This window comes from Pithys albifrons, chromosome 12, assembly GCF_047495875.1.
Source record: "Pithys albifrons albifrons isolate INPA30051 chromosome 12, PitAlb_v1, whole genome shotgun sequence".
Taxonomy (NCBI): Eukaryota; Metazoa; Chordata; class Aves; order Passeriformes; family Thamnophilidae; genus Pithys; species Pithys albifrons.
Genome location: NC_092469.1, coordinates 254,737 through 325,691, shown reverse-complemented (window position 1 = coordinate 325,691; position 70,955 = coordinate 254,737).

The following is a 70,955-nucleotide window of genomic DNA, read 5'->3' as shown; positions in this document are numbered from 1 at the left end:
ACCTTTTCCCAGGGAGGAATCTTCATAGGTCTGGAATTCTGGGCTGAAAAATGGCACTTTCCCGGACCCGCACGTGGAACGCTCCGTCGAGCTTTGCGCCCAGGGAAAAGGTGGCAGCCTTGGGCTCTCAGGTGTCCATTTTGGGGCCCCATTAACCCTAGAAAAGGCACAATTGCTTTCTGTCCTGCCACCTTTTCCCTGGGAGAAATCTTCATCGGCCTCGAATTCTGGGATGAGAAACAGCACATTCCTGGACCCGCAAGTGGCACGCACCGTCGAGCTTTGCGCTCAGGGAAAAGGTTGCAGCCTTCGGCTCTCAGGTGTCAAGGATGGAGCCCCACTAACGCTAGAAAAGGAACAATCGCTTTCTGTCCTGACACCTTTTCCCAGGGAGGAATCTTCATCGGTCTGGAATTCTGGAATGAGAAACGGCAATTTCCCGGACCCTCACGTAGCACGCATGGTCGAGCTTTGCGCCCAGGGTATAGGAGGCAACCTTGGGCTCTCAGGTGCCAATGATGGAGCCCGATTAAACCCTAGAAATGGAACAATCGCTTTCTGTCCTGGGAGCCTCTTCCCTGTGAGGAGTCTTCATCCGTCTGGAATTGAGGGCTGAAAAACGGCACTTTCCCAGACATGAAAGTGGTACGCGCCGTTGATGTTTGCGCCCACGGAAAAGGTGGCAGCCTTGAACTCTGAGGTGCCAATGATGGGGCACCATTGACCCTAGAAAAGGACAATTCGATTTCTGACCTGGCACCTTTTCCCTGGGAGGTGTCTTCGTCCGTCTGGAATTCTGGGCTGAAAAATGGAACTTTCCCGGACCCGCAAGTGGCACGCGCCGTCGACATTTGCGCCTAGGCAAAAGGTGGCAGCCTCGGGCTCTCAGGTGCCAATGATGGGGCCCCGTTAACAGTAGAAAAATAACACTTGCTTTCTGTCCTGGCACCTTTTCCCAGGAAGGAATCTTCATCCGTCTGGAAATCTGGATTCAGAAATTGCACTGCCCCAAACCCGTACAAGGTACACACCGGCGAGCTTTGCGCCCAGGGAAAAGGGGGCAGCTTTGGGCTCTCAGGTGCCAATGATGGTGCCCCATTACCCCTACAAAAGGCACAATGGCTTTCTGTCCTGGCACCTTTTCCCAGGGAGGAATCTTCATCGGTTTGGAGTTCTGGTCTGAGAATCGGCACTTTCCTGGACCCGCAAGTGGAACGCACCATCGAGCTTTGCGTCCAGGGAAAAGGTGGCAGTCTTGGGCTCTCAGGTGCCAATGATGGGACCCCATTTCCTTTACAAAAAGCACAATGGCTTTTTGTCCTGGCAACTTTTCCCTGGGAGGAGTCTTCATTGGTCTGGAATTCTGGGCTGTAATATGGCACTTTCTGGGACCAGCACGTGGCACGCACTGTCGTGCTTTGCGCCCAGGGAAAAGGAGGCAACCTCTGGCTCTCAGATGCCAATGACGGGCCCCCATTAACACTAGAAATGGAACAATCGCTTTCTGTCCTGGGAGCCCTTTCCCTGGGAGGAGTCGTCATCCGTCTGGAATCCTGGGCTGAACAAAGCACTTTCTCTGAGATGCACATGGCAGGCACCATCTAGCTTTGCGCCTATGGAAGAGGTGACAGCCTTGGGCTCTCAGGTGCCAATGATGGGTCCCCGTTAACACTAGATAAATAACAATCGCGTTCTGTCCTGGCACCTTCTCCCAGGGAGGAGTTTTCATCCATCTGGAATTCTGGGCTGAAAAACGGCACTTCCCCAGACCTGCAAGTGGAACGCACCGTCGAGCTTTGAGCCCAGGCAAAAGGTGGCAGCCTTGGGCTCTCAGGTGCCAATGATGGGGCCCCGTTAACACTAGAAAAATAACACTTGCTTTCTGTCCTGGCACCATTTCCCAGGGAGGAATCTTCGTTGGTCTGGAATTCTGGGCTGAAAACGGCTCTTTTCCTTACCCGCATGTGGCACGCACCGTCGAGCTTTGCGCCCAGGGAAAAGGTGGCAGCCCTGGGCTCTCAGCTGCCAATTTTGGGGCCCCATTAACCCTAGAAAAGGCACAATCGCTTTCTGTGCTGGCACCTTTTCCCAGGGAGAAATCTTCGCTGGCCTGGAATTCTGGGATGAGAAACGGCACATTCCTGGACTTGCAAGTGGCACGTGACGTCGACACTTGCGCCCAGGGAAAAGGTGGCAGCCTTGGGCTCTCAGGTGCCAAAGATGAGGTCCCATTACCCCTAGAAAAGACACAATGGCTTTCTGTCCTGACACCTTTTCCCAGAGAGGAATCGACTTCCGTCTGGAATTCTGGGCTGAAAAACGGCCCTTTCCCAGACCCACACAGGGTATGCATTGTCGAGCTTTGCACCCAGGGAAAAGGTGGCAGCCTTGGGCTCTCAGGTGCCAATGATGGGGCCCAATTAGCATTACAAAATACACAATGGCTTTGTCTCCTGGTACCTTTTCCCTGGGAGGAGTCTTCATATGTCTGGAATTCTGGGCTGAAAAATGGCACTTTCCCGGACCCGCACGTGGAACGCTCCGTCGAGCTTTGCGCCCAGGGAAAAGGTGGCAGCCTTGGCCTCTCAGGTGTCCATTTTGGGGCCCCATTAACACTAGAAAAGGCACAATTGCTTTCTGTCCTGGCACCTTTTCCCTGGGAGAAATCTTCATCGGCCTCGAATTCTGGGATGAGAAACAGCACATTCCTGGACCCGCAAGTGGCACGCACCGTCGAGCTTTGCGCTCAGGGAAAAGGTTGCAGCCTTCGGCTCTCAGGTGTCAATGATGGGGCCCCATTACCTTTACAAAAAACACAATGGCTTTTTGTCCTGGCACCTTTTCCCTCTGAGGAATCTTCATAGGTCTGGAATTCTGGGCTGTAAAATGGCACTTTCTGGGACCAGCACGTGGCACGCACTGTCGTGCTTTGCGCCCAGGGAAAAGGAGGCAACCTCTGGCTCTCAGGTGCCAATGATGGCGCCCCATTAACACTTAAAAAGGCACAATTACTTTCTGTCCTGGCACCTTTTCCCTGGGAGAAAACTTCATCGGCCTCGAATTCTGGGCTGAAAAATGGCACATTCCTGGACCCGCAAGTGGCACGCACCGTCGAGCTTTGCGCTCAGGGAAAAGGTTGCAGCCTTCGGCTCTCAGGTGCCAATGATGAGTCCCCATTACTCCTAGAAAAGGAGAAATCCATTCCTGTCCTGGCACCTTTTCCCAGGGAGGAATCTTCATCGGTCTGGAATTCTGGAATGAGAAACGGCAATTTCCCGGACCCTCACGTAGCACGCATGGTCGAGCTTTGCACCCAGGGTATAGGAGGCAACCTTGGGCTCTCAGGTGCCAATGATGGAGCCCGATTAACCCTAGAAATGGAACAATCGCTTTCTGTCCTGGGAGCCTCTTCCCTGTGAGGAGTCTTCATCCGTCTGGAATTGAGGGCTGACAAACGGCACTTTCCCGGACAAGAAAGTGGTACGCGCCGTTGATGTTTGCGCCCACGGAAAAGGTGGCAGCCTTGAACTCTGAGGTGCCAATGATGGGGCACCCTTGACCCTAGAAAAGGACAATTCGATTTCTGACCTGGCACCTTTTCCCTGGGAGGTGTCTTCGTCCGTCTGGAATTGTGGGCTGAAAAATGGCACTTCCCCGGACCCGCAAGTGGCACGCGCCGTCGACATTTGCGCCCAGGGAAATGGTGGCAGCCTTGGGCTCTCAGGTGCCAATGATGGGGCCCCGTTAACACTAGAAAAATAACGCTTTCTGTCCTGGCACCTTTTCCCAGGGAGGAATCTTCGTCCGTCTGGAAATCTGGGTTCAAAAATGGCACTGCCTCAAGCCCGCTCAAGGTACACACCGTCGAGCTTTGCGCCCAGGGAAAAGGGGGCAGCCTTGGGCTCTCAGGTGCCAATGATGGTGCCCCATTACCCCTACAAAAGGCACAATGGCTTTCTGTCCTGGCACCTTTTCCCAGGGAGGAATCTTCATCGGTTTGGAATTCTGGTCTGAGATTCGGCACTTTCCTGGACCCGCAAGTGGAACGCACCATCGAGCTTTGCGTCCAGGGAAAAGGTGGCAGTCTTGGGCTCTCAGGTGCCAATGATGGGGCCCCATTACCTTTACAAAAAGCACAATGGCTTTCTGTCATGACACTATTTCCCAGAGAGGAATCGACTTCCGTCTGGAATTCTGGGCTGAAAAACGGCCCTTTCCCAGACCCACACAGGGTATGCATTGTCGAGCTTTGCACCCAGGGAAAAGGTGGCAGCCTTGGGCTCTCAGGTGCCAATGATGGGGCCCAATTAGCATTACAAAATACACAATGGCTTTGTCTCCTGGTACCTTTTCCCTGGGAGGAGTCTTCATAAGTCTGGAATTCTGGGCTTAAAAATGGCACTTTCCCGGACCCGCACGTGGAACGCTCCGTCGAGCTTTGCGCCCAGGCAAAAGGTGGCAGCCTTGGGCTCTCAGGTGTCCATTTTGGGGCCCCATTAACTCTAGAAAAGGCACAATTGCTTTCTGTCCTGGCACCTTTTCCCTGGGAGAAATCTTCATCGGCCTCGAATTCTGGGATGAGAAACAGCACATTCCTGGACCCGCAAGTGGCACGCACCGTCGAGCTTTGCGCTCAGGGAAAAGGTTGCAGCCTTCGGCTCTCAGGTGTCAATGATGGGGCCCCATTAACCCTAGAAAAGGAACAATCGCTTTCTGTCCTGACACCTTTTCCCAGGGAGGAATCTTCATTGGTCTGGAATTCTGGAATGAGAAACGGCAATTTCCCGGACCCTCACGTAGCACGCATGGTCGAGCTTTGCGCCCAGGGTATAGGAGGCAACCTTGGGCTCTCTGGTGGCAATGATGGGGCCCGATTAACCCTAGAAATGGAACAATCGCTTTCTGTCCTGGGAGCCTCTTCCCTGTGAGGAGTCTTCATCCGTCTGGAATTCAGGGCTGACAAACGGCACTTTCCCAGACAGGAAAGTGGTACGCGCCGTTGATGTTTACACCCACGGAACAGGTGGCAGCCTTGAACTCTGAGGTGCAAATGATGGGGCACCATTGACCCTAGAAAAGGACAATTTGATTTCTGACCTGGCACCTTTTCCCTGGGAGGTGTCTTCGTCCGTCTGGAATTCTGGGCTGAAAAATGGCACTTCCCCGGACCCGCAAGTGGCACGCGCTGTCGACATTTGCACCCAGGCAAAAGGTGGCAGCCTTGGGCTCTCAGGTGCCAATGATGGGGCCCCGTTAACACTAGAAAAGTAACACTTGCTTTCTGTCCTGACACCTTTTCCCTGGGAGGAATCTTCGTCCGTCTGGAAATCTGGGTTCAGAAATGGCACTGCCCCAAACCCGCACAAGGTACACACCGTCGAGCTTTGCGCCCAGGGAAAAGTTGGGAGCCTTGGGCTCTCAGGTGTCAATGATGGTGCCCCATTACCCCTACAAAAGGCACAATGGCTTTCTGTCCTGGCACCTTTTCCCAGGGAGGAATCTTCATCGGTTTGGAATTCTGGTCTGAGAATCGGCACTTTCCTGCACCCGCAAGTGGAACGCACCATCGAGCTTTGCGTCCAGGGAAAAGGTGGCAGTCTTGGGCTCTCAGGTGCCAATGATGGGGCCCCATTACCTTTACAAAAAACACAATGGCTTTTTGTCCTGGCACCTTTTCCCTCTGAGGAATCTTCATAGGTCTGGAATTCTGGGCTGTAAAATGGCACTTTCTGGGACCAGCACGTGGCACGCACTGTCGTGCTTTGCGCCCAGGGAAAAGGAGGCAACCTCTGGCTCTCAGGTGCCAATGATGGCGCCCCATTAACACTTAAAAAGGCACAATTGCTTTCTGTCCTGGCACCTTTTCCCTGGGAGAAAACTTCATCGGCCTCGAATTCTGGGCTGAAAAATGGCACATTCCTGGACCCGCAAGTGGCACGCACCGTCGAGCTTTGCGCTCAGGGAAAAGGTTGCAGCCTTCGGCTCTCAGGTGCCAATGATGGGTCCCCATTACTCCTAGAAAAGGAGAAATCCATTCCTGTCCTGGCACCTTTTCCCAGGGAGGAATCTTCATCGGTCTGGAATTCTGGAATGAGAAACGGCAATTTCCCGGACCCTCACGTAGCACGCATGGTCGAGCTTTGCGCCCAGGGTATAGGAGGCAACCTTGGGCTCTCAGGTGCCAATGATGGAGCCCGATTAACCCTAGAAATGGAACAATCGCTTTCTGTCCTGGGAGCCTCTTCCCTGTGAGGAGTCTTCATCCGTCTGGAATTGAGGGCTGACAAACGGCACTTTCCCGGACAAGAAAGTGGTACGCGCCGTTGATGTTTGCGCCCACGGAAAAGGTGGCAGCCTTGAACTCTGAGGTGCCAATGATGGGGCACCGTTGACCCTAGAAAAGGACAATTCGATTTCTGACCTGGCACCTTTTCCCTGGGAGGTGTCTTTGTCCGTCTGGAATTCTGGGCTGAAAAATGGCACTTCCCCGGACCCGCAAGTGGCACGCGCCGTCGACATTTGCGCCCAGGCAAAAGGTGGCAGCCTTGGGCTCTCAGGTGCCAATGATGGGGCCCCGTTAACACTAGAAAAATAACGCTTTCTGTCCTGGCACCTTTTCCCAGGGAGGAATCTTCGTCCGTCTGGAAATCTGGGTTCAAAAATGGCACTGCCTCAAGCTCGCTCAAGGTACACACCGTCGAGCTTTGCGCCCAGGGAAAAGGGGGCAGCCTTGGGCTCTCAGGTGCCAATGATGGTGCCCCATTACCCCTACAAAAGGCACAATGGCTTTCTGTCCTGGCACCTTTTCCCAGGGAGGAATCTTCATCGGTTTGGAATTCTGGTCTGAGAATCGGCACTTTCCTGGACCCGCAAGTGGAACGCACCATGGAGCTTTGCGTCCAGGGAAAAGGTGGCAGTCTTGGGCTCTCAGGTGCCAATGAAGGGGCCCCATTACCTTTACAAAAAGCACAATGGCTTTCTGTCATGACACCTTTTCCCAGAGAGGAATCGACTTCCGTCTGGAATTCTGGGCTGAAAAACGGCCCTTTCCCAGACCCACACAGGGTATGCATTGTCGAGCTTTGCACCCAGGGAAAAGGTGGCAGCCTTGGGCTCTCAGGTGCCAATGATGGGGCCCAATTAGCATTACAAAATACACAATGGCTTTGTCTCCTGGTACCTTTTCCCTCTGAGGAATCTTCATAGGTCTGGAATTCTGGGCTGAAAAATGGCACTCTCCCGGACCCGCACGTGGAACGCTCCGTCGAGCTTTGCGCCCAGGGAAAAGGTGGCAGCCTTGGCCTCTCAGGTGTCCATTTTGGGGCCCCATTAACTCTAGAAAAGGCACAATTGCTTTCTGTCCTGGCACCTTTTCCATGGGAGAAATCTTAATCGGCCTCGAATTCTGGGATGAGAAACAGCACATTCCTGGACCCGCAAGTGGCATGCACCGTCGAGCTTTGCGCTCAGGGAAAAGGTTGCAGCCTTCGGCTCTCAGGTGTCAATGATGGGGCCCCATTAACCCTAGAAAAGGAACAATCGCTTTCTGTCCTGACACCTTTTCCCAGGGAGGAATCTTCATCGGTCTGGAATTCTGGAATGAGAAACGGCAATTTCCCGGACCCTCACGTAGCACGCATGGTCGAGCTTTGCGCCCCGGGTATAGGAGGCAACCTTGGGCTCTCTGGTGGCAATGATGGGGCCCGATTAAACCTAGAAATGGAACAATCCCTTTCTGTCCTGGGAGCCTCTTCTCTGTGAGGAGTCTTCATCCGTCTGGAATTCAGGGCTGACAAACGGCACTTTCCCAGACAAGAAAGTGGTACGCGCCGGTGATGTTTACACCCACGGAAAAGGTGGCAGCCTTGAACTCTCAGGTGCCAATGATGGGGCACCATTGACCCTAGAAAAGGACAATTCGATTTGTGACCTGGCACCTTTTCCCTGGGAGGTGTCTTCGTCCGTCTGGAATTCTGGGCTGAAAAATGGCACTTCCCCGGACCCGCAAGTGGCACGCGCTGTCGACATTTGCGCCCAGGCAAAAGGTGGCAGCCTTGGGCTCTCAGGTGCCAATGATGGGGCCCCGTTAACACTAGAAAAATAACGCTTTCTGTCCTGGCACCTTTTCCCAGGGAGGAATCTTCGTCCGTCTGGAAATCTGGGTTCAAAAATGGCACTGCCTCAAGCCCGCTCAAGGTACACACCGTCGAGCTTTGCGCCCAGGGAAAAGGAGGCAGCCTTGGGCTCTCAGGTGCCAATGATGGTGCCCCATTACCCCTACAAAAGGCACAATGGCTTTCTGTCCTGGCACCTTTTCCCAGGGAGGAATCTTCATCGGTTTGGAATTCTGGTCTGAGAATCGGCACTTTCCTGGACCCGCAAGTGGAACGCACCATCGAGCTTTGCGTCCAGGGAAAAGGTGGCAGTCTTGGGCTCTCAGGTGCCAATGATGGGGCCCCATTACCTTTACAAAAAGCACAATGGCTTTCTGTCATGACACCTTTTCCCAGAGAGGAATCGACTTCCGTCTGGAATTCTGGGCTGAAAAACGGCCCTTTCCCAGACCCACACAGGGTATGCATTGTCGAGCTTTGAACCCAGGGAAAAGGTGGCAGCCTTGGGCTCTCAGGTGCCAATGATGGGGCCCAATTAGCATTACAAAATACACAATGGCTTTGTCTCCTGGTACCTTTTCCCTGGGAGGAGTCTTCATAAGTCTGGAATTCTGGGCTTAAAAATGGCACTTTCCCGGACCCGCACGTGGAACGCTCCGTCGAGCTTGGCGCCCAGGCAAAAGGTGGCAGCCTTGGGCTCTCAGGTGTCCATTTTGGGGCCCCATTAACTCTAGAAAAGGCACAATTGCTTTCTGTCCTGGCACCTTTTCCCTGGGAGAAATCTTCATCGGCCTCGAATTCTGGGATGAGAAACAGCACATTCCTGGACCCGCAAGTGGCACGCACCGTCGAGCTTTGCGCTCAGGGAAAAGGTTGCAGCCTTCGGCTCTCAGGTGTCAATGATGGGGCCCCATTAACCCTAGAAAAGGAACAATCGCTTTCTGTCCTGACACCTTTTCCCAGGGAGGAATCTTCATTGGTCTGGAATTCTGGAATGAGAAACGGCAATTTCCCGGACCCTCACGTAGCACGCATGGTCGAGCTTTGCGCCCAGGGTATAGGAGGCAACCTTGGGCTCTCTGGTGGCAATGATGGGGCCCGATTAACCCTAGAAATGGAACAATCGCTTTCTGTCCTGGGAGCCTCTTCCCTGTGAGGAGTCTTCATCCGTCTGGAATTCAGGGCTGACAAACGGCACTTTCCCAGACAGGAAAGTGGTACGCGCCGTTGATGTTTACACCCACGGAACAGGTGGCAGCCTTGAACTCTGAGGTGCAAATGATGGGGCACCATTGACCCTAGAAAAGGACAATTTGATTTCTGACCTGGCACCTTTTCCCTGGGAGGTGTCTTCGTCCGTCTGGAATTCTGGGCTGAAAAATGGCACTTCCCCGGACCCGCAAGTGGCACGCGCTGTCGACATTTGCACCCAGGCAAAAGGTGGCAGCCTTGGGCTCTCAGGTGCCAATGATGGGGCCCCGTTAACACTAGAAAAGTAACACTTGCTTTCTGTCCTGACACCTTTTCCCTGGGAGGAATCTTCGTCCGTCTGGAAATCTGGGTTCAGAAATGGCACTGCCCCAAACCCGCACAAGGTACACACCGTCGAGCTTTGCGCCCAGGGAAAAGTTGGGAGCCTTGGGCTCTCAGGTGTCAATGATGGTGCCCCATTACCCCTACAAAAGGCACAATGGCTTTCTGTCCTGGCACCTTTTCCCAGGGAGGAATCTTCATCGGTTTGGAATTCTGGTCTGAGAATCGGCACTTTCCTGCACCCGCAAGTGGAACGCACCATCGAGCTTTGCGTCCAGGGAAAAGGTGGCAGTCTTGGGCTCTCAGGTGCCAATGATGGGGCCCCATTACCTTTACAAAAAACACAATGGCTTTTTGTCCTGGCACCTTTTCCCTCTGAGGAATCTTCATAGGTTTGGAATTCTGGGCTGTAAAATGGCACTTTCTGGGACCAGCACGTGGCACGCACTGTCGTGCTTTGCGCCCAGGGAAAAGGAGGCAACCTCTGGCTCTCAGGTGCCAATGATGGCGCCCCATTAACACTTAAAAAGGCACAATTGCTTTCTGTCCTGGCACCTTTTCCCTGGGAGAAAACTTCATCGGCCTCGAATTCTGGGCTGAAAAATGGCACATTCCTGGACCCGCAAGTGGCACGCACCGTCGAGCTTTGCGCTCAGGGAAAAGGTTGCAGCCTTCGGCTCTCAGGTGCCAATGATGGGTCCCCATTACTCCTAGAAAAGGAGAAATCCATTCCTGTCCTGGCACCTTTTCCCAGGGAGGAATCTTCATCGGTCTGGAATTCTGGAATGAGAAACGGCAATTTACCGGACCCTCACGTAGCACGCATGGTCGAGCTTTGCGCCCAGGGTATAGGAGGCAACCTTGGGCTCTCAGGTGCCAATGATGGAGCCCGATTAACCCTAGAAATGGAACAATCGCTTTCTGTCCTGGGAGCCTCTTCCCTGTGAGGAGTCTTCATCCGTCTGGAATTGAGGGCTGACAAACGGCACTTTCCCGGACAAGAAAGTGGTACGCGCCGTTGATGTTTGCGCCCACGGAAAAGGTGGCAGCCTTGAACTCTGAGGTGCCAATGATGGGGCACCGTTGACCCTAGAAAAGGACAATTCGATTTCTGACCTGGCACCTTTTCCCTGGGAGGTGTCTTCGTCCGTCTGGAATTCTGGGCTGAAAAATGGCACTTCCCCGGACCCGCAAGTGGCACGTGCCGTCGACATTTGCGCCCAGGCAAAAGGTGGCAGCCTTGGGCTCTCAGGTGCCAATGATGGGGCCCCGTTAACACTAGAAAAATAACGCTTTCTGTCCTGGCACCTTTTCCCAGGGAGGAATCTTCGTCCGTCTGGAAATCTGGGTTCAAAAATGGCACTGCCTCAAGCTCGCTCAAGGTACACACCGTCGAGCTTTGCGCCCAGGGAAAAGGGGGCAGCCTTGGGCTCTCAGGTGCCAATGATGGTGCCCCATTACCCCTACAAAAGGCACAATGGCTTTCTGTCCTGGCACCTTTTCCCAGGGAGGAATCTTCATCGGTTTGGAATTCTGGTCTGAGAATCGGCACTTTCCTGGACCCGCAAGTGGAACGCACCATCGAGCTTTGTGTCCAGGGAAAAGGTGGCAGTCTTGGGCTCTCAGGTGCCAATGAAGGGGCCCCATTACCTTTACAAAAAGCACAATGGCTTTCTGTCATGACACCTTTTCCCAGAGAGGAATCGACTTCCGTCTGGAATTCTGGGCTGAAAAACGGCCCTTTCCCAGACCCACACAGGGTATGCATTGTCGAGCTTTGCACCCAGGGAAAAGGTGGCAGCCTTGGGCTCTCAGGTGCCAATGATGGGGCCCAATTAGCATTACAAAATACACAATGGCTTTGTCTCCTGGTACCTTTTCCCTCTGAGGAATCTTCATAGGTCTGGAATTCTGGGCTGAAAAATGGCACTCTCCCGGACCCGCACGTGGAACGCTCCGTCGAGCTTTGCGCCCAGGGAAAAGGTGGCAGCCTTGGCCTCTCAGGTGTCCATTTTGGGGCCCCATTAACTCTAGAAAAGGCACAATTGCTTTCTGTCCTGGCACCTTTTCCATGGGAGAAATCTTCATCGGCCTCGAATTCTGGGATGAGAAACAGCACATTCCTGGACCCGCAAGTGGCATGCACCGTCGAGCTTTGCACTCAGGGAAAAGGTTGCAGCCTTCGGCTCTCAGGTGTCAATGATGGGGCCCCATTAACCCTAGAAAAGGAACAATCGCTTTCTGTCCTGACACCTTTTCCCAGGGAGGAATCTTCATCGGTCTGGAATTCTGGAATGAGAAACGGCAATTTCCCGGACCCTCACGTAGCACGCATGGTCGAGCTTTGCGCCCCGGGTATAGGAGGCAACCATGGGCTCTCTGGTGGCAATGATGGGGCCCGATTAAACCTAGAAATGGAACAATCGCTTTCTGTCCTGGGAGCCTCTTCTCTGTGAGGAGTCTTCATCCGTCTGGAATTCAGGGCTGACAAACGGCACTTTCCCAGACAAGAAAGTGGTACGCGCCGTTGATGTTTACACCCACGGAAAAGGTGGCAGCCTTGAACTCTCAGGTGCCAATGATGGGGCACCATTGACCCTAGAAAAGGACAATTCGATTTGTGACCTGGCACCTTTTCCCTGGGAGGTGTCTTCGTCCGTCTGGAATTCTGGGCTGAAAAATGGCACTTCCCCGGACCCGCAAGTGGCACGCGCTGTCGACATTTGCGCCCAGGCAAAAGGTGGCAGCCTTGGGCTCTCAGGTGCCAATGATGGGGCCCCGTTAACACTAGAAAAATAACGCTTTCTGTCCTGGCACCTTTTCCCAGGGAGGAATCTTCGTCCGTCTGGAAATCTGGGTTCAAAAATGGCACTGCCTCAAGCCCGCTCAAGGTACACACCGTCGAGCTTTGCGCCCAGGGAAAAGGAGGCAGCCTTGGGCTCTCAGGTGCCAATGATGGTGCCCCATTACCCCTACAAAAGGCACAATGGCTTTCTGTCCTGGCACCTTTTCCCAGGGAGGAATCTTCATCGGTTTGGAATTCTGGTCTGAGAATCGGCACTTTCCTGGACCCGCAAGTGGAACGCACCATCGAGCTTTGCGTCCAGGGAAAAGGTGGCAGTCTTGGGCTCTCAGGTGCCAATGATGGGGCCCCATTACCTTTACAAAAAGCACAATGGCTTTCTGTCATGACACCTTTTCCCAGAGAGGAATCGACTTCCGTCTGGAATTCTGGGCTGAAAAACGGCCCTTTCCCAGACCCACACAGGGTATGCATTGTCGAGCTTTGAACCCAGGGAAAAGGTGGCAGCCTTGGGCTCTCAGGTGCCAATGATGGGGCCCAATTAGCATTACAAAATACACAATGGCTTTGTCTCCTGGTACCTTTTCCCTGGGAGGAGTCTTCATAAGTCTGGAATTCTGGGCTGAAAAATGGCACTTTCCCGGACCCGCACGTGGAACGCTCCGTCGAGCTTTGCGCCCAGGGAAAAGGTGGCAGCCTTGGCCTCTCAGGTGTCCATTTTGGGGCCCCATTAACTCTAGAAAAGGCACAATTGCTTTCTGTCCTGGCACCTTTTCCCAGGGAGAAATCTTCATCGGCCTCGAATTCTGGGATGAGAAACAGCACATTCCTGGACCCGCAAGTGGCACGCACCGTTGAGCTTTGCACTCAGGGAAAAGGTTGCAGCCTTCGGCTCTCAGGTGTCAATGATGGGGCCCCGTTAACCCTAGAAAAGGAACAATCGCTTTCTGTCCTGACACCTTTTCCCAGGGAGGAATCTTCATCGGTCTGGAATTCTGGAATGAGAAACGGCAATTTCCCGGACCCTCACGTAGCACGCATGGTCGAGCTTTGCGCCCAGGGTATAGGAGGCAACCTTGGGCTCTCAGGTGCCAATGATGGGGCCCGATTAACCCTAGAAATGGAACAATCGCTTTCTGTCCTGGGAGCCTCTTCCCTGTGAGTAGTCTTCATCCGTCTTTAATTGAGGGCTGAAAAACGGCACTTTCCCGGACAAGAAAGTGGTACGCGCCGTTGATGTTTGCACCCACGGAAAAGGTGGCAGCCTTGAACTCTCAGGTGCCAATGATGGGGCACCATTGACCCTAGAAAAGGACAATTCGATTTGTGACCTGGCACCTTTTCCCTGGGAGGTGTCTTCGTCCGTCTGGAATCCTGGGCTGAAAAATGGCACTTCCCCGGACCTGCAAGTGGCACGCGCCGTCGACATTTGCGCCCAGGGAAATGGTGGCAGCCTTGGGCTCTCAGGTGCCAATGATGGGGCCCCGTTAACACTAGAAAAATAACGCTTTCTGTCCTGGCACCTTTTCCCAGGGAGGAATCTTCGTCCGTCTGGAAATCTGGGTTCAAAAATGGCACTGCCTCAAGCCCGCACAAGGTACACACCGTCGAGCTTTGCGCCCAGGGAAAAGGGGGCAGCCTTGGGCTCTCAGGTGCCAATGATGGTGCCCCATTACCCCTACAAAAGGCACAATGGCTTTCTGTCCTGGCACCTTTTCCCAGGGAGGAATCTTCATCGGTTTGGAATTCTGGTCTGAGAATCGGCACTTTCCTGCACCCGCAAGTGGAACGCACCATCGAGCTTTGTGTCCAGGGAAAAGGTGGCAGTCTTGGGCTCTCAGGTGCCAATGATGGGGCCCCATTACCTTTACAAAAAGCACAATGGCTTTCTGTCATGACACCTTTTCCCAGAGAGGAATCGACTTTTGTCTGGAATTCTGGGCTGAAAAACGGCCCTTTCCCAGACCCACACAGGGTATGCATTGTCGAGCTTTGAACCCAGGGAAAAGGTGGCAGCCTTGGGCTCTCAGGTGCCAATGATGGGGCCCAATTAGCATTACAAAATACACAATGGCTTTGTCTCCTGGTACCTTTTCCCTGGGAGGAGTCTTCATAAGTCTGGAAATCTGGGCTGAAAAATGGCACTTTCCCGGACCCGCACGTGGAACGCTCCGTCGAGCTTTGCGCCCAGGGAAAAGGTGGCAGCCTTGGCCTCTCAGGTGTCCATTTTGGGGCCCCATTAACTCTAGAAAAGGCACAATTGCTTTCTGTCCTGGCACCTTTTCCCAGGGAGAAATCTTCATCGGCCTCGAATTCTGGGATGAGAAACAGTACATTCCTGGACCCGCAAGTGGCACGCACCGTTGAGCTTTGCACTCAGGGAAAAGGTTGCAGCCTTCGGCTCTCAGGTGTCAATGATGGGGCCCCGTTAACCCTAGAAAAGGAACAATCGCTTTCTGTCCTGACACCTTTTCCCAGGGAGGAATCTTCATCGGTCTGGAATTCTGGAATGAGAAACGGCAATTTCCCGGACCCTCACGTAGCACGCATGGTCGAGCTTTGCGTCCAGGGTATAGGAGGCAACCTTGGGCTCTCAGGTGCCAATGATGGGGCCCGATTAACCCTAGAAATGGAACAATCGCTTTCTGTCCTGGGAGCCTCTTCCCTGTGAGGAGTCTTCATCCGTCTGGAATTCAGGGCTGACAAATGGCACTTTCCCAGACAGGAAAGTGGTACGCGCCGTTGATGTTTACACCCACGGAAAAGGTGGCAGCCTTGAACTCTCAGGTGCCAATGATGGGGCACCCTTGACCCTAGAAAAGGACAATTCGATTTGTGACCTGGCACCTTTTCCCTGGGAGGTGTCTTCGTCCGTCTGGAATTCTGGGCTGAAAAATGGCACTTCCCCGGACCCGCAAGTGGCACGCGCTGTCGACATTTGCGCCCAGGCAAAAGGTGGCAGCCTTGGGCTCTCAGGTGCCAATGATGGGGCCCCGTTAACACTAGAAAAGTAACACTTGCTTTCTGTCCTGACACCTTTTCCCAGGGAGGAATCTTCGTCCGTCTGGAAATCTGGGTTCAGAAATGGCACTGCCCCAAACCCGCACAAGGTACACACCGTCGAGCTTTGCGCCCAGGGAAAAGTTGGGAGCCTTGGGCTCTCAGGTGCCAATGATGGTGCCCCATTACCCCTACAAAAGGCACAATGGCTTTCTGTCCTGGCACCTTTTCCCAGGGAGGAATCTTCATCGGTTTGGAATTCTGGTCTGAGAATCGGCACTTTCCTGGACCCGCAAGTGGAATGCACCATCGAGCTTTGCGTCCATGGAAAAGGTGGCAGTCTTGGGCTCTCAGGTGCCAATGATGGGGCCCCATTACCTTTACAAAAAACACCATGGCTTTTTGTCCTGGCACCTTTTCCCTGGGAGGAGTCTTCATTGGTCTGGAATTCTGGGCTGTAAAATGGCACTTTCTGGGACCAGCACGTGGCACGCACTGTCGTGCTTTGCGCCCAGGGAAAAGGAGGCAACCTCTGGCTCTCAGGTGCCAATGATGGCCGCCCCATTAACACTTAAAAAGTCACAATTGCTTTCTGTCCTGGCACCTTTTCCCTGGGAGAAAACTTCATCGGCCTCGAATTCTGGGCTGAAAAATGGCACATTCCTGGACCCGCAAGTGGCACGCACCGTCGAGCTTTGCGCTCAGGGAAAAGGTTGCAGCCTTCGGCTCTCAGGTGCCAATGATGGGTCCCCATTACTCCTAGAAAAGGAGAAATCCATTCCTGTCCTGGCACCTTTTCCCAGGGAGGAATCTTCATCGGTCTGGAATTCTGGAATGAGAAACGGCAATTTCCCGGACCCTCACGTAGCACGCATGGTCGAGCTTTGCGCCCAGGGTATAGGAGGCAACCTTGGGCTCTCAGGTGCCAATGATGGAGCCCGATTAACCCTAGAAATGGAACAATCGCTTTCTGTCCTGGGAGCCTCTTCCCTGTGAGGAGTCTTCATCCGTCTGGAATTGAGGGCTGAAAAACGGCACTTTCCCGGACAAGAAAGTGGTACGCGCCGTTGATGTTTGCGCCCACGGAAAAGGTGGCAGCCTTGAACTCTGAGGTGCCAATGATGGGGCACCATTGACCCTAGAAAAGGACAATTCAATTTCTGACCTGGCACTTTTTCCCTGGGAGGTGTCTTCGTCCGTCTGGAATTCTGGGCTGAAAAATGGCACTTCCCCGGACCCGCAAGTGGCACGCGCCGTCGACATTTGCGCCCAGGGAAATGGTGGCAGCCTTGGGCTCTCAGGTGCCAATGATGGGGCCCCGTTAACACTAGAAAAATAACGCTTTCTGTCCTGGCACCTTTTCCCAGGGAGGAATCTTCGTCCGTCTGGAAATCTGGGTTCAAAAATGGCACTGCCTCAAGCCCGCTCAAGGTACACACCGTCGAGCTTTGCGCCCAGGGAAAAGGGGGCAGCCTTGGGCTCTCAGGTGCCAATGATGGTGCCCCATTACCCCTACAAAAGGCACAATGGCTTTCTGTCCTGGCACCTTTTCCCAGGGAGGAATCTTCATCGGTTTGGAATTCTGGTCTGAGATTCGGCACTTTCCTGGACCCGCAAGTGGAACGCACCATCGAGCTTTGCGTCCAGGGAAAAGGTGGCAGTCTTGGGCTCTCAGGTGCCAATGATGGGGCCCCATTACCTTTACAAAAAGCACAATGGCTTTCTATCCTGGCACCTTTTCCCTGGGAGGAGTCTTCATTGGTCTGGAATTCTGGGCTGTAAAATGGCACTTTCTGGGACAAGCACGTGGCACGCACTGTCGTGCTTTGCGCCCAGGGAAAAGGAGGCAACCTCTGGCTCTCAGATGCCAATGACGGGCCCCCATTAACACTAGAAATGGAACAATCGCTTTCTGTCCTGGGAGCCTTTTAACTGGGAGGAGTCGTCATCCGTCTGGAATTCTGGGCTGAAAAAAGGTCTTTCTCTGAGCTGCACGTGGCAGGCACCATCTAGCTTTGCGCCCAGGGAAAAGGTGGCAGCCTTGGGCTCTCAGGTGCCAATGATGGGTCCCCGTTAACAGTAGATAAATAACAATCGCTTTCTGTCCTGGCACCTTTTCCCTGGGAGGAATTTTCTTCCGTCTGGAATCCTGGGCCGAAAAACAGCACGTCCCCGGACCTGCAAGTGGAACGCACCGTCGAGCTTTGTGCCGAGGCAAAAGGTGGCAGCCCTGGGCTCTCAGGTGCCAATGATGGGGCCCCATTACCCCTAGAAAAGGCACAATCGCTTTCTGTCCTGGCACCTTTTCCCAGGGAGAAATCTTCGCTGGCCTGGAATTCTGGGATGAGAAACGGCACATTCCCGGACTTGCAAGTGGCACGCGCCGTCGACATTTGCGCCCAGGGAAAAGGTGGCAGCCTTGGGCTCTCAGGTGCTAAAGATGGGGCCCCATTACCCCAAGAAAAGGCACAATGGCTTTCTGTCCTGACACCTTTTCCCAGAGAGGAATCGACTTCCGTCTGGAATTCTAGGCTGAAAAACGGCCCTTTCCCGGACCCGCACAGGGTATGCACCATCGACCTTTGCACCCAGGGAAAAGGTGGCAGCCTTGGGCTCTCAGGTGCCAATGATGGAGCCCATTAGCATTACAAAATACACAATGGCTTTGTCTCCTGGTACCTTTTCCCTGGGAGGAGTCTTCATAGGTCTGGAATTCTGGGCTGAAAAATGGCACTTTCCCTTACCCGCACGTGGAACGCTCCGTCGAGCTTTGCGCCCAGGGAAAAGGTGGCAGCCTTGACCTCTCAGGTGTCAATTTTGGGGCCCCATTAGCCCTAGAAAAGGCACAATGGCTTTCTGTCCTGGCACCTTTTCCCAGGGAGAAATCTTCGCTGGCCTGGAATTCTGGGATGAGAAACGGCACATTCCCGGACTTGCAAGTGGGACGCGACGTCGACATTTGCGCCCAGGGAAAAGAGGGCAGCCTTTGGCTCTCTGGTGCCAAAGATGGGGCCCCATTAACCCTAGAAAAGGCACAATGGCTTTCTGTCCTGACACCTTTTCCCAGAGAGGAATCGACTTCCGTCTGGAATTCTGGGCTGAAAAACGGCCCTTTCCCGGACCCGCACAGGGTATGCACCGTCGAGGTTTGCACCCAGGGAAAAGGTGGCAGCCTTGGGCTCTCAGGTGCCAAGGATGGGGCCCAATTAGCATTACAAAATACACAATGGCTTTGTCTCCTGGTACCTTTTCCCTCTGAAGAAATCTTCATAGGTCTGGAATTCTGGGCTGAAAAATGGCACTTTCCCGGACCCGCACGTGGAACGCTCCGTCGAGCTTTGCGCCCAGGGTAAAGGTGGCAGCCTTGGCGTCTCAAGTGTCAATTTTGGGGCCCCATTATCTCTAGAAAAGGCACAATTGCTTTCTGTCCTGGCACCTTTTCCCTGGGAGAAATTTTCATCGGCCTCAAATTCTGGGATGAGAAACAGCACATTCCTGGAACCGCAAGTGGCACGCACAGTCGAGCTTTGCCCTCAGGGAAAAGGTTGCAGCCTTGGGCTCTCAGGTGTCAATGATGCAGCCCCATTAACCGAGAAAAGGAACAATCGCTTTCTGTCCTGACACCTTTTCCCAAGGAGGAATCTTCATCGGTCTGGAATTCTGGAATGAGAAACGGCAATTTCCCGGACCCTCACGTAGCACGCATGGTCGAGCTTTGCACCCAGGGTATAGGAGGCAACCTTGGGCTCTCAGGTGCCAATGATGGGGCTCGATTAACCCTAGAAATGGAACAATCGCTTTCTGTCCTGGGAGCCTCTTCCCTGTGAGGAGTCTTCATCCGTCTGGAATTCAGGGCTGACAAACGGCACTTTCCCAGACAAGAAAGTGGTACGCGCCGTTGATGTTTGCACCCACGGAAAAGGTGGCAGCCTTGAACTCTGAGGTGACAATGATGGGGCACCATTGACCCTAGAAAAGGACAATTCGATTTGTGACCTGGCACCTTTTCCCTGGGAGGTGTCTTCGTCCGTCTGGAATTCTGGGCTGAAAAATGGCACTTCCCCGGACCCGCAAGTGGCACGCGCCGTCGACATTTGCACCCAGGGAAAAGGTGGCAGCCTTGGGCTCTCAGGTGCCAATGATGGGGCCCCGTTAACACTAGAAAAGTAACACTTGCTTTCTGTCCTGACACCTTTTCCCAGGGAGGAATCTTCGTCTGTCTGGAAATCTGGGTTCAGAAATGGCACTGTCCCAAACCCGCACAAGGTACACACCGGCGAGCTTTGCGCCCAGGGAAAAGGTGGGAGCCTTGGGCTCTCAGGTGCCAATGATGGTGCCCCATTACCCCTACAAAAGGCACAATGGCTTTCTGTCCTGGCACCTTTTCCCAGGGAGGAATCTTCATCGGTTTGGAATTCTGGTCTGAGAATCGGCACTTTCCTGGACCCGCAAGTGGAACGCACCATGGAGCTTTGCGTCCAGGGAAAAGGTGGCAGTCTTGGGCTCTCAGGTGCCAATGATGGGGCCCCATTACCTTTACAAAAAACACAATGGCTTTCTGTCCTGGCACCTTTTCCCTGGGAGGAGTCCTCATTGGTCTGGAATTCTGGGCTGTAAAATGGCACTTTCTGGGACCAGCACGTGGCACGCATTGTCGTGCTTTGCGCCCAGGGAAAAGGAGGCAACCTCTGGCTCTCAGGTGCCAATGATGGGGCCCCATTAACCCTAGAAAAGGCACAATTGCTTTCTGTCCTGCCACCTTTTCCCTGGGAGAAAACTTCATCGGCCTCGAATTCTGGGATGAGAAACAGCACATTCCTGGACCCGCAAGTGGCACGCACCGTCGAGCTTTGCCCTCAGGGAAATGGTTGCAGCCTTCGGCTCTCAGGTGTCAATGATGGAGCCCCATTAACCCTAGAAAAGGAACAATCGCTTTCTGTCCTGACACCTTTTCCCAGGGAGGAATCTTCATCGGTCTGGAATTCTGGAATGAGAAACGGCAATTTCCCGGACCCTCACGTAGCACGCATGGTCGAGCTTTGCGCCCAGGGTATAGGAGGCAACCTTGGGCTCTCAGGTGCCAATGATGGAGCCCGATTAACCCTAGAAATGGAACAATCGCTTTCTGTCCTGGGAGCCTCTTCCCTGTGAGGAGTCTTCATCCGTCTGGAATTCAGGGCTGAAAAACGGCACTTTCTCGGACAAGAAAGTGGTACGCGCCGTTGATGTTTGCGTCCACAGAAAAGGTGGCAGCCTTGAACTCTCAGGTGCCAATGATGGGGCACCCTTGACCCTAGAAAAGGACAATTCGATTTCTGACCTGGCACCTTTTCCCTGGGAGGAGTCTTCATTGGTCTGGAATACTGGGCTGAAAAATGGCACTTTCTGGGACCAGCACGTGGCACGCACTGTCGTGCTTTGCGCCCAGGGAAAAGGAGGCAACCTCTGGCTCTCAGATGCCAATGACGGGCCCCCATTAGCACTAGAAATGGAACAATCGCTTTCTGTCCTGGGAGCCCTTTCCCTTGGAGGAGTCGTCAGCCGTCTGGAATCCTGGGCTGAACAAAGGTCTTTCTCTGAGCTGCACGTGGCAGGCACCAGCTAGCATTGCGCCAAGGGAAAAGGTGGCAGCCTTGGGCTCTCAGGTGCCAATGATGGGGCCCTGTTAACACTAGATAAATAACAGTCGCTTTCTGTCCTGGCACCTTTTCCCTGGGAGGAACTTTTGTCCGTCTGGAAATCTGGGTTCAAAAATAGCACTGCCCCAAACCCGCACAAGGTACACACCGTTGAGCTTTGCGCCCAGGCAAAAGGTGGCAGCCTTGGGCTCTCAGGTGCCAATGATGGTGCCCCATTACCCCTACAAAAGGCACAATGGCTTTCTGTCCTGGCACCTTTTCCCAGGGAGGAATCTTCATCGGTTTGGAATTCTGGTCTGATAATCGGCACTTTCCCGGACCCGCAAGTGGAACGCACCATCGAGCTCTGCGTCCAGGGAGAAGGTGTCAGTCTTGGGCTCTCAGGTGCCAATGATGGGGCCCCATTACCTTTACAAAAAGCACAATGGCTTTCTGTCCTGGCACCTTTTCCCTGGGAGGAGTCTTCATTGGTCTGGAATTCTGGGCTGTAAAATGGCACTTTCTGGGACCAGAACGTGGCACGCACTGTCGTGCTTTGCGCCCAGGGAAAAGGAGGCAACCTCTGGCTCTCAGATGCCAATGACGGGCCCCCATTAACACTAGAAATGGAACAATCGCTTTCTGTCCTGGGAGCCTTTTCCCTGGGAGGAGTCGTCAGCTGTCTGGAATCCTGGGCTGAACAAAGCACTTTCTCTGACCCGCACGTGGCAGGCACCATCTAGCTTTGCGCCCAGGGAAAAGGTGGCAGCCTTGGGCTCTCAGGTGCCAATGATGGGTCCCCGTTAACACTAGATAAATAACAATCGCTTTCTCTCCTGGCACCTTTTCCCTGGGAGGAATTTTCGTCCGTCTGGAATTCTGGGCTGAAAAACGGCACTTCCCCGGACCTGCAAGTGGAACGCACCGTCGAGCTTTGTGCCCAGGCAAAAGGTGGCAGCCTTGGGCTCTCAGGTGCCAATGATGGTGCCCCATTACCCCTAGAAAAAGAACAATCGCTTTCTGTCCTGGCACCTTTTCCCTGGGAGGAATCTTCATTGGTCTGGAATTCTGGGCTGAAAACGGCTCTTTCCCTTACCCGCATGTGGCATGCACCGTCGAGCTTTGCGCCCAGGGAAAAGGTGGCAGCCCTGGGCTCTCAGCTGCCAATTTTGGGGCCCCATTAACCCTAGAAAAGGCACAATCGCTTTCTGTGCTCGCACATTTTCCCAGGGAGAAATCTTCGCTGGCCTGGAATTCTGGGATGAGAAACGGCACATTCCCGGACTTGCAAGTGGCACGCGCTGTCGACATTTAAACCCACAGAAAAGTTGGGAGCCTTGGGCTCTCAGGTGCCAATGATGGTGCCCCATTACCCCTAGAAAAGGCACAATGGCTTTCTGTCCTTGCACCTTTTCCCAGGGAGGAATCTTCATCTGTTTGGAATTTTGGTCTGAGAATCGGCACTTTCCTGGACCCGCAAGTGGAACGCACCATCGAGCTTTGCGCCCAGGGAAAAGGTGGCAGCCTTGGGCTCTCAGGTGCCAATGATGGGTCCCCGTTAACACTAGATAAATAACAATCGCTTACTCTCCTGGCACCTTTTCCCTGGGAGGAATTTTCGTCCGTCTGGAATTCTGGGCTGAAAAACGGCACTTCCCCGGACCTGCAAGTGGAACGCACCGTCGAGCTTTGTGCCCAGGCAAAAGGTGGCAGCCTTGGGCTCTCAGGTGCCAATGATGGTGCCCCATTACCCCTAGAAAAAGAACAATCGCTTTCTGTCCTGGCACCTTTTCCCAGGGAGGAATCTTCATTGGTCTGGAATTCTGGGCTGAAAAATGGCACTTTCTGGGACCAGTACGTGGCACGCACTGTCGTGCCTTGCGACCAGGGAAAAGGAGGCAACCTCTGGCTCTCAGATGCCAATGACGGGCCCCCATTAACACTAGAAATGGAACAATCGCTTTCTGTCCTTGGAGCTTTTTCCCTGGGAGGAGTCGTCATCCTTCTGGAATCCTGGGCTGAACAAAGGTCTTTCTCTGACCTGCACGTGGCAGGCACCATCTAGCTTTGTGCCCAGGGAAAAGGTGACAGCCTTGGGCTCTCAGGTGCCAATGATGGGTCCCCGTTAACACTAGATAAATAACAATCGCTTTCTGTCCTGGCACCTTTTCCCTGGGAGGAATTTTCGTCCGTCTGGAATTCTGGGCTGAAAAACGGCACTTCCCCGGACCTGCAAGTGGAACGCACCGTCGAGCTTTGTGCCCAGGCAAAAGGTGACAGCCTTGGGCTCTCGGGTGCCAATACAGGGGCCCCAGCACCCCGAGAAAAAGAACAATGGCTTTCTGTCCTGGCACCTTTTCCCTGGGAGGAATCTTCATTGGTCTGGAATTCTGGGCTGAAAACGGCTCTTTCCCTTACCCGCATGTGGCATGCACCGTCGAGCTTTGCGCCCAGGGAAAAGGTGGCAGCCCTGGGCTCTCAGCTGCCAATTTTGGGGCCCCATTAACCCTAGAAAAGGCACAATCGCTTTCTGTGCTGGCACATTTTCCCAGGGAGAAATCTTCGCTGGCCTGGAATTCTGGGATGAGAAACGGCACATTCCCGGACTTGCAAGTGGCACGCGCTGTCGACATTTGCACCCAGGGAAAAGGGGGCAGCCTTGGGCTCTCAGGTGCCAATGATGGTGCCCCATTACCCCTACAAAAGGCACAATGGCTTTCTGTCCTGGCACCTTTTCCCAGGGAGGAATCTTCATCGGTTTGGAATTCTGGTCTGAGAATCGGCACTTTCCTGCACCCGCAAGTGGAACGCACCATCGAGCTTTGCGTCCAGGGAAAAGGTGGCAGTCTTGGGCTTTCAGCTGCCAATGATGGGGCCCCACTACCTTTACAAAAAGGACAATGGCTTTCTGTCCTGGCACCTTTTCCCTGGGAGGAGTCTTCATTGGTCTGGAATTCTGGGCTGTAAAATGGCACTTTCTGGGACCAGCACGTGGCACGCACTGTCGTGCCTTGCGCCCAGGGAAAAGGAGGCAACCTCTGGCTCTCAGATGCCAATGACGGGCCCCCATTAACACTAGAAATGGAACAATCGCTTTCTGTCCTTGGAGCCTTTTCCCTGGGAGGAGTCGTCAGCCGTCTGGAATCCTGGGATGAACAAAGTTCTTTCTCTGACCTGCACGTGGCAGGCACCATCTAGCTTTGCGCCCAGGGAAAAGGTGGCAGCCTTGGGCTCTCAGGTGCCAATGATGGGTCCCCGTTAACACTAGATAAATAACAATCGCTTTCTCTCCTGGCACCTTTTCCCTGGGAGGAATTTTCGTCCGTCTGGAATTCTGGGCTGAAAAACGGCACTTCCCCGGACCTGCAAGTGGAACGCACCGTCGAGCTTTGTGCCCAGGCAAAAGGTGACAGCCTTGGGCTCTCGGGTGCCAATAATGGGGCCCCAGTACCCCGAGAAAAAGAACAATCGCTTTCTGTCCTGACACCTTTTCCCTGGGAGGAATCTTCATTAGTCTGGAATTCTGGGCTGAAAACGGCTCTTTCCCTTACCCGCATGTGGCACGCACCGTCGGGCTTTGCGCCCAGGGAAAAGGTGGCAGCCCTGGGCTTAGAGCTGCCAATTTTGGGGTCCCATTAACCCTAGAAAAGGCACAATCACTTTCTGTCCTGGCACCTTTTCCGAGGGAGAAATCTTTCCTGGCCTGGAATTCTGGGATGAGAAACGGCACATTCCTGGACTTGCAAGTGGCACGCGATGTCGACATTTGCGCCCAGGGAAAAGGTGGCAGCCTTGGGCTCTCAGGTGCCAAAGATGGGGCCCCAATACCCCTAGAAAAGGCACAATGGCTTTCTGTCCTGACACCTTTTCCCAGAGAGGAATCGACTTCCGTCTGGAATTCTGGGCTGAAAAAACGCCCTTTTCCGGACCCGCACAGGGTATGCACCGTCGAGCTTTGCACCCAGGGAAAATGTGGCAGCCTTGGGCTCTCAGGTGCCAATGATGGGGCCCAATTACCATTACAAAATACACAATGGCTTTGTCTCCTGGTACCTTTTCCCTCTGAGGAATCTTCATAGGTCTGGAATTCTGGGCTGAAAAATGGCACTTTCCCGGACCCGCACATGGAACGCTCCGTCGAGCTTTGTGCCCAGGGAAAAGGTGGCAGCCTTGGGCTCTCAGGTGTCAATTTTGGGGCCCCATTAACCCTAGAAAAGACACAATTGCTTTCTGTCCAGGCACATTTTCCCTGGGAGAAATCTTCATCGGCCTCGAATTCTGGGATGAGAAACAGCACATTCCTGGACCCGCAAGTGGCACGCACCGTCGAGCTTTGCGCTCAGGGAAAAGGTTGCAGCCTTCGGCTCTCAGGTGTCAATGATGGAGCCCCATTAACCCTAGAAAAGGAACAATCGCTTTCTGTCCTGGCACCTTTTCCCAGGGAGGAATCTTCGCTGGTCTGGAATTCTGGAATGAGAAACATCACACTCCTGGACCTGCAAGTGGCACGCACCGTCGAGCTTTGCGCTCAGGGAAAAGGTTGCAGCCTTCGGCTTTCAGGTGCCAATGATGGAGCCCGATTAACCCTAGAAATGGAACAATCGCTTTCTGTCCTTGGAGCCTTTTCCCTGTGAGGGGTCTTCACCCGTCTGGAATTCAGGGCTGAAAAACTGCACTTTCCCAGACAAGAAAGTGGTACGCGCCATTGATGTTTGCGCCCACGGAAATGGTGGCAGCCTTGAACTCTCAGGTGCCAATGATGGGACACCATTGACCCTAGAAAAGGACAATTCGATTTCTGACCTGGCACCTTTTCCCTGGGTAGTGTCTTCGTCCGTCTGGAATTCTGGGCTGAAAAATGGCACTTCCCCGGACCCGCAAGTGGCACGCGCCGTCGACATTTGCGCCCAGGCAAAAGGTGGCAGCCTTGGGCTCTCAGGTGCCAATGATGGGGCCCCGTTAACACTAGAAAAATAACACTTGCTTTCTGTCTTGACACCTTTTCTCAGGGAGGAATCTTCGTCCGTCTGGAAATCTGGGTTCAAAAATGGCACTGCCCCAAACCCGCACAAGTTATGCACCATTGAGCTTTGCGCCCAGGGAAAACGTGGCAGCCTTGGGCTCTCAGGTGCCAATGATGGTGCCCCATTACCCCTACAAAAGGCACAATGGCTTTCTGTCCTGGCACCTTTTCCCAGGGAGGAATCTTCATCGGTTTGGAATTCTGGTCTGAGAATCGGCACTTTCCTGGACCCGCAAGTGGAACGCACCATCGAGCTTTGCATCCAGGGAAAAGGTGGCAGTCTTGGGCTCTCAGGTGCCAATGATGGGGCCCCATTACCTTTACAAAAAGGACAATGGCATTCTGTCCTGGCACCTTTTTCCTGGGAGGAGTCTTCATTGGTCTGGAATTCTGGGCTGTAAAATGGCACTTTCTGGGACCTGCACGTGGCACGCACTGTCGTTCCTTGCGACCAGGGAAAAGGAGGCAACCTCTGGCTCTCAGATGCCAATGACGGGCCCCCATTAACACTAGAAATGGAACAAATGCTTTCTGTCCTGGGAGCCTTTTCCCTGGGAGGAGTTGTCATCCGTCTGGAATCCTGGGCTGAACAAAGGTCTTTCTCTGACCTGCACGTGGCAGGCACCATCTAGCTTTGCGCCCAGGGAAAAGGTGGCAGCCCTGGGCTCTCAGCTGCCAATGATGGGTCCCCGTTAACACTAGAAAAATAACACTTGCTTTCTGTCCTGGCACCTTTTCCCAGGGAGGAATCTTCGTCCGTCTGGAAATCTGGGTTTAAAAATGGCACTGCCAGAAACCCGCACAAGGTATACACCGTCGAGCTTTGCGCCCAGGGAAAAGGGGGCAGCCTTGGGCTCTCAGCTGCCAATGATGGTGCCCCATTCCCCCTAGAAAAGGCACAATGGCTTTCTGTCCTGGCACCTTTTCCCAGGGATGAATCTTCATCGGTTTGGAATTCTAGTCTGAGTATCGGAACTTTCCTGGACCTGCAAGTGGAACGCACCATCGAGCTTTGTGCCCAGGCAAAAGGTGGCAGCCTTGGGCTCTCAGGTGCCAATGATGGGGCCCAATTACCCCTAGAAAAAGAACAATCGCTTTCTGTCTTTGCACCTTTTCCCTGGGAGGAATCTTCATTGGTCTGGAATTCTGGGCTGAAAACGGCTCTTTCCTGGACCCGCATGTGGCACGCACCGTCGAGCTTTGCGCCCAGGGAAAAGGTGGCAGCCCTGGGCTCTCAGCTGCCAATTTTGGGGCCCCATTAACCCTAGAAAAGGCACAATCGCTTTCTGCCCTGGCACCTTTTCCCAGGCAGAAATCTTCGCTGGCCTGGAATTCTAGGATGAGAAACGGCGCATTCCCGGACTTGCAAGTGGCACACGCCGTTGACATTTGCGCCCAGGGAAAAGGTGGCAGCCTTGGGCTCTCAGGTGCCAAAGATGGGGCCCCATTACTCCTAGAAAAGGCACAATGGCTTTCTGTCCTGACACCTTTTCCCAGAGAGGAATCGGCTTCCGTCTGAAATTCTGGGCTGAAAAACGGCCCTTTCCCGGACCCGCACAGGGTATGCACCTTCGAGCTTTGCACCCAGGGAAAAGGTGGCAGCCTTGGGCTCTCAGGTGCCAATGATGGGGCCCAATTAGCATTACAAAATACACAATGGCTTTGTCTCCTGGTACCTTTTCCCAGGGAGGAATCTTCATAGGTCTGGAATTCTGGGCTGAAAAATGGCACTTTCCCGGACCCGCACGTGGAACGCTCCGTCGAGCTTTGCGCTCAGGGAAAAGGTGGCAGCCTTCGGCTTTCAGGTGTCAATGATGGAGCCCCATTACTCCTAGAAAAGGAACAATCGCTTTCTGTCCTGGCACCTTTTCCCAGGGAGGAATCTTCATCGGTCTGGAATTCTGGAATGAGAAACGGCAATTTCCCGGACCCTCACGTAGCACGCATGGTCGAGCTTTGCGCCCAGGGTATAGGAGGCAACCTTGGGCTCTCAGGTGCCAATGATGGAGCCCGATTAACCCTAGAAATGGAACAATCGCTTTCTGTCCTGGGAGCCTCTTCCCTGTGAGGAGTCTTCATCCGTCTGGAATTGAGGGCTGAAAAACGGCACTTTCCCGGAGAAGAAAGTGGTACGCGCCGTCGATGCTTGCGTCCACGGAAAAGGGGGCAGCCTTGGGCTCTCAGGTGCCAATGATGGTGCCCCATTACCCCTACAAAAGGCACAATGGCTTTCTGTCCTGGCACCTTTTCCCAGGGAGGAATCTTCATCGGTTTGGAATTCTGGTCTGAGAATCGGCACTTTCCTGCACCCGCAAGTGGAACGCAGCATCGAGCTTTGCGTCCAGGGAAATGGTGGCAGTCTTGGGCTTTCAGCTGCCAATGATGGGGCCCCACTACCTTTACAAAAAGGACAATGGCTTTCTGTCCTGGCACCTTTTCCCTGGGAGGAGTCTTCATTGGTCTGGAATTCTGGGCTGTAAAATGGCACTTTCTGGGACCAGCACGTGGCACGCACTGTCGTGCCTTGCGCCCAGGGAAAAGGAGGCAACCTCTGGCTCTCAGATGCCAATGACGGGCCCCCATTAACACTAGAAATGGAACAATCGCTTTCTGTCCTTGGAGCCTTTTCCCTGGGAGGAGTCGTCAGCCGTCTGGAATCCTGGGATGAACAAAGTTCTTTCTCTGACCTGCACGTGGCAGGCACCATCTAGCTTTGCGCCCAGGGAAAAGGTGGCAGCCTTGGGCTCTCAGGTGCCAATGATGGGTCCCCGTTAACACTAGATAAATAACAATCGCTTTCTCTCCTGGCACCTTTTCCCTGGGAGGAATTTTCGTCCGTCTGGAATTCTGGGCTGAAAAACGGCACTTCCCCGGACCTGCAAGTGGAACGCACCGTCGAGCTTTGTGCCCAGGCAAAAGGTGACAGCCTTGGGCTCTCGGGTGCCAATAATGGGGCCCCAGTACCCCGAGAAAAAGAACAATCGCTTTCTGTCCTGACACCTTTTCCCTGGGAGGAATCTTCATTAGTCTGGAATTCTGGGCTGAAAACGGCTCTTTCCCTTACCCGCATGTGGCACGCACCGTCGGGCTTTGCGCCCAGGGAAAAGGTGGCAGCCCTGGGCTTAGAGCTGCCAATTTTGGGGTCCCATTAACCCTAGAAAAGGCACAATCACTTTCTGTCCTGGCACCTTTTCCGAGGGAGAAATCTTTCCTGGCCTGGAATTCTGGGATGAGAAACGGCACATTCCTGGACTTGCAAGTGGCACGCGCCGTCGACATTTGCGCCCAGGGAAAAGGTGGCAGCCTTGGGCTCTCAGGTGCCAAAGATGGGGCCCCAATACCCCTAGAAAAGGCACAATGGCTTTCTGTCCTGACACCTTTTCCCAGAGAGGAATCGACTTCCGTCTGGAATTCTGGGCTGAAAAAACGCCCTTTTCCGGACCCGCACAGGGTATGCACCGTCGAGCTTTGCACCCAGGGAAAATGTGGCAGCCTTGGGCTCTCAGGTGCCAATGATGGGGCCCAATTAGCATTACAAAATACACAATGGCTTTGTCTCCTGGTACCTTTTCCCTCTGAGGAATCTTCATAGGTCTGGAATTCTGGGCTGAAAAATGGCACTTTCCCGGACCCGCACGTGGAACGCTCCGTCGAGCTTTGCGCCCAGGGAAAAGGTGGCAGCCTTGGGCTCTCAGGTGTCAATTTTGGGGCCCCATTAACCCTAGAAAAGACACAATTGCTTTCTGTCCAGGCACATTTTCCCTGGGAGAAATCTTCATCGGCCTCGAATTCTGGGATGAGAAACAGCACATTCCTGGACCCGCAAGTGGCACGCACCGTCGAGCTTTGCGCTCAGGGAAAAGGTTGCAGCCTTCGGCTCTCAGGTGTCAATGATGGAGCCCCATTAACCCTAGAAAAGGAACAATCGCTTTCTGTCCTGGCACCTTTTCCCAGGGAGGAATCTTCGCTGGTCTGGAATTCTGGAATGAGAAACATCACACTCCTGGACCTGCAAGTGGCACGCACCGTCGAGCTTTGCGCTCAGGGAAAAGGTTGCAGCCTTCGGCTTTCAGGTGCCAATGATGGAGCCCGATTAACCCTAGAAATGGAACAATCGCTTTCTGTCCTTGGAGCCTTTTCCCTGTGAGGGGTCTTCACCCGTCTGGAATTCAGGGCTGAAAAACTGCACTTTCCCAGACAAGAAAGTGGTACGCGCCATTGATGTTTGCGCCCACAGAAATGGTGGCAGCCTTGAACTCTCAGGTGCCAATGATGGGACACCATTGACCCTAGAAAAGGACAATTCGATTTCTGACCTGGCACCTTTTCCCTGGGTAGTGTCTTCGTCCGTCTGGAATTCTGGGCTGAAAAATGGCACTTCCCCGGACCCGCAAGTGGCACGCGCCGTCGACATTTGCGCCCAGGCAAAAGGTGGCAGCCTTGGGCTCTCAGGTGCCAATGATGGGGCCCCGTTAACACTAGAAAAATAACACTTGCTTTCTGTCTTGACACCTTTTCTCAGGGAGGAATCTTCGTCCGTCTGGAAATCTGGGTTCAAAAATGGCACTGCCCCAAACCCGCACAAGTTATGCACCATTGAGCTTTGCGCCCAGGGAAAACGTGGCAGCCTTGGGCTCTCAGGTGCCAATGATGGTGCCCCATTACCCCTACAAAAGGCACAATGGCTTTCTGTCCTGGCACCTTTTCCCAGGGAGGAATCTTCATCGGTTTGGAATTCTGGTCTGAGAATCGGCACTTTCCTGGACCCGCAAGTGGAACGCACCATCGAGCTTTGCATCCAGGGAAAAGGTGGCAGTCTTGGGCTCTCAGGTGCCAATGATGGGGCCCCATTACCTTTACAAAAAGGACAATGGCATTCTGTCCTGGCACCTTTTTCCTGGGAGGAGTCTTCATTGGTCTGGAATTCTGGGCTGTAAAATGGCACTTTCTGGGACCTGCACGTGGCACGCACTGTCGTTCCTTGCGACCAGGGAAAAGGAGGCAACCTCTGGCTCTCAGATGCCAATGACGGGCCCCCATTAACACTAGAAATGGAACAAATGCTTTCTGTCCTGGGAGCCTTTTCCCTGGGAGGAGTTGTCATCCGTCTGGAATCCTGGGCTGAACAAAGGTCTTTCTCTGACCTGCACGTGGCAGGCACCATCTAGCTTTGCGCCCAGGGAAAAGGTGGCAGCCCTGGGCTCTCAGCTGCCAATGATGGGTCCCCGTTAACACTAGAAAAATAACACTTGCTTTCTGTCCTGGCACCTTTTCCCAGGGAGGAATCTTCGTCCGTCTGGAAATCTGGGTTTAAAAATGGCACTGCCAGAAACCCGCACAAGGTATACACCGTCGAGCTTTGCGCCCAGGGAAAAGGGGGCAGCCTTGGGCTCTCAGCTGCCAATGATGGTGCCCCATTACCCCTAGAAAAGGCACAATGGCTTTCTGTCCTGGCACCTTTTCCCAGGGATGAATCTTCATCGGTTTGGAATTCTAGTCTGAGTATCGGAACTTTCCTGGACCTGCAAGTGGAACGCACCATCGAGCTTTGTGCCCAGGCAAAAGGTGGCAGCCTTGGGCTCTCAGGTGCCAATGATGGGGCCCAATTACCCCTAGAAAAAGAACAATCGCTTTCTGTCTTTGCACCTTTTCCCTGGGAGGAATCTTCATTGGTCTGGAATTCTGGGCTGAAAACGGCTCTTTCCTGGACCCGCATGTGGCACGCACCGTCGAGCTTTGCGCCCAGGGAAAAGGTGGCAGCCCTGGGCTCTCAGCTGCCAATTTTGGGGCCCCATTAACCCTAGAAAAGGCACAATCGCTTTCTGTCCTGGCACCTTTTCCCAGGCAGAAATCTTCACTGGCCTGGAATTCTGGGATGAGAAACGGCACATTCCCGGACTTGCAAGTGGCACGCGCCGTCGACATTTGCGCCCAGGGAAAAGGTGGCAGCCTTGGGCTCTCAGCTGCCAAAGATGGGGCCCCATTACTCCTAGAAAAGGCACAATGGCTTTCTGTCCTGACACCTTTTCCCAGAGAGGAATCGGCTTCCGTCTGAAATTCTGGGCTGAAAAACGGCCCTTTCCCGGACCCGCACAGGGTATGCACCTTCGAGCTTTGCACCCAGGGAAAAGGTGGCAGCCTTGGGCTCTCAGGTGCCAATGATGGGGCCCAATTAGCATTACAAAATACACAATGGCTTTGTCTCCTGGTACCTTTTCCCAGGGAGGAATCTTCATAGGTCTGGAATTCTGGGCTGAAAAATGGCACTTTCCCGGACCCGCACGTGGAACGCTCCGTCGAGCTTTGCGCTCAGGGAAAAGGTGGCAGCCTTCGGCTTTCAGGTGTCAATGATGGAGCCCCATTACTCCTAGAAAAGGAACAATCGCTTTCTGTCCTGGCACCTTTTCCCAGGGAGGAATCTTCATCGGTCTGGAATTCTGGAATGAGAAACGGCAATTTCCCGGACCCTCACGTAGTACGCATGGTCGAGCTTTGCGCCCAGGGTATAGGAGGCAACCTTGGGCTCTCAGGTGCCAATGATGGAGCCCGATTAACCCTAGAAATGGAACAATCGCTTTCTGTCCTGGGAGCCTCTTCCCTGTGAGGAGTCTTCATCCGTCTGGAATTGAGGGCTGAAAAACGGCACTTTCCCGGAGAAGAAAGTGGTACACGCCGTCGATGCTTGCGTCCACGGAAAAGGTGGCAGCCTTGAACTCTCAGGTGCCAATGATGGGGCACCCTTGACCCTAGAAAAAAACAATTCGATTTCTGACCTGGCACCTTTTCCCTGGGAGGAGTCTTCATTGGTCTGGAATTCTGGGCTGAAAAATGACACTTTCTGGGACCAGCACGTGGCACGCACTGTCGTGCTTTGCGCCCAGAGAAAACGAGGCAACCTCTGGCTCTCAGATGCCAATGACGGGCCCCCATTAACACTAGAAATGGAACAATCGCTTTCTGTCCTGGAAACCCTTTCCCTGGGAGGAGTCGTCAGCCGTCAGGAATCCTGGGCTGAACAAAGGTCTTTCTCTGAGCTGCACGTGGCAGGCACCAGCTAGCATTGCGCCCAGGGAAAAGGTGGCAGCCTTGGGCTCTCAGGTGCCAATGATGGGACACCGTTAACACTAGATAAATAACAGTCGCTTTCTGTCCTGGCACCTTTTCCCAGGGAGGAACTTTCGTCCGTCTGGAAATCTGGGTTCAAAAATGGCACTGCCCCAAACCCGCACAAGGTACACACCGTCGAGCTTTGCGCCCAGGGAAAAGGAGGCAGCCTTGGGCTCTCAGGTGCCAATGATGGTGACCCATTACCCCTACAAAAGGCACAATGGCTTTCTGTCCTGGCACCTTTTCTCAGGGAGGAATCTTCATCGGTATGGAATTCTGGTCTGAGAATCGGCACTTTCCTGGACCCGCAAGTGGAACGCACCATCGAGCTTTGCGTCCAGGGAAAAGGTGGCAGCCTTGGGCTCTCAGGTGCCAATGATGGGGCCCCATTACCCCTACAAAAGGCACAATGGCTTTCTGTCCTGGCACCTTTTCCCAGGGAGGAATCTTCATCGGTTTCGAATTCTGGTCTGAGATTCGGCACTTTCCTGTACCCGCAAGTGGAACGCATCATCGACCTTTGCGTCCAGGGAAAATGTGGCAGTCTTGGGCTCTCAGGTGCCAATGATGGGGCCCCATTACCTTTACAAAAAGTAGAATGGCTTTCTGTCCTGGCACCTTTTCCCTGGGAGGAGTCTTCATTGGTCTGGAATTCTGGGCTGTAAAATGGCACTTTCTGGGACCAGCATTTGGCACGCACTGTCGTGCTTTGCGACCAGGGAAAAGGAGGCAACCTCTGGCTCTCAGATGCCAATGACGGGCCCCCATTAACACTAGAAATGGAACAATCGCTTTCTGTCCTTGGAGCCTTTTCCCTGGGAGGAGTCGTCATCCTTCTGGAATCCTGGGCTGAACAAAGTTCTTTCTCTGACCTGCACGGGGCAGGCACCATCTAGCTTTGCGCCCAGGGAAAAGGTGGCAGCCTTGGGCTCTCAGGTGCCAATGATGGGTCCCCGTTAACACTAGATAAATAACAATCGCTTTCTGTCCTGGCACCTTTTCCCTGGGAGGAATTTTCGTCCGTCTGGAATTCTGGGCTGAAAAACGGCACTTCCCCGGACCTGCAAGTAGAACGCACCGTCGAGCTTTGTGCCCAGGCAAAGGTGACAGCCTTGGGCTCTCAGCTGCCAATTTTGGGGCCCCATTAACCCTAGAAAAGGCACAATCACTTTCTGTCCTGGCACCTTTTCCGAGGGAGAAATCTTTGCTGGCCTGGAATTCTGGGATGAGAAACGGCACATTCCTGGACTTGCAAGTGGCACGCGCCGTCGACATTTGCGCCCAGGGAAAACGTGGCAGCCTTGGGCTCTCAGGTGCCAAAGATGACGCCCCATTACTCCTAGAAAAGGCACAATGGCTTTCTGTCCTGACACCTTTTACCAGAGAGGAATCGACTTCCGTCTGGAATTCTGGGCTGAAAAACGGCCGTTTCCCGGACCCGCACAGGGTATGCACCGTCGAGCTTTGCGCCCAGGGAAAAGGTGGCAGCCTTGGGCTCTCAGGTGCCAATGATGGGGCCCAATTAGCATTACAAAATACACAATGGCTTTGTCTCCTGGTACCTTTTCCCTCTGAAGAATCTTCATAGGTCTGGAATTCTGGGCTGAAAAATGGCACTTTCCCGAACCCGCAAGTGGAACGCTCCGTCGAGCTTTGCGCCCAGGGAAAAGGTGGCAGCCTTGGGCTCTCAGGTGTCAATTTTGGGGCCCCACTAACCCTAGAAAAGACACAATGGCTTTCTGTCCAGGCACCTTTTCCCAGGGAGAAATCTTCATCGGCCTCGAATTCTGGGATGAGAAACAGCACATTCCTGGACCCGCAAGTGGCACGCACCGTCGAGCTTTGCGCTCAGGGAAAAGGTTGCAGCCTTCGGCTCTCAGGTGTCAATGATGGAGCCCCATTACTCCTAGAAAAGGAACAATCGCTTTCTGTCCTGAAACCTTTTCCCAGGGAGGAATCTTCATCGGTCTGGAATTCTGGAATGAGAAACTGCAATTTCCCGGACCCTCACGTAACACGCATGGTCGAGCTTTGCGCCCAGGGTATAGGAGGCAACCTTGGGCTCTCAGGTGCCAATGATGGGGCCCGATTAACCCTAGAAATGGAACAATCGCTTTCTGTCCTGGGAGCCTCTTCCCTGTGAGGAGTCTTCATCCGTCTGGAATTGAGGGCTGAAAAACGTCACTTTCCCGGACAAGAAAATGGTACGCGCCGTTGATGTTTGCGCCCACGGAAAAGGTGGCAGCCTTGAACTCTCAGGTGCCAATGATGGGGCACCCTTGACCCTAGAAAAGGACAATTCGATTTCTGACCTGGCACCTTTTCCCTGGGAGGTGTCTTCGTCCGTCTGCAATTCTGGGCTGAAAAATGGCACTTCCCCGGACCCGCAAGTGGCACGCGCCGTCGACATTTGCGCCCAGGCAAAAGGTGGCAGCCTTGGGCTCTCAGTTGCCAATGATGGGGCCCCGTTAACACTAGAAAAATAACACTTGCTTTCTGTCCTGGCACATTTTCCCAGGGAGGAATCTTCGTCCGTCTGGAAATCTGGGTTCAAAAATAGCACTGCCCCAAACCCGCACAAGGTACACACCGTCGAGCTTTGCGCCCAGGGAAAAGGGGGCAGCCTTGGGCTCTCAGGTGCCAATGATGGGGCCCCATTACCCCTACAAAAGGCACAATGGCTTTCTGTCCTGGCACCTTTTCCCAGGGAGGAATCTTCATCGGTTTGGAATTCTGGTCTGAGAATCGGCACTTTCCTGGACCCGCAAGTGGAACGCAGCATCGAGCTTTGCGTCCAGGGAAAAGGTGGCAGTCTTGGGCTCTCAGGTGCCAATGATGGGGCCCCATTACCTTTACAGAAAGCACAATGGCTTTTTGTCCTGGCAACTTTTCCCTGGGAGGAGTCTTCATTGGTCTGGAATTCTGGGCTGTAAAATGGAACTCTCTGGGACCAGCATGTGGTACGCACTGTCGTGCTTTGCGACCAGGGAAAAGGAGGCAACCTCTGGCTCTCAGATGCCAATGACGGGTCCCCATTAACACTAGAAATGGAACAATCGCTTTCTGTCCTTGGAGCCTTTTCCCTGGGAGGAGTCGTCAGCCGTCTGGAATCCTGGGCTGAACAAAGCACTTTCTCTGACCTGCACGTGGCAGGCACCATCTAGCTTTGCGCCTAGGGAAAAGGTGGCAGCCTTGGGCTCTCAGGTGCCAATGATGGGTCCCCGTTAACACTAGATAAATATCACTTTCTTTCTGTCCTGGCACCTTTTCCCAGGGAGGAATTTTCGTCCGTCTGGAATTCTGGGCTGAAAAACGGCACTTCCCCGGACCTGCAAGTGGAACGCACCGCTGAGCTTTGTGCCCAGGCAAAAGGTGGCAGCCTTGGGCTCTCAGGTGCCAATGATGGGGCCCCATTACCCCTAGAAAAAGAACAATGGCTTTCTGTCCTGGCACCTTTTCCCAGGGAGGAATCTTCATTGGTCTGGAATTCTGGGCTGAAAACGGCTCTTTCCCTTACCCTTCATGTGGCACGCACCGTCGAGCTTTGTGCCCAGGGAAAAAGTGGCAGCCTTGGGCTCTCAGCTGCCAATTTTGGGGCCCCATTAACCCTAGAAAAGGCACAATCGCTTTCTATACTGGCACATTTTCCCAGGGAGAAACCTTCGCTGGCCTGGAATTCTGGGATGAGAAACGGCACATTCCCGGAATTGCAAGTGGCACGCGCCGTCGACATTTGCGCCCAGGGAAAAGGTGGCAGCCTTGGGCTCTCAGGTGCCAAAGATGAGGTCCCATTACCCCTAGAAAAGGCACAATGGCTTTCTGTCCTGACACCTTTTCCCAGAGAGGAATTGACTTCCGTTTGGAATTCTGGGCTGAAAAACGGCCCTTTCCTGGACCCGCACAGGCTATGCACCGTCGAGCTTTGCACCCAGGGAAAAGGTGGCAGTCTTGGGCTCTCAGGTGCCAATGATGGGGCCCAATTAGCATTACAAAATACACAATGGCTTTGTCTCCTGGTACCTTTTCCCAGGGAGGAATCTTCATAGGTCTGGAATTCTGGGCTGAAAAATGGCACTTTCCCGAACCCGCAAGTGGAACGCTCCGTCGAGCTTTGCGCCCAGGGAAAAGGTGGCAGCCTTGGGCTCTCAGGTGTCAATTTTGGGGCCCCATTAACCCTAGAAAAGGCACAATTGCTTTCTGTCCTGGCACCTTTTCCCTGGGAGAAATCTTCATCGGCCTGGAATTCCGGAATGAGAAACGGCAATTTCCTGGACCCTCACGTAGCACGCATGGTCGAGTTTTGCACCCAGGGTATAGGAGGCAACCTTGGGCTCTCAGATGGCAATGATGGGGCTCGATTAACCCTAGAAATGGAACAATCGCTTTCTGTCCTGGGAGCCTCTTCCCTGTGAGGAGTCTTCATCCGTCTGGAATTGAGGGCTGAAAAACGGCACTTTCCCGGACAAGAAAATGGTACGCGCCGTTGATGTTTGCGCCCACAGAAAAGGTGGCAGCCTTGAACTCTCAGGTGCCAATGATGGGGCACCCTTGACCCTAGAAAAGGACAATTCGATTTCTGACCTGGCACCTTTTCCCTGGGAGGTGTCTTCGTCCGTCTGGAATTCTGGGCTGAAAAATGGCACTTCCCCGGACCCGCAAGTGGCACGCGCCGTCGACATTTGCGCCCAGGCAAAAGGTGGCAGCCTTGGGCTCTCAGGTGCCAATGATGGGGCCCCGTTAACACTAGAAAAATAACACTTGCTTTCTGTCCTGGCACCTTTTCCCAGGGAGTAATCTTCGTCCGTCTGGAAATCTGGGTTCAGAAATGGCACTGCCCCAAACCCGCACAAAGTACACACCGTCGAGCTTTGCGCCCAGGGAAAAGGGGGCAGCCTTGGGCTCTCCGGTGCCAATGATGGTGCCCCATTACCCCTACAAAAGGCACAATGTCTTTCTGTCCTGGCACCTTTTCCCAGGGAGGAATCTTCATCGGTTTGGAATTCTGGTCTGAGAATTGGCACTTTCCTGGACCCGCAAGTGGAACGCACCATCGAGCTTTGCGTCCAGGGAAAAGGTGGCAGTCTTGGGCTCTCAGGTGCCAATGATGGGGCCCCATTACCTTTACAAAAAGCACAATGGCTTTCTGTCCTGGCACCTTTTCCCTGGGAGGAGTCTTCATTGGTCTGGAATTCTGGGCTGTAAAATGGCAATTTCTGGGACCAGCACGTGGCACGCACTGTCGTGCTTTGCGACCAGGCAAAAGGAGGCAACCTCTGGCTCTCAGATGCCAATGACGGGCCCCCATTAACACTAGAAATTGAACAATCGCTTTCTGTCCTGGGAGCACTTTCCCTGGGAGGAGTCGTCATCCGTCTGGAATCCTGGGCTTAACAAAGGTCTTTCTCTGACCTGCACGTGACAGGCACCATCTAGCTTTGCGCCCAGGGAAAAGGTGGCAGCCTTGGGCTCTCAGGTGCCAATGATGGGTCCCCGTTAACACTAGATAAATAACAATCACTTTCTGTCCTGGCACCTTTTCCCAGGGAGGAATCTTCGTCCGTCTGGAAATCTGGGTTCAAAAATGGCACTGCCCTAAACTTGCACAAGGTACACACCGTCGAGCTTTGTGCCCAGGGAAAAGGGGGCAGCCTTGGGCTCTCAGGTGCCAATGATGGTGCCCCATTACCCCTACAAAAGGCACAATGGCTTTCTGTCCTGGCACCTTTTCTCAAGGAGGAATCTTCATCGGTTTGGAATTCTGGTCTGAGAATCGGCACTTTCCTGGACCCGCAAGTGGAACGCACCATCGAGCTTTGCGTCCAGGGAAAAGGTGGGAGTCTTGGGCTCTCAGGTGCCAGTGATGGGGCCCCATTACCTTTACAAAAAGCACAATGGCTTTCTATCCTGGCACCTTTTCCCTGGGAGGAGTCTTCATTGGTCTGGAATTCTGGGCTGTAAAATGGCACTTTCTGGGACCAGCACGTGGCACGCACTGTCGTGCTTTGCGCCCAGGGAAAAGGAGGCAACCTCTGGCTCTCAGATGCCAATGACGGGCCCCCATTAACACTAGAAATGGAACAATCGCTTTCTGTCCTTGGAGCCTTTTCCCTGGGAGGAGTCGTCATCCTTCTGGAATCCTGGGCTGAACAAAGGTCTTTCTCTGACCTGCACGTGGCAGGCACCATCTAGCTTTGCGCCCAGGGAAAAGGTGGCAGCCTTGGGCTCTCAGGTGCCAATGATGGGTCCCCGTTAACACTAGAAAAATAACAATCGCTTTCTGTCCTGGCACCTTTTCCCTGGGAGGAATTTTCATCCGTCTGGAATTCTGGGCTGGAAAACGGCACTTCCCTGGACCTGCAAGTGGAATGCGCCGTCGAGCTTTGTGCCCAGGCAAAAGGTGACAGCCTTGGGCTCTCGGGTGCCAATAATGGGGCCCCAGTACCCCGAGAAAAAGAACAATGGCTTTCTGTCCTGGCACCTTTTCCCAGGGAGGAATCTTCATTGGTCTGGAATTCTGGGCTGAAAACGGCTCTTTCCCTTACCCGCATGTGGCACGCACCGTCGGGCTTTGCGCCCAGGGAAAAGGTGGCAGCCCTGGGCTCTCAGCTGCCAATTTTGGGGCCCCATTAACCCTAGAAAAGGCACAATCACATTCTGTCCTGGCACCTTTTCCGAGGGAGAAATCTTCATAGGTCTGGAATTCTGGGATGAGAAACGGCACATTCCTGGACTTGCAAGTGGCACGCGCCGTCGACATTTGCGCCCAGGGAAAAGGTGGCAGCCTTGGGCTCTCAGGTGTCAATTTTGGGGCCCCATTAACCCTAGAAAAGGCACAATTTCTTACTGTCCAGGCACATTTTCCCTGGGAGAAATCTTCATCGGCCTCGAATTCTGGGATGAGAAACAGCACATTCCTGGACCCGCAAGTGGCACGCACCGTCGAGCTTTGCGCTCAGGGAAAAGGTTGCAGCCTTCGGCTCTCATGTGTCAATGATGGAGCCCCATTACTCCTAGAAAAGGAACAATCGCTTTCTGTCCTGACACCTTTTCCCAGAGATGAATCTTCATCGGTCTGGAATTCTGGAATGAGAAACGGCAATTTCCCGGACCCTCACGTAGCACGCATTTTCGAGCTTTGCGCCCAGGGTATAGGAGGCAACCTTGGGCTCTCAGGTGCCAATGATGGGGCCCGATTAACCCTAGAAATGGAACAATCGCTTTCTGTCCTGGGAGCCTCTTCCCTGTGAGAAGTCTTCATCCGTCTGAAATTGAGGGCTGAAAAACGGCACTTTCCCGGACAAGAAAGTGGTACGCGCCGTTGATGTTTGCGCCCACGGAAAAGGTGGCAGCCTTGAACTCTGAGGTGCCAATGATGGGACACCATTGACCCTAGAAAAGGACAAATCGATTTCTGACCTGGCAACTTTTCCCTGGGTAGTGTCTTCGTCCGTCTGGAATTCTGGGCTGAAAAATGGCACTTCCCCGGACCCGCAAGTGTAACGCAGCATCGAGCTTTGCGTCCAGGGAAAAGGTGGCAGTCTTGGGCTTTCAGCTGCCAATGATGGGGCCCCACTACCTTTACAAAAAGGACAATGGCTTTCTGTCCTGGCACCTTTTCCCTGGGAGGAGTCTTCATTGGTCTGGAATTCTGGGCTGTAAAATGGCACTTTCTGGGACCAGCACTTGGCACGCACTGTCGTGCCTTGCGCCCAGGGAAAAGGAGGCAACCTCTGGCTCTCAGATGCCAATGACGGGCTCCCATTAACACTAGAAATGGAACAATTGCTTTCTGTCCTGGGAGCCTTTTCCCTGGGAGGAGTCGTCAGCTGTCTGGAATCCTGGGCTGAACAATGCACTTTCTCTGACCTGCACGTGGCAGGCACCATCGAGATTTGCGCCCAGGGAAAAGATGGCAGCCTTGGGCTCTCAGGTGCCAATGATGGGTCCCCGTTAACACTAGAAAAATAACACTTGCTTTCTGTCCTGGCACCTGTTCCCAGGGAGGAATCTTCGTCCGTCTGGAAATCTAGGTTTAAAAATGGCACTGCCCCGAACCCGCACAAGGTATACACCGTCGAGTTTTGCGCCCAGGGAAAAGGGGGCAGCCTTGGGCTCTCAGGTGCCAATGATGGTGCCCCATTACCCCTAGAAAAGGCACAATGGCTTTCTGTCCTGGCACCTTTTCCCTGGGAGGAATCTTCTTTGGTCTGCAATTCTGGGCTGAAAACGGCTCTTTCCCTTACCCGCATGTGGCATGCACCGTCGAGCTTTGCGCCCAGGGAAAAGGTGGCAGCCCTGGGCTCTCAGCTGCCAATTTTGGGGCCCCATTAACTCTAGAAAAGGCACAATCGCTTTCTGTGCTGGCACCTTTTCCCAGGCAGAAATCTTCGCTGGCCTGGAATTCTGGGATGAGAAACGGCACATTCCCGGACTTGCAAGTGGCACGCGCCATCGACATTTGCACCCAGGGAAAAGGGGGAAGCCTTGGGCTCTCAGGTGCCAATGATGGGGTCCCATTACTCCTAGAAAAGTCACAATGGCTTTCTGTCCTGACACCTTTTCCCGGAGAGGAATCGACTTCCGTCTGAAAATCTGGGCTGAAAAACGGCCCTTTCCCAGACCCGCACATGGTATGCACCGTTGAGCTTTGCACCCAGGGAAAAGGTGGCAGCGTTGGACTCTCAGGTGCCAATGATGGGGCCCAATTAGCATTACAAAATACACAATGGCTTTGTCTCCTGGTACCTTTTCCCAGGGAGGAATCTTCATAGGTCTGGAATTCTGGGCTGAAAAATGGCACTTTCCCGGACCCGCACGTGGAACGCTCCGTCGAGCTTTGCGCCCATTGAAAAGGTGGCAGCCTTGGGCTCTCAGGTGTCAATTTTGGGGCCCCATTAACCCTAGAAAAGGCACAATTGCTTTCTGTCCTGGCACCTTTTCCCTGGGAGAAATCTTCATCGGCCTCAAATTCTGGGATGAGAAACAGCACATTCCTGGACCCGCAAGTGGCACGCACCGTCGAGCTTTGCGCTCAGGGAAAAGGTTGCAGCCTTGGGCTCTCAGGTGTCAATGATGGAGCCCCATTACTCCTAGAAAAGGAGAAATCCATTCCTGTCCTGACACCTTTTCCCAGGGAGGAATCTTCATCGGTCTGGAATTCTGGAATGAGAAACGGCAATTTCCCGGACCCTCACGTAGCACGCATGGTCGAGCTTTGCGCCCAGGGTATAGGAGGCAACCTTGGGCTCTCAGGTGCCAATGATGGGGCCCCATTACCCCTACAAAAGGCACAATGGCTTTCTGTCCTGGCACCTTTCCCAGGGAGGAATCTTCATTAGTTTGGAATTCTGGTCTGAGTATCGGCACTTTCCTGGACGCGCAAGTGGAACGCACCATCAAGCTTTGCGTCCAGGGAAAAGGTGGCAGTCTTGGGCTCTCAGGTGCCAATGATGGGGCCCCTTTACCTTTACAAAAAGCACAATGGCTTTCTGTCCTGGCACCTTTTCCCTGGGAGGAGTCTTCATTGGTCTCAAATTCTGGGCTGTAAAATGGCACTTTCTGGGACCAGCACGTGGCACGCACTGTCGTGCTTTGCGCCCAGGGAAAAGGAGGCAACCTCTGGCTCTCAGATGCCAATGACAGGCCCCCATTAACACTAGAAATGGAACAATCGCTTTCTGTCCTGGGAGCCTTTTCCCTGGGAGGAATATCATCCTTCTGGAATTCTGGGCTAAACAAAGCACTTTCTCTGACCTGCACGTGGCAGGCACCATCTAGCTTTGCGCCCAGGGAAAAGGTGGAAGCCTTGAGCTCTCAGGTGCCAACGATGGGTCCCCGTTAACACTAGATAAATAACAATCGCTTTCTGTCCTGGCACCTTTTCCCTGGGAGGAATCTTCATTGGTCTGGAATTCTGGGCTGAAAACGGCTCTTTCCCTTACCCGCATGTGGCACGCACTGTCGAGCTTTGCGCCCAGGGAAAAGGTGGCAGCCCTGGGCTCTCAGCTGCCAATTTTGGGGCCCCATTAACCCTAGAAAAGGCACAATGGCTTTCTGTCCTGGCACCTTTTCCCAGGGAGAAATCTTCGCTGGCCTGGAATTCTGGGATGAGAAACGGCACATTCCCGGACTTGCAAGTGGCACGCGCCATCGACATTTGCACCCAGGGAAAAGGGGGAAGCCTTGGGCTCCCAGGTGCCAATGATGGGGCTCCGTTAACACTACAAAAATAACTCTTGCTTTCTGTCCGGGCACCTTTTCCCAGGGAGGAATCTTCGTCCGTCTGGAAATCTGGGTTCAAAAATGGCACTGCCCCAAATCCGCACAAGGTACACACCGTCAAGCTTTCCGCCCAGGGAAAAGGTGGCAGCCTTGGGCTCTCAGGTGCCAATGATGGTGCCCAATTACCCCTACAAAAGGCACAATGGCTTTCTGTCCTGGCACCTTTTCCCAGAGAGGAATCTTCATCGGTTTTTAATTCTGGTCTGAGAATTTGCACTTTCCTGGACACGCAAGTGGAACGCACCTTCGAGCTTTGCGTCCAGGGAAAAGGTGGCAGCCTTGGGCTCTCAGGTGCCAATGAGGGGGCCCCATTACCTTTACAAAAAGCACAATGGCTTTCTATCCTGGCACCTTTTCCCTGGGAGGAGTCTTCATTGGTCTGGAATTCTGGGCTGCAAAATGGCACTTTCTGGGACCAGCACGTGGCACGCACTGTCGTGCTTTGCGCCCAGGGAAAAGGAGGCAACCTCTGGCTCTCAGATGCCAATGACGGGCCCCCATTAACAATAGAAATGGAACAATCGCTTTCTGTCCTGGGAGCCTTTTCCCTGGGTGGAGTCGTCAGCCATCTGGAATTCAGGGCTGAACAAAGCACTTTCTCTGACCTGCACGTGGCAGGCACCATCTAGCTTTGCGCCCAGGGAAAAGGTGGCAGCCTTGGGCTCTCAGGTGTCAATGATGGGGCCCCATTACCCCTAGAAAAAGAACAATCGCTTTCCATCCTGGCACCTTTTCCCTGGGAGGAATCTTCATTGGTCTGGAATTCTGGGCTGAAAACGGCTCTTTCCCTTACCCGCATGTGGCACGCACCGTCGAGCTTTGCGCCCGAGGAAAAAGGTGGCAGCCCTGGGCTCTCAGCTGCCAATTTTGGGGCCCCATTAACCCTAGAAAAGGCACAATCGCTTTCTGTGCTGGCACATTTTCCCAGGGAGAAATCTTCGGTGGCCTGGAATTCTGGGATGAGAAACGGCACATTCCCGGACTTGCAAGTGGCACGCGCCATCGACATTTGCACCCAGGGAAAAGGGGGAAGCCTTGGGCTCTCAGGTGCCAATGATGGTGACCCATTACCCCTACAAAAGGCACAATGGCGTTCTGTCCTGGCACCTTTTCCGAGGCAGGAATCTTCATCAGTTTGGAATTCTGGTCTGAGAATCGGCACTTTCCTGGACGCGCAAGTGGAACGCACCATCGAGCTTTGCGTCCAGGGAAAAGGTGGCAGTCTTGGGCTCTCAGGTGCCAATGATGGGGCCCCATTACCCCTACAAAAGGCACAATGGCTTTCTGTCCTGGCACCTTTTCCCAGGGAGGAATCTTCATCGGTTTGGAATTCTGGTCTGAGATTCGGTACTTTCCTGGACCCGCAAGTGGAACGCACCATCGAGCTTTGCGTCCAGGGAAAAGGTGGCAGTCTTGGGCTCTCAGGTGCCAATGATGGGGCCCCATTACCTTTACAAAAAGGACAATGGCATTCTGTCCTGCCACCTTTTCCCTGGGAGGAGTCTTCATTGGTCTGGAATTCTGGGCTGTAAAATGGCACTTTCTGGGACCAGCACGTGGCACGCACTGTCGTGCTTTGCGCCCAGGGAAAAGGAGGCAACCTCTGGCTCTCAGATGCCAATGACGGGCCCCCATTAACACTAGAAATGGAACAATCGCTTTCTGTCCTTGGAGCCTTTTCCCTGGGAGGAGTCGTCATCCTTCTGGAATCCTGGGCTGAACAAAGGTCTTTCTCTGACCTGCACGTGGCAGGCACCATCTAGCTTTGCGCCCAGGGAAAAGGTGGCAGCCTTGGGCTCTCAGGTGCCAATGATGGGTCCCCGTTAACACTAGATAAATAACAATCGCTTTCTCTCCTGGCACCTTTTCCCTGGGAGGAATTTTCGTCCGTCTGGAATTCTGGGCTGAAAAACGGCACTTCCCCGGAGCTGCAAGTGGAACGCACCGTCGAGCTTTGTGCCGAGGCAAAAGGTGACAGCCTTGGGCTCTTGGGTGCCAATGATGGGGCCCCAGTACCCCGAGAAAAAGAACAATCCCTTTCTGTCTTTCCACCTTTTCCCTGGGAGGAATCTTCATTAGTCTGGAATTCTGGGCTGAAAACGGCTCTTTCCCTTACCCGCATGTGGCACGCACCGTCGAGCTTTGCGCCCAGGGAAAAGGTGGCAGCCCTGGGCTCTCAGCTGCCAATTTTGGGGCCCCATTAACCCTAGAAAAGGCACAATCGCTTTCTGTCCTGGCACCTTTTCCCAGGGAGAAATCTTTGCTGGCCTGGAATTCTGGGATGAGAAACGGCACATTCCTGGACTTGCAAGTGGCACGCGCCGTCGACATTTGCGCCCAGGGAAAAGGTGGCAGCCTTGGGCTCTCAGGTGCCAAAGATGGGGCCCCATTACCCCTAGAAAAGGCACAATGCCTTTCTGTCCTGGCACCTTTCCCCTGAGTAAAATCTTCATCAGCCTCGAATTCTGGGATGAGAAACAGCACATTCCTGGACCCGCAAGTGGCACGCACCGTCGAGCTTTGCGCTCAGGGAAAAGGTTGCAGCCTTCGGCTCTCAGGTGTCAATGATGGAGCCCCATTAACCCTAGAAAAGGAACAATCGCTTTCTGTCCTGACACCTTTTCCCAGGGAGGAATCTTCATCGGTCTGGAATTCTGGAATGAGAAACGGCAATTTCCCGGACCCTCACGTAGCACGCATGGTCGAGCTTTGCGCCCAGGGTATAGGAGGCAATCTTGGGCTCTCAGGTGCCAATGATGGGGCCCGATTAAGCCTAGAAATGGAACAATCGCTTTCTGTCCTTGGAGCCTCTTCCCTGTGAGGAGTCTTCATCCGTCTGGAATTGAGGGCTGAAAAACGGCACTTTCCCGGACAAGAAAGTCGTACGTGCTGTTGATGTTTGCGCCCACAGAAAAGGTGGCAGCCTTGAACTCTCAGGTGCCAATGATGGGGCACCATTGACCCTAGAAAAGGACAATTCGATTTCTGACCTGGCACCTTTTCCCTGGGAGGTGTCTTCGTCCGTCTGGAATTCTGGGCTGAAAAATGGCACTTCCCCGGACCCGCAAGTGGCACTCGCAGTCGACATTTTCGCCCAGGCAAAAGGTGGCAGCCTTAGGCTCTCAGGTGCCAATGATGGGGCTCCGTTAACACTAGAAAAATAACACTTGCTTTCTGTCTTGGCACCTTTTCCCAGGGAGGAATCTTCGAGCGTCTGGAAATCTGGGTTCAAAAATGGCACTGCCCCAAACCCGCACAAGGTACACATCGTCGAGCTTTGCACCCAGGGAAAAGTGGGCAGCCTTTGGCTCTCAGGTGCCAATGATGGGGCCCCATTACCCCTACAAAAGGCACAATGGCTTTCTGTCCTGGCACCTTTTCCCAGGGAGGAATCTTCATCGGCTTGGAATTCTGGTCTGAGAATCGGCACTTTCCTGGACCCGCAAGTGGAACGCACCATCGAGCTTTGCGTCCAGGGAAAAGGTGCCAGTCTTGGGCTCTTAGGTGCCAATGATGGGGCCCCATTACCCCTGGAAAAAGCACAATGGCTTTCTGTCCTGGCACCTTTTCCCTGGGAGGAGTCTTCATTGGTCTGGAATTCTGGGCTGTAAAATGGCACTTTCTGGGACCGGCACGTGGCACGCACTGTCGTGCCTTGCGCCCAGGGAAAAGGAGGCAACCTCTGGCTCTCAGATGCCAATGACGGGCCCCCATTAACACTAGAAATGGAACAATCGCTTTCTGTCCTTGGAGCCTTTTCCCTGGGAGGAGTCGTCAGCCGTCTGGAATCCTGGGATGAACAAAGTTCTTTCTCTGACCAGCACGTGGCAGGCACCATCTAGCTTTGCGCCCAGGGAAAAGGTGGCAGCCTTGGGCTCTCAGGTGCCAATGATGGGTCCCCGTTAACACTAGATAAATAACAATCGCTTTCTCTCCTGGCACCTTTTCCCTGGGAGGAATTTTCGTCCGTCTGGAATTCTGGGCTGAAAAACGGCACTTCCCCGGAGCTGCAAGTGGAACGCACCGTCGAGCTTTGTGCCCAGGCAAAAGGTGACAGCCTTGGGCTCTCGGGTGCCAATAATGGGGCCCCAGTACCCCGAGAAAAAGAACAATCGCTTTCTGTCCTGACACCTTTTCCCTGGGAGGAATCTTCATTGGTCTGGAATTCTGGGCTGAAAACGGCTCTTTCCCTTACCCGCATGTGGCACGCACCGTCGGGCTTTGCGCCCAGGGAAAAGGTGGCAGCCCTGGGCTTAGAGCTGCCAATTTTGGGGTCCCATTAACCCTAGAAAAGGCACAATCACTTTCTGTCCTGGCACCTTTTCCGAGGGAGAAATCTTTGCTGGCCTGGAATTCTGGGATGAGAAACGGCACATTCCTGGACTTGCAAGTGGCACGCGCCGTCGACATTTGCGCCCAGGGAAAAGGTGGCAGCCTTGGGCTCTCAGGTGCCAAAGATGGGGCCCCAATACCCCTAGAAAAGGCACAATGGCTTTCTGTCCTGACACCTTTTCCCAGAGAGGAATCGACTTCCGTCTGGAATTCTGGGCTGAAAAAACGCCCTTTTCCGGACCCGCACAGGGTATGCACCGTCGAGCTTTGCACCCAGGGAAAATGTGGCAGCCTTGGGCTCTCAGGTGCCAATGATGGGGCCCAATTACCATTACAAAATACACAATGGCTTTGTCTCCTGGTACCTTTTCCCTCTGAGGAATCTTCATAGGTCTGGAATTCTGGGCTGAAAAATGGCACTTTCCCGGACCCGCACGTGGAACGCTCCGTCGAGCTTTGTGCCCAGGGAAAAGGTGGCAGCCTTGGGCTCTCAGGTGTCAATTTTGGGGCCCCATTAACCCTAGAAAAGACACAATTGCTTTCTGTCCAGGCACATTTTCCCTGGGAGAAATCTTCATCGGCCTCGAATTCTGGGATGAGAAACAGCACATTCCTGGACCCGCAAGTGGCACGCACCGTCGAGCTTTGCGCTCAGGGAAAAGGTTGCAGCCTTCGGCTCTCAGGTGTCAATGATGGAGCCCCATTAACCCTAGAAAAGGAACAATCGCTTTCTGTCCTGGCACCTTTTCCCAGGGAGGAATCTTCGCTGGTCTGGAATTCTGGAATGAGAAACATCACACTCCTGGACCTGCAAGTGGCACGCACCGTCGAGCTTTGCGCTCAGGGAAAAGGTTGCAGCCTTCGGCTTTCAGGTGCCAATGATGGAGCCCGATTAACCCTAGAAATGGAACAATCGCTTTCTGTCCTGGGAGTCTCCTCCCTGTGAGGAGTCTTCATCCGTCTGAAATTGAGGGCTGAAAAACGGCACTTTCCCGGACAAGAAAGTGGTACGCGCCGTTGATGTTTGCACCCACGGAAAAGGTGGCAGCCTTGAACTCTGAGGTGCCAATGATGGGGCACCATTGACCCTAGAAAAGGACAATTCGATTTCTGACCTGGCACCTTTTCCCTGGGAGGTGTCTTTGTCCGTCTGGAATTCTGGGCTGAAAAATGGCACTTCCCCGGACCCGCAAGTGGCACGCGCCGTCGACATATGCGCCCAGGCAAATGTGGCAGCCTTGGGCTCTCAGGTGCCGATGATGGTGCCCCATTACCCCTACAAAAGGCACAATGGCTTTCTGTCCTGGCACCTTTTCCCTGGGAGGAGTCTTCATTGGTCTGGAATTCTGGGCTGTAAAATGGCACTTTCTGGGACCAGCATGTGGCATGCACTATCGTGCTTTGCGTCCAGGGAAAAGGAGGCAACCTCTGGCTCTCAGATGCCAATGACGGGCCCCCATTAACACTAGAAATGGAACAATCGCTTTCTGTCCTGGGAGCCCTTTCCCTGGGAGGAGTCGTCATCCGTCTGGAATCCTGGGTTGAACAAATCACTTTCTCTGACCTGCACGTGGCAGGCACCATCTAGCTTTGCGCCCAGGGAAAAGCTGGCAGCTTTGGGCTCTCAGGTGCCAATGATGGGTCCCCATTATCACTAGAAAAATAACACTAGCTTTCTGTCCTGGCACCTTTTCCCAGGGAGGAACCTTCGTCCGTCTGGAAATCTGGCTTCAAAAATGGCACTGCCCCAAACCCGCACAAGTTACACACCATCGAGCTTTGCGCCCAGGGAAAAGGGGGCAGCCTTGGGCTCTCAGGTGCCAATGATGGTGCCCCATACCCCTACAAAAGGCACAATGGCTTTCTGTCCTGGCACCTTTTCCCAGGGAGGAATCTTCATCGGTTTGGAATTCTGGTCTGAGATTCGGCACTTTCCTGGACCCGCAAGAGGAACGCACCATCGAGCTTTGCGTCCAGGGAAAAGGCGGCAGTCTTGGGCTCTCAGGTGCCAATGATGGGGCCCCATTACCTTTACAAAAAGCACAATGGCTTTCTGTCCTGGCACCATTTCCCTGAGATGAGTCTTCATTGGTCTGGAATTCTGGGCTGTAAAATGGCACTTTCTGGGACCAGCACGTGGCACGCACTGTCGTGCTTTGCGCCCAGGGAAAAGGAGGCAACCTCTGGCTCTCAGATGCCAATGACGGGTCCCCATTAACACTAGAAATGGAACAATCGCTTTCTGTCCTGGGAGCCCTTTCCCTGGGAGGAGTGATCATCCGTCTGGAATTCTGGGCTGAAGAAAGCACTTTCTCTGACCTGCACGTGGCAGGCACCATCTAGCTTTGCGCTCAGGGAAAAGCTGGCAGCCTTGGGCTCTCAGGTGCCAATGATGTGTCCCCGTTAACACTAGATAAACAACAATCGCTTTCTCTCCTGGCACCTTTTCCCTGGGAGGATTTTTCGTCCGTCTGGAATTCTGGGCTGAAAAACGGCACGTCCCCAGACCTGCAAGTGGAATGCACCGTCGAGCTTTGTGCTCAGGCAAAAGGTGGCAGCCTTGGGCTCTCAGGTGCCAATGATGGTGCCCCATTACCCCTAGAAAAAGAACAATCGCTTTCTGTCCTGACACCTTTTCCCAGAGAGGAATCGACTTCCGCCTGGAATTCTGGGCTGAAAAACGGCCCTTTCCCGCACCTGCACAGGGTATGCACCGTCGAGCTTTGCACCCAGGGAAAAGGTGGCAGCCTTGGGCTCTCAGATGGCAATGATGGAGCCCAATTAGCATTACAAAATACACAATGGCTTTGTCTCCTGGTACCTTTTCCCTCTGAGGAATCTTCATAGGTCTGGAATTCTGGGCTGAAAAATGGCAATTTCCCGGACCCGCACGTAGCACGCATGGTCGAGCTTTGCAGCCAGGGTATAGAAGGCAACCTTGGGCTCTCAGGTGCCAATGATGGGGGCCGATTAAACCTAGAAATGGAACAATCGCTTTCTGTCCTGGGAGCCTCTTCCCTGTGAGGAGTTTTCATCCGTCTGGAATTGAGGGCTGAAAAACGGCACTTTCCCAGACAAGAAAGTGGTACGCACCGTTGATGTTTGCGCCCACGGAAAAGGTGGCAGCCTTGAACTCTGAGGTGCCAATGATGGGGCACCATTGACCCTAGAAAAGGACAATTCGATTTCTGACCTGGCACCTTTTCCCTGGGAGGTGTCTTCGTCCGTCTGGAATTCTGGACTGAAAAATGGCACTTCCCCGGACCTGCAAGTGGAACGCACCGCCGAGCTTTATGCCCAGGCAAAAGGTGGCAGCCTTGGGCTCTCAGGTGCCAATGATGGGGCCCCATTACCCCTAGAAAAAGAACATTGGCTTTCTGTCCTGGCACCTTTTCCCTGGGAGGAATCTTCATTGGTCTGGAATTCTGGGCTGAAAACGGCTCTTTCCCTCACCCGCATGTGGCACGCACCGTCGAGCCTTGCGCCCAGGGAAAAGGTGGCAGCCTTGGGCTCTCAGGTGCCAAAGATGGGGCTCCATTACCCCTAGAAAAGGCACAATGGCTTTCTGTCCTGACACCTTTTCCCAGAGAGGAATCGACTTCCGTCTGGAATTCTGGGCTGAAAAACGGCCCTTTCCCGGAACCGCACAGGGTATGTACCGTCGAGCTTTGCACCCAGGGAAAAGGTGGCAGCCTTGGGCTCTCAGCTGCCAATGATGGGGCCCAATTAGCATTACCAAATACACAATGGCTTTGTCTCCTGGTACCTTTTCCCAGGGAGGAATCTTCATAGGTCTGGAATTCTGGGCTGAAAAATGGCACTTTCCCGGACCCGCATGTGGAACGCTCCGTCAAGCTTTGCGCCCAGGGAAAAGTTGGCAGACTTGGCCTCTCAGGTGTCAATTTTGGGGCCCCATTAACTCTAGAAAAGGCACAATTGCTTTCTGTCCTGGCACCTTGTCCCTGGGAGAAATCTTCATCGGTCTCCAATTCTGGGATGAGAAACAGCACATTCCTGGACCCGCAAGGGGCACGCACCCTCGAGCTTTGCGCTCAGGGAAAAGGTTGCAGCCTTCGGCTCTCAGGTGTCAATGATGGAGCCCCATTAACCCTAGAAAAGGAACAATCGCTTTCTGTCCTGACACCTTTTCCCAGAGAGGAATCTTCATCGGTTTGGAATTCTGGTCTGAGAATCGGCACTTTCCTGGACCCACAAGTGGAACGCACCATCGAGCTTTGCGTCCAGGGAAAAGGTGGTAGTCTTGGGCTCTCAGGTGCCAATGATGGGGGCCGATTAACCCTAGAAATGGAACAATCGCTTTCTGTCCTGGGAGCCTCTTCCCTGTGAGGAGTCTTCATCCGTCTGGAATTGAGGACTGAAAAACGGCACTTTCCCAGACAAGAAAGTGGTACGCGCCGTTGATGTTTGCGCCCACGGAAAAGGTGGCAGCCTTGAACTCTGAGGTGCCAATGATGGGGCACCATTGACCCTAGAAAAGGACAATTCGATTTCTGACCTGGCACCTTTTCCCTGGGAGGTGTCTTCGTCCGTCTGGAATTCTGGGCTGAAAAATGGCACTTCCCCGGAACCGCAAGTGGCACGCGCCGTCGACATTTGCGCCCAGGGAAATGGTGGCAGCCTTGGGCTCTCAGGTGCCAATGATGGGGCCCCGTTAACACTAGAAAAATAACACTTGCTTTCTGTCCTGGCACCTTTTCCCAGGGAGGAATCTTCGTCCGTCTGGAAATCTGGGTTCAAAAATGGCACTGCCTCAAGCCCGCACAAGGTACACACCGTCGAGCTTTGCGCCCAGGGAAAAGGGGGCAGCCTTGGGCTCTCAGGTGCCAATGATGGTGCCCCATTACCCCTACAAAAGGCACAATGGCTTTCTGTCCTGGCACCTTTTCCCAGGGAGGAATCTTCATCGCTTTGGAATTCTGGTCTGAGAATCGGCGCTTTCCTAGACCCGCAAGTGGAACGCACCATCGAGCTATGCGTCCAGGGAAAAGGTGGCAGTCTTGGGTTCTCACGTGCCAAAGATGGGGCCCCATTACCTTTACAAAAAGCACAATGGCTTTCTGTCCTGGCACCTTTTCCCTGGGAGGAGTCTTCATTGGTCTGGAATTCTGGGCTGTAAAATGGCACTTTCTGGGACCAGCACGTGGCACGCACTGTCGTGCTTTGCGCCCAGGGAAAAGGAGGCAACCTCTGGCTCTCAGATGCCAATGACGGGCCCCCATTAACACTAGAAATGGAACAATCGCTTTCTGTCCTGGGAGCCCTTTCCCTGGGAGGAGTGATCATCCGTCTGGAATTCTGGGCTGAAGAAAGCACTTTCTCTGACCTGCACGTGGCAGGCACCATCTAGCTTTGTGCCCAGGGAAAAGGTGGCAGCCTTGGGCTCTCAGGTGCCAATGATGGGTCCCCGTTAACACTAGATAAATAACAATCGCTTTCTGTCCTGGCACCTTTTCCCTGGGAGGAATTTTCGTCCGTCTGGAATTCTGGGCCGAAAAACAGCACGTTTCCGGACCTGCAAGTGGAACGCACCGTCGAGCTTTGTGCCCAGGCAAAAGGTGGCAGCCCTGGGCTTTCAGGTGCCAGTGATGGGGCCCCATTACCCCCAGAAAAGGCACATTCGCTTTCTGTCCTGACACCTTTTCCCTGGGAGGAATCTTCATTAGTCTGGAATTCTGGGCTGAATACGGCTTTTTCCCTTACCCGCACATGGCGCGCACCGTCGAGCTTTGCGCCCAGGGAAAAGGTGGCAGCCCTGGGCTCTCAGCTGCCAATTTTGGGGCCCCATTAACCCCAGAAAAGGCACAATCGCTTTCTGTCCTGGCACCTTTTCCCAGGGAGAAATCTTCGCTGGCCTGGAATTCTGGGATGAGAAACGGCACATTCCCGGACTTGCAAGTGGCACGCGACGTCGACATTTGCGCTCAAGGAAAAGGGGGCAGCCTTGGGCTCTCAGGTGCCAAAGATGGGGCCCCATTACCCCTACAAAAGGCACAATGGCTTTCTGTCCTGACACCTTTTCCCAGAGAGGAATCGACTTCCGTCTGGAATTCTGGGCTGAAAAACGGCCCTTTCCCGCACCCGCACAGGGTATGCACCGTCGAGCTTTGCACCCAGGGAAAAGGTGGCAACCTTGGGCTCTCAGGTGCCAATGATGGGGCCCAATTAGCATTACAAAATACACAATGGCTTTGTCTCCTTGTACCTTTTCCCTCTGAGGAATCTTCATAGGTCTGGAATTCTGGGCTGAAAAAAGGCACATTCCCGGACCCGCACGTGGAATGCTCCGTCGAGCTTTGCGCTCACGGAAAAGGTGGCAGCCTTGGCCTCTCAGGTGTCAATTTTGGGGCCCCATTACCCCTACAAAAGGCACAATTGCTTTCTGTCCTGGCACCTTTTCCCTGGGAGAAATCTTCATCGGCCTCGAATTCTGGGATGAGAAACAGCACTTTCCTGGACCCGCAAGTGGCACGCACCGTCGAGCTTTGCGCTCAGGGAAAAGGTTGCAGTCTTCGGCTCTCAGGTGTCAAGGATGGAGCCCCATTAACCCTAGAAAAGGAACAATCGCTTTCTGTCCTGACACCTTTTCCCTGGGAGGAATCTTCATCGGTCTGGAATTCTGGAATGAGAAACGGCAATTTCCCGGACCCTCACGTAGCACGCATGGTCGAGCTTTGCACCCAGGGTATAGAAGGCAACCTTGGGCTCTCAGGTGCCAATGATGGGGGCCGATTAAGCCTAGAAATGGAACAATCGCTTTCTGTCCTGGGAGCCTCTTCCCTGTGAGGAGTCTTCATCCGTCTGGAATTGAGGGCTGAAAAACGGCACTTTCCCGGACAAGAAAGTGGTACGCGCCGTTGATGTTTGCGCCCACGGAAAAGGTGGCAGCCTTGAACTCTGAGGTGCCAATGATGGGGCACCATTGACCCTAGAAAAGGACCATTCGATTTCTGACCTGGCACCTTTTCCCTGGGAGGTGTCTTCGTCCGTCTGGAATTCTGGGCTGAAAAATGGCACTTCCCCGGACCCGCAAGTGGCACGCGCCGTCGACATTTGCGCCCAGGCAAAAGGTGGTAGCCTTGGGTTCTCAGGTGCCAATGATGGGGCCCCGTTAACACTAGAAAAATAACACTTGCTTTCTGTCCTGGCACCTTTTCCCAGGGAGGAATCTTCGTCCGTCTGGAAATCTGGGTTCAAAAATGGCACTGCCCCAAACCGGCACAAGGTACACCCCGTCGAGCTTTGCGTCCAGGGAAAAGGTGGCAGTCTTGGGCTCTCAGGTGCCAATGACGGGGCCCCATTACCTTTACAAAAAGCACAATGGCTTTCTGTCCTGGCACCTTTTCCCTGGGAGGAGTCTTCATTGGTCTGGAATTCTGGGCTGTAAAATGGCACTTTCTGGGACAAGCACGTAGCACGCACTGTCATGCTTTGCGCCCAGGGAAAAGGAGGCAACCTCTGGCTCTCAGATGCCAATGACGGGCCCCCATTAACACTAGAAATGGAACAATCGCTTTCTGTCCTGGGAGCCTTTTCCCTGGGAGGAGTCGTCATCCGTCTGGAATCCTGGGCTGAACAAAGGTCTTTCTCTTACTTGCACGTGGCAGGCACCATCTAGCTTTGCACCCAGGGAAAAGGTGGCAGCCTTAGGCTCTCAGGTGCCAACGATGGGTCCCCGTTAACACTAGATAAATAACAATCGCTTTCTGTCCTGGCACCTTTTCCCTGGGAGGAATTTTCGTCCGTCTGGAATTCTGGACTGAAAAACGGCACTTCCCCGGACCTGCAAGTGGAACGCACCGCCGAGCTTTATGCCCAGGCAAAAGGTGGCAGCCTTGGGCTCTCAGGTGCCAATGATGGGGCCCCATTACCCCTAGAAAAAGAACAATGGCTTTCTGTCCTGGCACCTTTTCCCTGGGAGGAATCTTCATTGGTCTGGAATTCTGGGCTGAAAACGGCTCTTTCCCTCACCCGCATGTGGCACGCACCGTCGAGCCTTGCGCCCAGGGAAAAGGTGGCAGCCTTGGGCTCTCAGGTGCCAAAGATGGGGCCCCATTACCCCTAGAAAAGGCACAATGGCTTTCTGTCCTGACACCTTTTCCCAGAGAGGAATCGACTTCCGTCTGGAATTCTGGGCTGAAAAACGGCCCTTTCCCGGACCCGCACAAGGTATGTACCGTCGAGCTTTGCACCCAGGGAAAAGGTGGCAGCCTTGGGCTCTCAGCTGCCAATGATGGGGCCCAATTAGCATTACCAAATACACAATGGCTTTGTCTCCTGGTACCTTTTCCCAGGGAGGAATCTTCATAGGTCTGGAATTCTGGGCTGAAAAATGGCACTTTCCCGGACCCGCATGTGGAACGCTCCGTCAAGCTTTGCGCCCAGGGAAAAGTTGGCAGACTTGGCCTCTCAGGTGTCAATTTTGGGGCCCCATTAACTCTAGAAAAGGCACAATTGCTTTCTGTCCAGGCACCTTGTCCCTGGGAGAAATCTTCATCGGTCTCCAATTCTGGGATGAGAAACAGCACATTCCTGGACCCGCAAGGGGCACGCACCCTCGAGCTTTGCGCTCAGGGAAAAGGTTGCAGCCTTCGGCTCTCAGGTGTCAATGATGGAGCCCCATTAACCCTAGAAAAGGAACAATCGCTTTCTGTCCTGACACCTTTTCCCAGAGAGGAATCTTCATCGGTTTGGAATTCTGGTCTGAGAATCGGCACTTTCCTGGACCCACAAGTGGAACGCACCATCGAGCTTTGCGTCCAGGGAAAAGGTGGTAGTCTTGGGCTCTCAGGTGCCAATGATGGGGGCCGATTAACCCTAGAAATGGAACAATCGCTTTCTGTCCTGGGAGCCTCTTCCCTGTGAGGAGTCTTCATCCGTCTGGAATTGAGGACTGAAAAACGGCACTTTCCCAGACAAGAAAGTGGTATGCGCCGTTGATGTTTGCGCCCACGGAAAAGGTGGCAGCCTTGAACTCTGAGGTGCCAATGATGGGGCACCATTGACCCTAGAAAAGGACAATTCGATTTCTGACCTGGCACCTTTTCCCTGGGAGGTGTCTTCGTCCGTCTGGAATTCTGGGCTGAAAAATGGCACTTCCCCGGAACCGCAAGTGGCACGCGCCGTCGACATTTGCGCCCAGGGAAATGGTGGCAGCCTTGGGCTCTCAGGTGCCAATGATGGGGCCCCGTTAACACTAGAAAAATAACACTTGCTTTCTGTCCTGGCACCTTTCCCAGGGAGGAATCTTCGTCCGTCTGGAAATCTGGGTTCAAAAATGGCACTGCCTCAAGCCCGCACAAGGTACACACCGTCGAGCTTTGCGCCCAGGGAAAAGGGGGCAGCCTTGGGCTCTCAGGTGCCAATGATGGTGCCCCATTACCCCTACAAAAGGCACAATGGCTTTCTGTCCTGGCACCTTTTCCCAGGGAGGAATCTTCATCGCTTTGGAATTCTGGTCTGAGAATCGGCGCTTTCCTAGACCCGCAAGTGGAACGCACCATCGAGCTATGCGTCCAGGGAAAAGGTGGCAGTCTTGGGTTCTCACGTGCCAAAGATGGGGCCCCATTACCTTTACAAAAAGCACAATGGCTTTCTGTCCTGGCACCTTTTCCCTGGGAGGAGTCTTCATTGGTCTGGAATTCTGGGCTGTAAAATGGCACTTTCTGGGACCAGCACGTGGCACGCACTGTCGTGCTTTGCGCCCAGGGAAAAGGAGGCAACCTCTGGCTCTCAGATGCCAATGACGGGCCCCCATTAACACTAGAAATGGAACAATCGCTTTCTGTCCTGGGAGCCCTTTCCCTGGGAGGAGTGATCATCCGTCTGGAATTCTGGGCTGAAGAAAGCACTTTCTCTGACCTGCACGTGGCAGGCACCATCTAGCTTTGTGCCCAGGGAAAAGGTGGCAGCCTTGGGCTCTCAGGTGCCAATGATGGGTCCCCGTTAACACTAGATAAATAACAATCGCTTTCTGTCCTGGCACCTTTTCCCTGGGAGGAATTTTCGTCCGTCTGGAATTCTGGGCCGAAAAACAGCACGTTTCCGGACCTGCAAGTGGAACGCACCGTCGAGCTTTGTGCCCAGGCAAAAGGTGGCAGCCCTGGGCTTTCAGGTGCCAGTGATGGGGCCCCATTACCCCCAGAAAAGGCACATTCGCTTTCTGTCCTGACACCTTTTCCCTGGGAGGAATCTTCATTAGTCTGGAATTCTGGGCTGAATACGGCTTTTTCCCTTACCCGCACATGGCGCGCACCGTCGAGCTTTGCGCCCAGGGAAAAGGTGGCAGCCCTGGGCTCTCAGCTGCCAATTTTGGGGCCCCATTAACCCCAGAAAAGGCACAATCGCTTTCTGTCCTGGCACCTTTTCCCAGGGAGAAATCTTCGCTGGCCTGGAATTCTGGGATGAGAAACGACACATTCCCGGACTTGCAAGTGGCACGCGACGTCGACATTTGCGCTCAAGGAAAAGGGGGCAGCCTTGGGCTCTCAGGTGCCAAAGATGGGGCCCCATTACCCCTAGAAAAGGCACAATGGCTTTCTGTCCTGACACCTTTTCCCAGAGAGGAATCGACTTCCGTCTGGAATTCTGGGCTGAAAAACGGCCCTTTCCCGCACCCGCACAGGGTATGCACCGTTGAGCTTTGCACCCAGGGAAAAGGTGGCAACCTTGGGCTCTCAGGTGCCAATGATGGGGCCCAATTAGCATTACAAAATACACAATGGCTTTGTCTCCTTGTACCTTTTCCCTCTGAGGAATCTTCATAGGTCTGGAATTCTGGGCTGAAAAAAGGCACATTCCCGGACCCGCACGTGGAACGCTCCGTCGAGCTTTGCGCTCACGGAAAAGGTGGCAGCCTTGGCCTCTCAGGTGTCAATTTTGGGGCCCCATTATCTTTAGAAAAGGCACAATTGCTTTCTGTCCTGGCACCTTTTCCCTGGGAGAAATCTTCATCGGCCTCGAATTCTGGGATGAGAAACAGCACTTTCCTGGACCCGCAAGTGGCACGCACCGTCGAGCTTTGCGCTCAGGGAAAAGGTTGCAGTCTTCGGCTCTCAGGTGTCAAGGATGGAGCCCCATTAACCCTAGAAAAGGAACAATCGCTTTCTGTCCTGACACCTTTTCCCTGGGAGGAATCTTCATCGGTCTGGAATTCTGGAATGAGAAACGGCAATTTCCCGGACCCTCACGTAGCACGCATGGTCGAGCTTTGCACCCAGGGTATAGAAGGCAACCTTGGGCTCTCAGGTGCCAATGATGGGGGCCGATTAAGCCTAGAAATGGAACAATCGCTTTCTGTCCTGGGAGCCTCTTCCCTGTGAGGAGTCTTCATCCGTCTGGAATTGAGGACTGAAAAACGGCACTTTCCCAGACAAGAAAGTGGTACGCGCCGTTGATGTTTCGCCCACGGAAAAGGTGGCAGCCTTGAACTCTGAGGTGCCAATGATGGGGCACCATTGACCCTAGAAAAGGACAATTCGATTTCTGACCTGGCACCTTTTCCCTGGGAGGTGTCTTCGTCCGTCTGGAATTCTGGGCTGAAAAATGGCACTTCCCCGGACCCGCAAGTGGCACGCGCCATCGACATTTGCGCCCAGGGAAATGGTGGCAGCCTTGGGCTCTCAGGTGCCAATGATGGGGCCCCGTTAACACTAGAAAAATAACACTTGCTTTCTGTCCTGGCACCTTTTCCCAGGGAGGAATCTTCGTCCGTCTGGAAATCTGGGTTCAAAAATGGCACTGCCCCAAACCGGCACAAGGTACACCCCGTCGAGCTTTGCGTCCAGGGAAAAGGTGGCAGTCTTGGGCTCTCAGGTGCCAATGACGGGGCCCCATTACCTTTACAAAAAGCACAATGGCTTTCTGTCCGGGCACCTTTTCCCTGGGAGGAGTCTTCATTGGTCTGGAATTCTGGGCTGTAAAATGGCACTTTCTGGGACAAGCACGTAGCACGCACTGTCATGCTTTGCGCCCAGGGAAAAGGAGGCAACCTCTGGCTCTCAGATGCCAATGACGGGCCCCCATTAACACTAGAAATGGAACAATCGCTTTCTGTCCTGGGAGCCCTTTCCCTGGGAGGAGTGATCATCCGTCTGAAATTCTGGGCTGAAGAAAGCACTTTCTCTGACCTGCACGTGGCAGGCACCATCTAGCTTTGTGCCCAGGGAAAAGGTGGCAGCCTTGGGCTCTCAGGTGCCAACGATGGGTCCCCGTTAACACTAGATAAATAACAATCGCTTTCTGTCCTGGCACCTTTTCCCTGGGAGGAATTTTCGTCCGTCTGGAATTCTGGACTGAAAAACGGCACTTCCCCGGACCTGCAAGTGGAACGCACCGCCGAGCTTTATGCCCAGGCAAAAGGTGGCAGCCTTGGGCTCTCAGGTGCCAATGATGGGGCCCCATTACCCCTAGAAAAAGAACAATGGCTTTCTGTCCTGGCACCTTTTCCCTGGGAGGAATCTTCATTGGTCTGGAATTCTGGGCTGAAAACGGCTCTTTCCCTCACCCGCATGTGGCACGCACCGTCGAGCTTTGCGCCCAGGGAAAAGGTGGCAGCCTTGGGCTCTCAGGTGCCAAAGATGGGGCCCCATTACCCCTAGAAAAGGCACAATGGCTTTCTGTCCTGACACCTTTTCCCAGAGAGGAATCGACTTCCGTCTGGAATTCTGGGCTGAAAAACGGCCCTTTCCCGGACCCGCACAGGGTATGTACCGTCGAGCTTTGCACCCAGGGAAAAGGTGGCAGCCTTGGGCTCTCAGCTGCCAATGATGGGGCCCAATTAGCATTACCAAATACACAATGGCTTTGTCTCCTGGTACCTTTTCCCAGGGAGGAATCTTCATAGGTCTGGAATTCTGGGCTGAAAAATGGCACTTTCCCGGACCCGCATGTGGAACGCTCCGTCAAGCTTTGCGCCCAGGGAAAAGTTGGCAGACTTGGCCTCTCAGGTGTCAATTTTGGGGCCCCATTAACTCTAGAAAAGGCACAATTGCTTTCTGTCCTGGCACCTTGTCCCTGGGAGAAATCTTCATCGGTCTCCAATTCTGGGATGAGAAACAGCACATTCCTGGACCCGCAAGGGGCACGCACCCTCGAGCTTTGCGCTCAGGGAAAAGGTTGCAGCCTTCGGCTCTCAGGTGTCAATGATGGAGCCCCATTAACCCTAGAAAAGGAACAATCGCTTTCTGTCCTGACACCTTTTCCCAGAGAGGAATCTTCATCGGTTTGGAATTCTGGTCTGAGAATCGGCACTTTCCTGGACCCACAAGTGGAACGCACCATCGAGCTTTGCGTCCAGGGAAAAGGTGGTAGTCTTGGGCTCTCAGGTGCCAATGATGGGGGCCGATTAACCCTAGAAATGGAACAATCGCTTTCTGTCCTGGGAGCCTCTTCCCTGTGAGGAGTCTTCATCCGTCTGGAATTGAGGACTGAAAAACGGCACTTTCCCAGACAAGAAAGTGGTACGCGCCGTTGATGTTTCGCCCACGGAAAAGGTGGCAGCCTTGAACTCTGAGGTGCCAATGATGGGGCACCATTGACCCTAGAAAAGGACAATTCGATTTCTGACCTGGCACCTTTTCCCTGGGAGGTGTCTTCGTCCGTCTGGAATTCTGGGCTGAAAAATGGCACTTCCCCGGACCCGCAAGTGGCACGCGCCATCGACATTTGCGCCCAGGGAAATGGTGGCAGCCTTGGGCTCTCAGGTGCCAATGATGGGGCCCCGTTAACACTAGAAAAATAACACTTGCTTTCTGTCCTGGCACCTTTTCCCAGGGAGGAATCTTCGTCCGTCTGGAAATCTGGGTTCAAAAATGGCACTGCCTCAAGCCCGCACAAGGTACACACCGTCGAGCTTTGCGCCCAGGGAAAAGGGGGCAGCCTTGGGCTCTCAGGTGCCAATGATGGTGCCCCATTACCCCTACAAAAGGCACAATGGCTTTCTGTCCTGGCACCTTTTCCCAGGGAGGAATCTTCATCGGTTTGGAATTCTGGTCTGGGAATCGGCGCTTTCCTGGACCCGCAAGTGGAACGCACCATCGAGCTATGCGTCCAGGGAAAAGGTGGCAGTCTTGGGTTCTCACGTGCCAAAGATGGGGCCCCATTACCTTTACAAAAAGCACAATGGCTTTCTGTCCTGGCACCTTTTCCCTGGGAGGAGTCTTCATTGGTCTGGAATTCTGGGCTGTAAAATGGCACTTTCTGGGACCAGCACGTGGCACGCACTGTCGTGCTTTGCGCCCAGGGAAAAGGAGGCAACCTCTGGCTCTCAGATGCCAATGACGGGCCCCCATTAACACTAGAAATGGAACAATCGCTTTCTGTCCTGGGAGCCCTTTCCCTGGGAGGAGTGATCATCCGTCTGAAATTCTGGGCTGAAGAAAGCACTTTCTCTGACCTGCACGTGGCAGTCACCATCTAGCTTTGTGCCCAGGGAAAAGGTGGCAGCCTTGGGCTCTCAGGTGCCAATGATGGGTCCCCGTTAACACTAGATAAATAACAATCGCTTTCTGTCCTGGCACCTTTTCCCTGGGAGGAATTTTCGTCCGTCTGGAATTCTGGGCCGAAAAACAGCACGTTTCCGGACCTGCAAGTGGAACGCACCGTCGAGCTTTGTGCCCAGGCAAAAGGTGGCAGCCCTGGGCTTTCAGGTGCCAGTGATGGGGCCCCATTACCCCCAGAAAAGGCACATTCGCTTTCTGTCCTGACACCTTTTCCCTGGGAGGAATCTTCATTAGTCTGGAATTCTGGGCTGAATACGGCTTTTTCCCTTACCCGCACATGGCGCGCACCGTCGAGCTTTGCGCCTAGGGAAAAGGTGGCAGCCCTGGGCTCTCAGCTGCCAATTTTGGGGCCCCATTAACCCCAGAAAAGGCACAATCGCTTTCTGTCCTGGCACCTTTTCCCAGGGAGAAATCTTCGCTGGCCTGGAATTCTGGGATGAGAAACGGCACATTCCCGGACTTGCAAGTGGCACGCGACGTCGACATTTGCGCTCAAGGAAAAGGGGGCAGCCTTGGGCTCTCAGGTGCCAAAGATGGGGCCCCATTACCCCTAGAAAAGGCACAATGGCTTTCTGTCCTGACACCTTTTCCCAGAGAGGAATCGACTTCCGTCTGGAATTCTGGGCTGAAAAACGGCCCTTTCCCGCACCCGCACAGGGTATGCACCGTCGAGCTTTGCACCCAGGGAAAAGGTGGCAACCTTGGGCTCTCAGGTGCCAATGATGGGGCCCAATTAGCATTACAAAATACACAATGGCTTTGTCTCCTTGTACCTTTTCCCTCTGAGGAATCTTCATAGGTCTGGAATTCTGGGCTGAAAAAAGGCACATTCCCGGACCCGCACGTGGAACGCTCCGTCGAGCTTTGCGCTCACGGAAAAGGTGGCAGCCTTGGCCTCTCAGGTGTCAATTTTGGGGCCCCATTACCCCTACAAAAGGCACAATTGCTTTCTGTCCTGCCACCTTTTCCCTGGGAGAAATCTTCATCGGCCTCGAATTCTGGGATGAGAAACAGCACTTTCCTGGACCCGCAAGTGGCACGCACCGTCGAGCTTTGCGCTCAGGGAAAAGGTTGCAGTCTTCGGCTCTCAGGTGTCAAGGATGGAGCCCCATTAACCCTAGAAAAGGAACAATCGCTTTCTGTCCTGACACCTTTTCCCAGGGAGGAATCTTCATCGGTCTGGAATTCTGGAATGAGAAACGGCAATTTCCCGGACCCTCACGTAGCACGCATGGTCGAGCTTTGCACCCAGGGTATAGAAGGCAACCTTGGGCTCTCAGGTGCCAATGATGGGGGCCGATTAAGCCTAGAAATGGAACAATCGCTTTCTGTCCTGGGAGCCTCTTCCCTGTGAGGAGTCTTCATCCGTCTGGAATTGAGGGCTGAAAAACGGCACTTTCCGGGACAAGAAAGTGGTATGCGCCGTTGATGTTTGCGCCCACGGAAAAGGTGGCAGCCTTGAACTCTGAGGTGCCAATGATGGGGCACCATTGACCCTAGAAAAGGACCATTCGATTTCTGACCTGGCACCTTTTCCCTGGGAGGTGTCTTCGTCCGTCTGGAATTCTGGGCTGAAAAATGGCACTTCCCCGGACCCGCAAGTGGCACGCGCCGCCGACATTTGCGCCCAGGCAAAAGGTGGCAGCCTTGGGCTCTCAGGTGCCAATGATGGGGCCCCGTTAACAGTAGAAAAATAACGCTTTCTGTCCTGGCACCTTTTCCCAGGGAGGAATCTTCGTCCGTCTGGAACTCTGGGTTCAAAAATGGCACTGGCCCAAACCCGCACAAGGTACACACTGTCAAGCTTTGCGTCCAGGGAAAAGGGGGCAGCCTTGGGCTCTCAGGTGCCAATGATGGTGCCCCATTACCACTACAAAAGTCACAATGGCTTTCTGTCCTGGCACCTTTTCCCAGGGAGGAATCTTCATTGGTTTGGAATTCTGGGCTGAAAACGGCTCTTTCCCTTACCCGCATGTGGCACGCACCGTCGAGCTTTGCGCCCAGGGAAAAGGTGGCAGCCCTGGGCTCTCAGCTGCCAATTTTGGGGCCCCATTAACCCTAGAAAAGGCACATTCGCTTTCTGTCCTGGCACCTTTTCCCAGGGAGAAATCTTCGCTGGCCTGGAATTCTGGGATGAGAAACGGCACATTCCCGGACTTGCAAGTGGCACGCGCCGTCGACATTTGCGCCCAGGGAAAAGGTGGCAGCCTTGGGCTCTCAGGTGCCAAAGATGGGGCCCCATTACTCCTAGAAAAGGCACAATGGCTTTCTGTCCTGACACCTTTTCCCAGAGAGGAATCGACTTCCGTCTGGAATTCTGGGCTGAAAAACGGCCTATTCCCGCACCTGCACAGGGTATGCACCGTCGAGCTTTGCACCCAGGGAAAAGGTGGCAGCCTTGGGCTCTCAGGTGCCAATGATGGGGCCCAATTAGCATTACAAAATACACAATGGCTTTGTCTCCTGGTACCTTTTCCCAGGGAGGAATCTTCATAGGTCTGGAATTCTGGGCTGAAAAATGGCACTTTACTCGGACCCGCAGATGGAACGCTCCGTCGAGCTTTGCGCCCAGGGAAAAGGTGGCAGCCTTGGGCTCTCAGGTGTCCATTTTGGGGCCCCATTAACCCTACAAAAGGCACAATTGCTTTCTGTCCTGGCACCTTTTCCCTGGGAGAAATCTTCATCGGCCTCGAATTCTGAGATGAGAAACAGCACATTCCTGGACCCGCAAGTGGCACGCACCGTCGAGCTTTGCGCTCAGGGAAAAGGTTGCAGCCTTCGGCTCTCAGGTGCCAATGATGGGTCCCCATTACTCCTAGAAAAGGAGAAATCCATTCCTGTCCTGGCACCTTTTCCCAGGGAGGAATCTTCATCGGTCTGGAATTCTGGAATGAGAAACGGCAATTTCCCGGACCCTCACGTAGCACGCATGGTCGAGCTTTGTGTCCAGGGTATAGGAGGCAACCTTGGGCTCTCAGGTGCCAATGATGGGGCCCGATTAAACCTAGAAATGGAACAATGGCTTTCTGTCCTGGGAGCCTCTTCCCTGTGAGGAGTCTTCATCCGTCTGGAATTCAGGGCTGACAAACGGCCCTTTCCCAGACAAGAAAGTGGTACGCGCCGTTGATGTTTGCACCCACGGAAAAGGTGGCAGCCTTGAACTCTCAGGTGCCAATGATGGGGCACCATTGACCCTAGAAAAGGACAATTCGCTTTCTGACTTGGCACCTTTTCCCTGGGAGGTGTCTTCGTCCGTCTGGAATTCTGGGCTGAAAAATGGCACTTCCTGGACCCGCACATGGAACGCTCCGTCGAGCTTTGCGCCCAGGCAAAAGGTGGCAGCCTTGGGCTCTCAGGTGCCAAGGATGGGGCCCCGTTAACACTAGAAAAGTAACACTTGCTTTCTGTCCTGGCACCTTTTCCCAGGGAGGAATCTTCGTCCGTCTTGAAATCTGGGTTCAGAAATGGCACTGCCCGAAACCCGCACAAGGTACACACCGTCGAGCTTTGCGCCCAGGGAAAAGGTGGCAGCCTTGGGCTCTCAGGTACCAATGATGGTGCCCCATTACCCCTACAAAAGGCACAATGGCTTTCTGTCCTGACACCTTTTCCCAGAGAGGAATCTTCATCGGTTTGGAATTCTGGGCTGAGAATCGGCACTTTCCTGGACCCACAAGTGGAACGCACCATCGAGCTTTGCGTCCAGGGAAAAGGTGGCAGTCTTGGGCTCTCAGGTGCCAATGATGGGGCCCCATTACCTTTACAAAAAGCACAATGGCTTTCTGTCCTGGCACCTTTTCCCTGGGAGGAATATTCATTGGTCTGGAATTCTGGGCTGAAAACGGCTCTTTCCCTTACCCGCATGTGGCACGAACCGTCGAGCTTTGCGTCCAGGGAAAAGGTGGCAACCTTGGGCTCTCAGGTGCCAATGATGGAGCCCGATTAAACCTAGAAATGGAACAATCGCTTTCTGTCCTGGGAGCCTCTTCCCTGTGAGGAGTCTTCATCCGTCTGGAATTGAGGGCTGAAAAACGGCACTTTCCCAGACAAGAAAGTGGTACGCGCCGTTGATGTTTGCGCCCACGGAAAAGGTGGCAGCCTTGAACTCTGAGGTGCCAATGATGGGGCACCATTGACCCTAGAAAAGGACAATTCGATTTCTGACCTGGCACCTTTTCCCTGGGAGGTGTCTTCGTCCGTCTGGAATTCTGGGCTGAAAAATGGCACTTCCCCGGACCCGCAAGTGGCATGCGCCGTCGAGTTTTGCGCTCAGGGAAAAGGTTGCAGCCTTCGGCTCTCAGGTGCCAATGATAGGTACCCATAACTCCTAGAAAAGGAGAAATCCATTCCTGTCCTGGCACCTTTTCCCAGGGAGGAATCTTCATCGGTCTGGAATTCTGGAATGAGAAACGGCAATTTCCCGGACCCTCACGTAGCACGCATGGTCGAGCTTTGCGCCCAGGGTACAGGAGGCAACCTTGGGCTCTCAGGTGCCAGTGATGGGGCCCGATTAACCCTAGAAATGGAACAATCGCTTTCTGTCCTGGGAGCCCCCTCGCTGTGAGGAGTCTTCATCCGTCTGGAATTGAGGGCTGACAAACGGCACTTTCCCAGACAAGAAAGTGGTACGCGCCGTTGATGTTTGCGCCCACGGAAAAGGTGGCAGCCTTGGGCTCTCAGGTGCCAATGATGGTGCCCCATTACCCCTACAAAAGGCACAATGTCTTTCTGTCCTGGCACCTTTTCCCAGGGAGGAATCTTCATCGGTTTGGAATTCTGGTCTGAGAATCGGCACTTTCCTGGACCCACAAGTGGAACGCACCATCGAGCTTTGCGTCCAGGGAAAAGGTGGCAGTCTTGGGCTCTCAGGTGCCAAAGATGGGGTCCCATTACCTTTACAAAAAGCACAATGGCTTTCTGTCCTGGCACCTTTTCCCTGGGAGGAGTCTTCATTGGTCTGGAATTCTGGGCTGTAAAATGGCACTTTCTGGGACCAGCACGTGGCACGCACTGTCGTGCTTTGCGCCCGCGGAAAAGGTGGCAGCCTTGAACTCTCAGGTGCCAATGATGGGGCACCATTGACCCTAGAAAAGGACATTTCGATATTTGACCTGGCAACTTTTCCCTGGGAGGTGTCTTCGTCCGTCTGGAATTCTGGACTGAAAAATGGCACTTCCCGGACCTGCAAGTGGCACGCGCCGTCGACATTTGCGCCCAGGCAAAAGGTGGCAGCCTTGGGCTCTCAGCTGCCAATGATGGGGCCCCGTTTACACTAGAAAAATAACACTTGCTTTCTGTCCTGGCACCTTTTCCCAGAGAGGAATCTTCGTCTGTCTGGAAATCTGGGTTCAGAAATGGCACTGCCCCAAACCCGCACAAGGTACACACCGTCGAGCTTTGCGCCCAGGGAAAAGGGGGCAGCCTTGGGCTCTCAGGTGCCAATGATGGTGCCCCATTACCCCTACAAAAGGCACAATGTCTTTCTGTCCTCGAACCTTTTCCCAGGGAGGAATCTTCATCGGTTTGGAATTCTGGAATGAGAATCGGCACTTTCCTGGACCCGCAAGTGGAACGCACCATCGAGCTTTGCGCCCAGGGAAAAGGTGGCAGCCCTGGGCTCTCAGCTGCCAATTTTGGGGCCCCATTAACCCCAGAAAAGGCACAATCGCTTTCTGTGCTGGCACCTTTTCCCAGGGAGAAATCTTCGCTGGCCTGGAATTCTGGGATGAGAAACGGCACATTCCTGGACTTGCAAGTGGCACGCGATGTCGACATTTGCGCCCAGGGAAAAGGTGGCAGCCTTGGGCTCTCAGGTGCCAAAGATGGGGCCCCATTACTCCTAGAAAAGGCACAATGGCTTTCTGTCCTGACACCTTTTCCCAGAGAGGAATCGACTTCCGTCTGGAATTCTGGGCTGAAAAACGGCCCTTTCCCGGACCCGCACAGGGTATGCACCGTCGAGCTTTGCGCCCAGGGAAAAGGTGGCAGCCTTGGGCTCTCAGGTGCCAATGATGGGGCCCAATTAGCATTACAAAATACACAATGGCTTTGTCTCCTGGTACCTTTTCCCTCTGAGGAATCTTCATAGGTCTGGAATTCTGGGCTGAAAAATGGCGCTTTCCCGGACCCGCACGTGGAACGCTCCGTCGAGCTTTGCGCCCAGGGAAAAGGTGGCAGCCTTGGCCTCTCAGGTGTCAATTTTGGGGCCCCATTATCTCTAGAAAAGGCACAATTGCTTTCTGTCCTGGCACCTTTTCCCTGGGAGAAATCTTCATCGGCCTCGAATTCTGGGATGAGAAACAGCACTTTCCTGGACCCGCAAGTGGCACGCACCGTCGAGCTTTGCGCTCAGGGAAAAGGTTGCAGCCTTGGGCTCTCAGGTGTCAATGATGGAGCCCCAGTAACCCTAGAAAAGGAACAATCGCTTTCTGTCCTGACAGCTTTTCCCAGGGAGGAATCTTCATCGGTCTGGAATTCTGGAATGAGAAACGGCAATTTCCCGGACCCTCACGTAGCACGCATGGTCGAGCTTTGCACCCAGAGTATAGAAGGCAACCTTGGGCTCTCAGGTGCCAATGATGGGGCGCCATTAACCCTAGAAAAAGCACAATCGCTTTCTGTCCTGGCACCTTTTCCCTGGGAGGAATCTTCATTGGTCTGGAATTGAGGGCTGAAAACGGCTCTTTCCCTCACCCGCATGTGGCCCGCACGTTCGAGCTTTGCGCCCAGGGAAAAGGTGGCAGCCCTGGGCTCTCAGCTGCCAATTTTGGGGCCCCATTAACCCTAGAAAAAGCACAATCGCTTTCTGTCCTGGCACCTTTTCCGAGGGAGAAATCTTCATTGGTCTGGAATTCTGGGCTGAAAACCGCTCTTTCCCTTACCCGCATGTGGCACGCACCGTCGAGCTTTGCGCCCAGGGAAAAGATGGTAGCCTTTGGCTCTCAGCTGCCAATTTTTGGGCCCTATTAACCCTAGAAAAGGCAAAAGCGCTTTCTGTCCTGGCACATTTTCCCAGGGAGAAATCTTCGCTGGCCTGGAATTCTGGGATGAGAAACGGCTCATTCCCGGACTTGCACGTGGCACGCGCCGTCGACATTTGCGCCCAGGGAAAAGGTGGCAGCCTTGGGCTCTCAGGTGCCAAAGATGAGGTCCCATTATCGCTAGAAAAGGCACAATGGCTTTCTGTCCTGATACCTTTTCCCAGAGAGGAATCGACTTCCGTCTGGAATTCTGGGCTGAAAAACGGCCCTTTCCCGGACCCGCACAGGGTATGTACCGTCGAGCTTTGCACCCAGGGAAAAGGTGGCAGCCTTGGGCTCTCAGGTGCCAATGATGGGGCCCAATTAGCATTACCAAATACACAATGGCTTTGTCTCCTGGTACCTTTTCCCAGGGAGGAATCTTCATAGGTCTGGAATTCTGGGCTGAAAAATGGCACTTTCCCGGACCCGCACGTGGAACGCTCCGTCGAGCTTTGCGCCCAGGGAAAAGGTGGCAGCCTTGGGCTCTCAGGTGTCCATTTTGGGGCCCCATTAACCCTAGAAAAGGCACAATTGCTTTCTGTCCTGCCACCTTTTCCCTGGGAGAAATCTTCATCGGCCTCGAATTCTGGGATGAGAAACAGCACATTCCTGGACCCGCAAGTGGCACGCACCGTCGAGCTTTGCGCTCAGGGAAAAGGTTGCAGCCTTCGGCTCTCAGGTGTCAAGGATGGAGCCCCACTAACGCTAGAAAAGGAACAATCGCTTTCTGTCCTGACACCTTTTCCCAGGGAGGAATCTTCATCGGTCTGGAATTCTGGAATGAGAAACGGCAATTTCCCGGACCCTCACGTAGCACGCATGGTCGAGCTTTGCGCCCAGGGTATAGGAGGCAACCTTGGGCTCTCAGGTGCCAATGATGGAGCCCGATTAAACCCTAGAAATGGAACAATCGCTTTCTGTCCTGGGAGCCTCTTCCCTGTGAGGAGTCTTCATCCGTCTGGAATTGAGGGCTGAAAAACGGCACTTTCCCAGACATGAAAGTGGTACGCGCCGTTGATGTTTGCGCCCACGGAAAAGGTGGCAGCCTTGAACTCTGAGGTGCCAATGATGGGGCACCATTGACCCTAGAAAAGGACAATTCGATTTCTGACCTGGCACCTTTTCCCTGGGAGGTGTCTTCGTCCGTCTGGAATTCTGGGCTGAAAAATGGAACTTTCCCGGACCCGCAAGTGGCACGCGCCGTCGACATTTGCGCCTAGGCAAAAGGTGGCAGCCTCGGGCTCTCAGGTGCCAATGATGGGGCCCCGTTAACAGTAGAAAAATAACACTTGCTTTCTGTCCTGGCACCTTTTCCCAGGAAGGAATCTTCATCCGTCTGGAAATCTGGATTCAGAAATTGCACTGCCCCAAACCCGTACAAGGTACACACCGGCGAGCTTTGCGCCCAGGGAAAAGGGGGCAGCTTTGGGCTCTCAGGTGCCAATGATGGTGCCCCATTACCCCTACAAAAGGCACAATGGCTTTCTGTCCTGGCACCTTTTCCCAGGGAGGAATCTTCATCGGTTTGGAATTCTGGTCTGAGAATCGGCACTTTCCTGGACCCGCAAGTGGAACGCACCATCGAGCTTTGCGTCCAGGGAAA